General features: G+C 40.2%; 2 protein-coding genes across 3 annotated transcripts; one reads left to right on the top strand and one right to left on the bottom strand.

The window, feature by feature from the left end:
* The first annotated feature begins 26,308 nt into the window (after positions 1–26,308).
* LOC105641356 (Glutathione S-transferase family protein) lies at positions 26,309–29,607 on the top strand. Of its 2 annotated transcripts, none has more exons than XM_012225878.4 (6): positions 26,309–26,467; positions 27,122–27,346; positions 27,443–27,619; positions 27,701–27,925; positions 28,010–28,138; positions 29,094–29,607. In XM_012225878.4, exons 1-6 carry the CDS (start codon positions 26,354–26,356, stop codon positions 29,325–29,327), a joined length of 1,104 nt encoding a protein of 367 aa, XP_012081268.1. In that variant the 5' UTR covers positions 26,309–26,353; the 3' UTR covers positions 29,328–29,607. The 2 variants fall into 2 exon arrangements, with proteins under 2 accessions (XP_012081268.1, XP_089582993.1); XM_089726867.1 differs by having other exon boundaries at positions 26,335–26,467; positions 27,077–27,346.
* Positions 29,608–31,141: 1,534 nt separating this feature from the next.
* Positions 31,142–37,955, bottom strand: LOC149493213 (succinate dehydrogenase [ubiquinone] flavoprotein subunit, mitochondrial). Its single transcript, XM_089726866.1, has 16 exons — positions 37,693–37,955; positions 37,178–37,339; positions 36,883–36,970; positions 36,322–36,468; positions 36,064–36,204; positions 34,980–35,065; positions 34,791–34,883; positions 34,633–34,696; positions 34,357–34,500; positions 33,753–33,940; positions 33,444–33,618; positions 32,828–32,998; positions 32,541–32,610; positions 32,335–32,455; positions 32,215–32,252; positions 31,142–31,609 (listed from the first exon to the last, which is right to left on the bottom strand). The coding sequence occupies exons 1-16, from the start codon at positions 37,819–37,821 to the stop codon at positions 31,507–31,509; spliced, it is 1,920 nt and encodes a 639-aa protein (XP_089582992.1). The 5' UTR covers positions 37,822–37,955; the 3' UTR covers positions 31,142–31,506.
* Between the last annotated feature and the right edge of the window lie 34,134 nt (positions 37,956–72,089).

The following is a 72,089-nucleotide window of genomic DNA, read 5'->3' on the forward strand; positions in this document are numbered from 1 at the left end:
TAGAGTGAGTCACAATTTCTTCTTACACGCCCTGTGTGCCTCTGTGTGGCTTGACCATGGCAATGGCTTATTATCCCAGCCGAGTAGCTAGGCAATACAGTCGCCATCAGGCTGTCCCTAATTACACGCGGTTTGAACGTAGCTTTATTACCCAGCGATTTCTGTCTCGCTTTATTTCCAGTTGGCCTAGTCACACGACTGTACCTATTTTTGATGTGGTCGACACTTCTTCCTCAGACTTGCGTCGCTCTTGGCTGTAGGCTTATTCTAGAGTCGGTGCTAATTCAGAGTCAGCTAATTTATTGACAGCTAGATTTCTATTAGGACCGGCATGTAGATGCTTCTATCTTGCTTTTTAATGAAATGTACTAGACAATTACTGATAGTACAATTATATCAATGTATGCACTTAGTATGAATGAAATGTCTTTTTGCTTGAAAATGCTTAACATAGTTCCTGTTATTATATTACATCAAGGTAAATTCACAAAATTTGCATGTTAATATAAACTTAGCACAACACGCTTTAAAGTTAATAAGAACACAAAAGGTGAATTCATTAATTAGGCTTTGCCATATACGTTTCAAGCTATACATAAAATTTCTTCAGCCTATCCAAATTGACAGGTTCAGTAAATTCATTGCCTTCCATATCTGATAGCTTCACTGCACTCTTGAAAAAAATTCTCTTAATCAAAAATGGGGCCTTCCCAATTGGGCTTGAACTTCCCCCTTAGGTCATGAGTGTTTGGCCGCATCTGTTTCAGAACCAAATCCCCTACTTTTAGTAACTTCGGATGGACTCTTTTGTTGAAGTGCTTAGCTATTCTCCTTTTATAAAGTTGACCCATAAATTAGGCATATTAAGCCTTTTTCCATCTAGGAGTGCTAATTCTTGATGGTAATTTTCTACCCATTGACATTTTGGAATCTTGGATTCCATCATTTTGCGCAAAGACTATACTTCTATCTCTATTGGTAGACAGCTTCCATTCTGTAGACTAGAGAGTAAGCGGATGATTCTGTCATTTTCCTCAATATTTTCTTGATATTTTTGTTTGCGGCTTCCACTGCCCATTAGCTTGTGGTCGATACGATGAAGACTTATTGTGCTCAATTCCACACTTCTCTAATAGTGTCTTTACTTCTACTTGGAATTGAACTCCATTATCTATCACTATATGGTGGGGGATTCCATATCTGCAAATCAGGTTCTTTTCAATGAATTTGGCCATCTATTTGGCGCTGATGTTTTTGAAAGATTCTGGTTCGACCCATCTTGAGAAACAGTCCATTGCAACCACTACAAACTCGTGTTCGTTAGAAGCAGATAGCGAAATCTTGCCAATGATATATATTCCCTAAGCTACGAATGGCCAAGATGAAATAGAAGGATGTAATCCTGAAGGCGGAATATGACTCAAGTCTCCATGAATTTGACATTTGAAGTACCTTTTTACAAAAGAAATACAATCCATTTCCATTGTCGACCAAAAGAAACCCTATCTGAGAATTTTCTTAGCTAGCGCTTTTCCATTCATGTGGGTGCCACAAACCCCTGCATGGATCTGTTCCATGATCCCTTCAGCTTCTTGCCTTGACACGCATCTCAACAATACCCCGTCTGACATTCTTTTGTACAACTGGTCGACTAAAACAGCAAATTGTAATGTCAAACGTTGTATAGCTCTTCTGTCATCTCTAGTAGCTGAATCTAGGTATAGCTTTTTTGTCATCCACTACAGGACATTATAAAACCATGGTTGTTCTTCTTCCTTAATATCCATAATCCCTTTGCCTTCATAACTTGGGATGCTATACGAAGACATCATAAACAGCTTCTCAGGCATAATCGAAATCTCTTCCCAAGCTGATGCTAAATTAGCCAAGGCATCTGATACTCGGTTGTTTACTCTGCTTGTGTATATGAAAGTCACCCTTTTGAAGTTCTGAATAACAATGTGTAGGTAGTCAATGTAAGGTTTTAACATGTCTTCCTTAACTTTCCAATTATCGTTAGCGTTCTCAATGACCAGTTTAGAATCACTAATAACCTCAACTTCTTCAGCTTTAATTGCAATCAGAGCTTCTAACCCAAATAAGCAGGCTTCATATTCTGCCATGTTATTCATAACTGCAAACTCTAACCTCTTCAACATCGGGATAACTTCTCCTTATGGAGATTCTAGCAAAATGCCCACTCCAACTCCCTACTATGAGCTAAACCATCCAAGTAGAGCTTCCATCCTTTCTTCTCTATCAGATTTAGATGTTCATCGGGAAAGTCAATCTCCCATTCCTTACTGTCTTCCACTAGATGTGCTGCTAAAAAGTCTGCAACTGCTCGTCCTTTGATGATTTTCTTTGTAGCATATTCAATATCAAATTCTGATAGTAGGATTAGCCATCTTGCTACTTTCCCCACTAGTGTTGGTGTTCCATACAAATATCTGACTAGATTCATTCTTGATACTGCTATCACCTTATAAGACTAAAAGTAGTGTCGAAGTTTTTCGATAGCCTGTACCATTGCTAAGCAAGTTCTTTCAATCAAGTTATATTTTTGTTCATTTGGAAGAAGCTTTTTGCTCAAGTAATACACTACCTTCTCAACACCGGCTTCATCAGCTTATGTCAACATGGCTCCAATTCCAGCATCTTCCATTATCAAGTATAGAATTACGGGTTTCCCTGGCTTTGGTAGACACAAAATTGGGGGACTTTACAAATATTCCTTGATTTTGTCGAAAGCTGTTTGGCATTCCACTTTACTGGCTGATCTTTTCTTAAAAGCTTAAAGATTGGATCACATAATATAGATAAATTTGATATGAACTGCTGATATATTGAATCTTTCCTAGAAAGCTTCTCACTTTTTTTTTTGTCTTTCTTGGGAATTGGGACTATGTTCACCAACCATTTTGGATAGTGAACCACGTCTAAAACTCATACGTTGATCTGCTAGGTCACTTCCTCTTTAATCTTCTCGACCTATTCTGGTCTCAACCTTCTTCTTTTATGTTTCACTGGCTTGGCTCCAAGATACAGAGGATTTGTGTGCTCAGCTATAGATTTGTCTATCCCTGGCATGTCGTCATAACTCCATGTGAAGGCTTCCTTTTTGTACATGATTAGACTTTGAAATTTTGTGTTTAACTCTAGCATTAGGTTTGGCCCAATTAATAAAATTTGTGGATTATCTTTTGTGCCAATATTAAATTCAAGCATACTTGATGAGTTAATATCAAATATGCGCATGTGCTTATCTACTTGATGAATGGAACCATAAGGAAAGACATCAAACAAGTAAGCAAAATTAAATTTCATTTCATTAAATAGCATAGACAATTTGTTACAATCGGATTCATCTCTATCAGAAATAGTCACATCAGTAGAGGCTTCAGCTTCCTCAAACCTTTCCTCGATACAGGCACTTCTTGCTTTCAACACTTGCTCAGTCGGGTCCTCTTCTTCTTTACTAGTGCTTGCTTTCTCTTTATTGTCTTCTTCCTTTTCCTTCTCTTGGGCAGCTTGTCCCTCTTCTTATTCTTCTTTCTTCTCTTTCTCCTCGGCTACTCGTGGCCCTTCAACCCTCTCTTTCTCGGGTTCTTTCACTTCTTCTTTCTTGTTCTCTTCTTCTAACTCAGGTTCCTTAGGCTCAACAGCCAAGATATCAATCACATCTGCGAAAATCTCAAGACCTAGGTCTCCTTGTGCTCAAAAGGCTCTATTGGTAGACATGGAGAGGAATGCTCACTCAAATGGATGAATCATCCATCCATGTCCAACCAGTCGTATGCGTTCGATGGTGTGCTCCCAATTTTGTACCACAGGCCTATGTAGTTTCTCTGAGTGTAGATCTCATGTAGCTCTGTAATGCATTGCTAATTCTTTCCAAGCCCTTTTCCTTCTTCATAATTCATTCTCTTCATGATGTTGGAGATAGTGGGCCCCATGTCAGTGCTTAGAATGGCAATCTGAAAATCGGTCCATAGGAGGATTACTTGCTTGTCCACATTGGGCATAACTACACTCCTTTCACTTGCAGCTAGAATGGTGATGATTTCACCATTAAAAGGAAATTTGATTCTCTAGTGTAGAGTTAATGGTACTCCTCCCAAGGAATGGTACCATAGGGACCCCAATAGTAGGGCAATTGGGGGATGTCAATTACAATGAACTTAGTCTCCTTTTCTATCGGCCCCACCTTGACCACAGTCTTGAAAATACCCTCAACATGTCTCTTCAAGTCATCGTATGCTCTAATTACAACATCAAAAGGCTCTAAATCAGACAGTTCCATTTTGAACTTGGAAAGCAGCTTTAGAGGACATACGTTCAAGGCTGACCCATCATCTATCATCACATTTCTAGTAACTCTCCCTTTAACCTTGGCCTTTATGAATAGTGCTTTGTTGTGACTCCTTCCCTAAAGGAGAAAGTTCATCATCAGAAAAGGTGATAGTAAGGAGATAATGCTGAACTAACCCTACAAAATCAGTTGGATAGATGAATGATGAAACAGGAATCTCCACCATTGCTTTTAGCAAAGCTTCTCAGTATTTCTTTGACGATACTACTAAGTCCCATAAGCTTACATTTGCATGGGTTCTCTTCATTTGTTTAATCAGAGCATCGTCTTCTGTTTCTATTTTTGGCACACCCGATGAGCTTGCCTTTTCTTGTTCATCTTGAGGCTTGATCATATCACGTTGATAGATCCGACCACTTCGGGTCATATGGCTTACAGTTCTCGCTTCTTCTTCCTCCTCGCTACTCCATACGTCCAGAGTAACGAGATGTACAGCTACCTCATCATCGCTTTCAACCCAAACTTGCTCACTCTTATCCAACCATTCCTCATCATTGTCCCATACGTTTAGGATCATAACATAGATCTATTCCAATAGCATCTCGCTCTCTCTTTCTTCCTCCTCCTTAAATTCAGCCATGACCTCTTCAAGAGTCTTACCAGACTCAACCATATACAAATTTTAAGGAGGCGTTATGTTTCAAAAGTTAGGAAGTGGATTATTCCTTATGCTCAGCCTTGACTTTTTAGGATCAATAACCTTGCCATTGTCGATTAAATCTTGAATTTCCTCAACCGCAAGCAATTATCTGTTGTGTAACCCTTGCTTTGGTGGAAGTGACAAGTATGTATTCTAATCAAAATTCTTTGGCAAAATTGTTGGAGGGTCTTGGTGCGAGCGGTCTCAACAAATCCGCAGATTTTACTTTCTTGAATATTCTAGAGAGAGGAGTGCCGAAATTGGACAATTTCCTTTGTGGCACATTAGTTGCTCTCAAGTTTAGAGTGGCAGTTGTTGTGTTCTTATTGGTGCTTGGAGTCTTGGCTGACTAATTGGACCCTTAGAACCCGAACTTGCTGAAATTTTCAACACAGTTCCCATTCTTCCTGTCCTCTCTAATCTTATCCTCGATGAAAGTCCTTACCTCATACACTTGTTTAAACTCAGTCAGTGGCATATAATACAACTTCTCATGGAAAATCGGTGAAGTCCCCTTTATAAAGATCTTGATCTACTCCTTGGTATCCGGACGGTTCCTCATTTTGCGTGACCTTGGCTCTCCATCTACCCATATAATATGTGAAGGTCTCGTCTTGTTTTTGCACAGTTACTTCTAGATCTCTCAAATTAAAGCTCATTTGGAGATTGTAAGCGTATTCTTTAAGGAAAATCATGGTCAACTTATTCCAATCTCTCCTTATCCTCTTCTCGAGATTATAATACAAAGTTTGGGCAAACCTAGTTAAGAACATTGGGAACATTTTTAAAATTTCCCTTAACGGCAGACCCACCAACTCCATAATCGACTTTTATTGCATGAAGCGCACTTTAGGATCACCATTACCGTCGTACTTTGCCACTTCCAGCATTTGATAGGTCACTGGGGTAGCTTGCTTTAATTCCAACTCCTCATCATCATCATCATCTATGTCCATGTATTGGTCCATCCTCTTGGACTTCATTAACACATGTAGCTTCTCAAGCTTTTTATCAAGCTTGTCAAACTTTTCTGATATGACCGGCTCAAACTCAGCCTTCTTAGTAGACATCTTCTTAAAAAACTCAACGTCTTGCCAATTGTCATCAATGTGTTCCTTCTTTTAAGACTCATCCTTAGCCTCTTCATCATCTTCAATTACCACTTTCTCTTTTCCCTTATCGGATATCATAAGCTTCTCAAAACTAGTTGCCACTATTTTCTCAATCATCTTCTCGATTTCAGAAACAGGTATGCTTGGCTCGGCCATTTTATCAGTAAGAGTACAAGCTAAAATTGACAAATTTGTTTGAATTGGAGAGCACTCAATCTCGAAGAGGGAGCCCAACGAGTTAGGAGAAATTAAACTAGGTAAATCGGAGGGGGTTGAAGGTTCTTCAACTCTAATCAACCGACTATCTGCTCTCAACCAACTGATTACTTTCGGTGCTTTTTCTCTATACGGCGCTATCTTGACTGCATAAAATGAGTGTCAAAAAACACGACACGATACATGCATGCATAGATGCGTCAATATGTCATGTCTCGCAATAATGCGATCATACAATCATAACATCGTGAAATGCACCTAGTTCTATATTCCATCGTGGGCCTTATCACGACTGCACAAATCCAAAATCGGAGAAAGGCTATTGAAAATCGTTAGGAGCAAAACGTACCCTATTTGATAGCAAAATATTTATAATGTCTTATTGCTTTTTTCTTATTTTGTATCCCTTACTTTTTGCCTCAAACATAATATTAGTTAAGTAGGGTTCCTTATTTATATACATTTGAGATTTTTCCTCTTTTTTCTATTTATTTTCTTTTTGCATTAATAACATTTGGCTTAAAAATAGACTCTTTCAGTACTTTTCAAAAGTAAATTTTTTTACATTCGTTGTTCTTTTGAGACCCTTACTAAATATTCACAATATTTAAACCTTAAAGCCTAACAGATTTGATACAGCTTGACATCCTCTAGTGTGAAGTGTCCAATTTTCACAAGGCGGTTGGCAATATTGCACATAAGAGTAAACTGCGCCTCCACGCCTTGGAAGAGAATTGTGGCTTCAAGTTGCGCTTGCTTTATTTCAAGCAAGAGTTGATGAGCCTCTTCTAATTGGTCTTTCTTTGTTGGAGTTGAAAATGTCGGAGCTTCCCCCTTAGGCATATGGGCCTCGGCCTTATAGTCACTATTGAAAAGAGCTCTTTTAGCTCGTTTTGCCTCCAACACTTCTGTTAAGTCTTTCGCCCTTTGGCGCTTTGATCATCAAGATGAGCCATGATGGAATATACCTAAATGGCTACAAGAAAAAGGTTAAATGATGCATGAATGAAGCACAACACAACCATTGCATACAAACAAAGGGGGGGAACAGGAGTAAGGAAATGCATGATCTCCACTCTTATAACTCCCACATACGATTGTGAACCCCTCCCCCAAATATCATAGCATATGAATGCATGTGACTAAGGGTAGAAATGCACGTGAATGTATGAGTCGCCACCTTGTTTAATTATTTTCGGGTAAACTAGGAAAAACCCTAAGTTGACTCCAATTTTAATTAACCTAATTACTAGATTAATTATCCCAATGTCTAAGGCCTGGTTTGCGAACCCGAGGTGGATCCCGAGACCATGTCATGTTGATGAACTAACCAAAGAATGAATGCTTTGCAAGATATGATTTGGACCAATGAAAGTGTTTATGCGATTTTGACTTGCCGCTCGGGGTTAAATCCCGAACGTGCCTACGTACTTCCGTTTGAATGGAAGATCAAAGTCGACGTAGTTCGATAGGCCTCTTTTAGAGGGCTTTGAATGAGGATGCTTTATGCATGAGTGTGTGTATGCTTTGTGCATTTTGTTTAGGCATTTTGCCAAAGAATTGATTGATTTTTAGGCATTTGATGCCAAAAATGTTGATTTTAATGGCTTTTAGCCAAAAAGATTGATTTAGGCAATCGTTGCCAAAAATGATTAATTTTAGGCGATTGTCGCCAGAATGATTGATTTTAAAGCTTTTAGCCAAAAAGAGTGATTTAGGCAATTTGATTGCCAAAATGATGTTGATTGGGCGATTGTCGCCAAAATGATTGATTTAAGGCTTTTTGCCAAAATAAGTTGATTAATTTTAAGGCATTTTGCCAAAAGATCGATTTAATTATAGGCAATTTGTTGCCAAAACGTGATCGATTAAGGCTTTTAGCCACAATTATTAATTAATTGGACTTAAGCCGGATTTGTTTGAAATAAAGGCGATTACACCATAGCTATTAATTAACTAGGTGTTTTAAGCCAATATTGTCGGATTTAGGCTTTAATACCACGATTATTAATTAATCGGGCATTTAGCCTAAATTTATTTAATTGAAGCAATTTGTTTGCCTAATGATGACATGGATGCATTTATGCAGTTGTAGAATTATTAGGAGTAGAAAAGAAGCATGCATTAAGTGCTAAAATTAAATAGGCAGAGTTCAGTTCATGTACCTGATTTAATCGTCGACCGCTTCTTAACTCCAGGTTAAGCTCCTCGTTAAGGGAATTAATTTTAATTTAATTTTAAGTGACCAAGTATCACAACAATAAAATAAAACTAAAATTAAAAAATGCAAGAAAGCAGTAAAGAATCGCAAAGAGCATAGGGAGAAGGAGCGTCCGTCAACACAGACTGAGTGTCTCAAAACGGAGCCCCAGAGCCCTTTTTTATAGGAAAAAACGCGACCCCGGGCGCCCCTGCCCGCCTTCGAGGGCGGGCGTGCCCGCCTGGCTTGGGCGGGTGTGCCTGCCCATTCTGGGCGGGCGTGCCCGCCTGGCCTGGGCGGGCATGCCCACCCCCGCGGGCGGGCATGTGTGCCTTTTCCCCTCTCTTTTTTTCTTTTTTCGTTCCGGAGGCTTTTTCGGGAGTTCCGGACCTCCAAAAAATATTCCGAGAACAGTTCCGTGATCCTCGTAATTTTTCGGACATTTCAAGTACCGTATTGGCATACTTTCGGTAAACTTCCAAAATGGCCTTCGGTCCGGCCGGACTGCTTGCAATCCGGGAAAGCTGGCTCTTCGAGCCTCAAAATAAATGGGTATTCACAGGCGACTGCCGCCGCCGGCGATAGCGGCTACCGCCGCCTTTAAGGGCGGCCGCCACCACCGCCGCCGGGAAAACTAGCTTTTTGAGCCTCAAAATTTAGGTATTCACAGTTGCCCCCCACCGGCAACCATAAAAAATGTTTTATGGGCGTCGGTGGTTGTTTGAAAACCAAATTTTGTAGGCGAGAATCAGACGCGTCCAGAGGACCCGCCTTTTAGCCTCTTGATTAGGAATTTTTGGGCCTTAGGGCCTAGAATGTGAATTTTTGGGCCTAAGGGGCCCAGAATGTGAATTTTTGGGCCTTAGGGGCCAAAATGTGAATTTTTGGGCCTTAGGGGCCAAATTGGGAATTTTTGGGCCTTAGGGGCCAAAATGTGAATTTTGGGCCTTCGGGGCCAAAATGTGAATTTTTGGGCCTCAGGGGCCCAGATGTGAACTTTGGGCCTCAGGGGCCCAGATGTGAACTTTGGGCCACAGGAGCCCAGATGTGAACTTTTGGGCCTCAAGGGCCAAAATGTGAATTTTTGGGCCTCAGGGGCCCAGATGTGAACTTTTGGGCCTTAGGGGCCAAAATGTGAATTTTTGGGCCTTAGGGGCCAAATTGAGAATTTTTGGGCCTTAGAGGCCAAAATGTGAATTTTGGGCCTTAGGGGCCCAGACATGAACTTTTGGGCCTTAGGGGCCAAAATGTGAATTTTGGGGCCTTAGGGGCCAAATTGGGAATTTTTGGGCCTCAGGGGCCAAAATGTGAATTTTTGGGCCTTAGGGGCCCAGATGTGAACTTTTGGGCCTTAGGGGCCAAAATGTGAATTTTCGGGCCTTAGGGGCCAAATTGAGAATTTTTGGGCCTTAGGGGCCAAAATGTGAATTTTGGGCTTTAGGGGCCCAGACGTGAACTTTTGGGCCTTAGGGGCCAAAATGTGAATTTTGGGCCTTAGGGGCCAGAATGTGAATTTTTGGGCCTTAGGGGCCCAGATGTGAACTTTTGGGCCTTAGGGGCCAAAATGTGAATTTTTGGGCCTCAGGGGCCAAATTGGGAATTTTTGGGCCTCAGGGGCCAAAATGTGAATTTTGGGCCTCAGGGGCCAAAATGTGAATTTTTGGGCCTTAGGGGCCAAATTGGGAATTTTTGGGCCTCAGGGGCCAAAATGTGAATTTTTGGGCCTTAGGAGCCCAGATGTGAACTTTTGGGCCTTAGGGGCCAAAATGTGAATTTTCGGGCCTTAGGGGCCAAATTGAGAATTTTTGGGCCTTAGGGGCCAAAATGTGAATTTTGGGCTTTAGGGGCCCAGACGTGAACTTTTGGGCCTTAGGGGCCAAAATGTGAATTTTGGGCCTTAGGGGCCGAAATGTGAATTTTTGGGCCTTAGGGGCCCAGATGTGAACTTTTGGGCCTCAGGGGCCAAAATGTGAACTTTTGGGCCTCAGGGGCCAAAATGTGAATTTTTGGGCCTCAGGGGCCAAGATGTGAACTTTTGGGCCTTAGGGGCCAAAATGTGAATTTTGGGTCTCAGGGGCCAAAATGTGAATTTTTTTTTGCCTGTATTTCGGTACTGAACTTTGACTGTACCTGCACATGGTTAGTACTGAAAACATGTATGCATGATTATCAAATTTGAAAGAAAATAGGATTTTGTTTCAGCCCATTTTATGGAAAATATATATATATATTTTTTTTTTGTTCCTCATCTTTTCTCGAAAATCGAGCCAAAAGGCACTTTTCAGCTTTTTCTTCTCTCATTCTCCTTTTCTCTCTTTTTTTCTTTTAAAGATGAACCATAGCATGCACAGCTGGACTAGGAGTCTCTCCAAAGTCGAAAAGATCAATTTGGGGAGGTACGGTCTTTCTCCTGTCATTACTCTTCGGGGTGTAGTAGTTGACTGGACTTTCTTAAGGGCCTGTATTAGACTTTGGGATCCTGAGGCCCATGTTTTCCGGTTTGGGGCGATGATGGAGGAAATGTGCCCTCTCTTTGAGGAGTTTTGTGCCATTATAGGGTGTGACCCCAATGCCCCTTTGGTCAAGCATGAGGTAAAAATTGGGCATGTTAGGTCTTTTGAAAACCATGTTTCAGTTTAGCCGACCACAGGCTAGGGCTATGATTGTCGAAGACCAGAAGGCAGTTCTGTTGCCCCTGATTAACGAATTTTCGGAGGCTTGCCCAGACGACCCAGACCGGATGAGGCTAAGAATGCGGGCCCTGGTTTTTTGTTTATTAGCTAGCTTCTTGTTTAACCAGGACCCAGGCTTTGGGGATTTGCATCTTTGTCCCATGGTTCGACAAATGGAGGATAGGGGTTGTATTGGCGGCATTGTGCTGGCCGAGACTATTAGGAGCCTTGACAGGGCTGCTTTAGGGTTTGATGACTGGACAGTTTCTCCCATTATTCTCCAGGTATTTTCCTTCTTCCTTTTTTTTTATGTTTTGTTATTATTTTTCACTCCCTTGTAATAGAAAGGATCCATTATTCAGGTTTGGTTGAAGGACCATCTTCGAGTGGTCACTGCTCCTACCTCCCTTCCTTATAACCCTTCTCAATATCGCATGCGGAGGATCTTGACCACATATCCTTCTATTGACGCATGGACTTCATGGTTGATTGAGTTGGGCCCAAATGAGATACTGTGGTTCATCTCCTGGTACAACATCACCCGCTTTATCCAGGCTAGCTTCCACCATACCCGGGTTTACCTTTTAGGCCTTTCCCATTGTACTTGGTACTGCGCTTCGCGTGTTTTGAGACAGATGGGGATAGATCAGACTGCTCCACTTATGGATGACATTTCAGCTGATTCTGCCATTACCCCGGGTGTTACTCGGGCCGTCCTTAGGGCTTGGGTCAGAGATCATCATATGGTTAGGCCTTTACCTAATCCTGCCGGTGTTCAGACTTCTCCTGAATATCGGACCTGGTTCATTGCCACTGTCTGGCCAATTGAGAGACCGAGGAGGACTGCACTGCTGAGTGCACTCGAAGGTTGGGTTCAGATTGACACTGGTGATGAGGCTGGGACTGGGGAGGAGATTGTGCTGACTCCTAAGACATGCGAGGTGGAGCAGAGTTTAACAGCTAGGGATGACTCGGAGGATGTTGCTCCACGGAGGAGGCGGGACACTTAGACTCCTATAGGCTTTTGGACTTTATTGTTGTTTTTTTTTTTTTTACTTTCTGTGTTGGCTTTGGATTTTTGGATATTTTGCTTTTTTGGCTTTTTATTTGAGACTCTGATTTAAACTTTATTATTTATTGGACTTTTTCCCTTCTGCTTGACTTGAACTGCTTGCTTTAATTATAAATGTATTTGTCTTTTAAACTTTCCAAGCATCATCCAACTTTATTTATTCAAGCTCTAACTTTTGCCTAAGCCGCCCTTTCGGGTTTTCAACTTAGCGAGCTACCCTTTTTTGCCTAAGCCGCCCTTTTCGGGTTTTCAGCTTAGCAGGCCCCGACTTTTGCCTAAGCCGCCCTTTCGGGTTTTCGGCTTAGCGGGTTTTCTTTTCTTTTTTTTTTGTCTTCTTTTTTTTTATTATCGGCAAAGAAGAAAGAATTATGAAAATGCTTTTTTTTTTTTTAATGTTTAGACCGCGCCCAATGAGAGCTGCCTACATATCTCCGATATATAATTTCTTTTTTTCCAAAGAGAATCAGGTCTAATGTAGTTCATCTACATTATGCAATGACTACAATTACACAAAATATCTTTTTAACTGATCTAAATTACATGGATTAGTGAATTCCAAACCATCCAAATCAGTCAAAATAACGGCTCCGCCTGACAATATCTTCTTTAACACATAGGGTCCAGCCCAATGAGGACGAAACTTCCCACGCGGATCTATGATTGGCTGTCTAATCTCCTTCAGAACCAAACAACCTTCTTCCAGTTTTCGGTCTTTGACCTTCTTATTAAAATGCCGCGCCATTCTTCTTTGATAAACTTGAGTTTGGTGGATTGCTCGCAATCGCTTTTCATCCATACCCAAGAGCTGCAAATGATAATTCTCAACCCAATTTGCTTCACTGATCTGGCTTTCCCGGATAACCCTCGCCGACTGAACTTCCAGCTCAATAGGCAATACTGCTTCCATGCCATATACTAAGGAATACGGGGTTGCCCCAGTAGGTGTTCTGATTGACGTCCTGTATCCCCACAAGGCATTTGGCAATTGTTCGTGCCACACTCTATGCTTTTGAACTGTCTTCTGCAAAATGACTTTTATAGCCTTGTTTGCAGCCTCTACAGCCCCATTTGTTTGTGGACGATAGGGTGAAAACTTGTGATGCTAAATCTTCTTTTGCTTCAGTAGATCCGAGAATTCGCTTTGAAAGTGAGACCCGTTATCAGTAATGATCTCAAATGGCATTCCATACCGACAAAGGATGTTGGTACGAACGAACTGTGCTACCTTCTTGGCATTCAAGACCGAATAGGAGGCTGCCTCAATCCACTTAGTGAAATAATCAACAGCAACCAGGATGTATTGATGGCCATTGGAAGCCTTGGGATGGATCTTTCCGATCACGTCTATGCCCCAAGTTGCGAAAGGCCATGGTGAAGCGATGGGCTTCAAATTGATCGGAGGCTGCTTTTGCAGCTTGGCAAAAATTTGACACTCGTGGCACTTCTGCGCGTGCCTCACGCATTCTGCATTCATGGTTGACCAGTAATAACCCAGGTTCATGATTTTCTGAGCCAAGGCTATCCCGTGCATGTGTGGACCAGACTCCCCATTATGTAAGGAATCCATAATGGCTTGAGCTTCTCCTTCATCAACGCACCTTAGGTGCAGGCCATTCCAACTTTTCTTATACAGAATTCCACCGGTAAGGAAATATCCAGATGCTAACTGTCTCAATGTTCGTTGATCAGCCTTTTTGGACCCCTCCGGGTAGGCTCCATTCTGAAGATAGTTCTGTATATCCCAAAACCACGGCTTGTCATCGACTAGATGCATGACATGTGCTGGTTGCTTCTGTAGCCTGACTGTCAGAGGTCGAATGACCTGATCTCCCTCTACATTAACCATGGAAGCTAAAGTAGCCAGCGCATCGGCAAACTGATTTTTGGCTCGCGGCAAGTAGTGAAAGGATAATTCCTCAAACTGCTGAGCTAATTCGTCCAAACATTGTAGGTAGGGAACCAACCGCTCTTCCTTAATTTTCCATTTCCTTAGAGCTTGAGAGACTATTAGGTTGGAATCTCCGAAAACCCTAAGGATTTTTATTTCTTTTTCTAGGGCCGCTTCCAACCCCTTGATGCAAGCTTCATACTCGGCTTCATTGTTGGTGCAGTCGAAATCTAGTTTGACTGCGATTGGGACGTATTCTCCACAAGGAGTTTTGAATACGACTCCAACCCCGTTCCCATGGTAGTTTGAAGCTCCATCGAAGTACATCTCCCAGACCTCACTTTCCACGCTTAACAAATCTTCATCAGGAAATTCTACTTCCGGCATTTGGTCTTCGACCGGCAATTCTGCTAATTGATCAGCCAGAGCTCCGCCTTTTACTGCCTTCCGTTGTACAAACTTCAAATCATAAGCTGCGAGCACTGATACCCACTTAGCCATCTTGCAGTCAAGAACCGGCCTCTCCATAAGGAATTTCAAGGGGTTCGATTCAGAGATGACATAGGTCATGTAAGACGAGAGGTAGTGCTGCAGCTTTGTACAGGCCCACACTAGAGCCAGACACAACTTCTCTATCTTGTTGTATTTTAGCTCATATTCCAGCATCCTCTTGCTAAGGTAATACACGGCATTTTCTACCCTCGTATCTTCAGCTTGTTGAGCTAGCATCGCACCCATCGCTTCTTCTGTCACTGATAGGTACAATAACAAAGGCTTTCCTAGCCTTGGTGGCTGTAACACTGGCGGGGATAGCAGATATTGCTTGACTTGGTCGAAAGCTTTCTGACAATCCTCATTCCATTTGACTGCTACTCCCTTCCTGAGTAGTTTAAAAATCGGACCACAAGTATCGGCCAATTGATTGATGAACCGGCTGATGTACTGTAGCCTTCCCAGGAAACCCTGAACTTCTTTTTCCGTCCTTGGTGCTGGCATTTCCAGAATGGCCTTCGCTTTCGAAGGGTCGATCTCTATGCCCTTCCAACTGACCATATGCCCCAGAAATACTCCGGATGTAGCTCCAAACAGACATTTTGCCGGATTGAGCTTTAAATTGTACTTTCGAAGTCTAAGGAAGAACTTCTCAAGCGCTGTCGTATGTTCTTCAGCTGTTTTTGATTTGACAACCATATCGTCCACATATACTTCTACTTCTTTGTGAATCATGTCATGGAAGATGGTTGTCGCCATTCGTTGATAGGTTGCCCCGGCATTTTTGAGCCCAAAAGGCATGACCCTGTAGCAGTAAGTTCCCCACTCCGTGGTGAACGCCGTTTTCTCTTTGTCTGGCTCATGCATCATTATTTGATTATAACCGACAGCAAGATCAGTCAAGGAGACTAACAAGTCGATGTGCGGCAGAGGGAAATCGTCCTTCGGACATGCTTTATTCAAATCACGGTAATCCACACACATTCGCACTTTTCCATCCTTCTTCGGCACCGGCACGATGTTCGCTAACCACGTCGGGTAGGCAATAGGTTCTATGAACTTGTTCTCCAGCTGCTTGGCAACTTCCTCCTTGATTTTCAAGGACCATTCTGTTTTCAGCCTTCTTAGCTTCTGTTTCACTGGCTTAGCCTCTGGATACACTGGAATCTTGTGCACCACTATTGCTGGGTCAATTTCGATGATGTCACTTGCTTTCCACATGAAGCAATCAGCAAATTTCTTCAAACATTCACTGACCTGTTCCCTGTTCATGCAATCAGATGCAACGTATGTATGTTCATTTTCTTCCTTGCCAATTACTATTTTTTCCTTTTCATTTTTTATTTCATTTATTTGATTATTTTTGCTTGGAAATGCTTGGAAAGATAGACACACAGGGTAATCAAGAATTTGCAAGCCTTTATTGATTATGACGGAATTGTCTTCAAAGATTACATCAAATTTGAAATCTGGATCCTCTAGATCCGACAGGGACGACTCAGAACTAGACTCTGACTCGATTTCAGACTCGGGGTCAGACTCAGACTCAATACAGGATTTGTTTACAGAGGGAGGTACTAGGTTTGACTTGGGAGGGGGTTTGTCAGCAGTGTGCTCCTTCTCGGCGTACCAATTGTCAAGAGGTCCTTCGCTCGGCTTGATCAGGTTGCACAAGTCTTGATTCCCATCACTTCCGGTGATAACTGCAACCTCATCAAAGAGATTAGGCTGCATGAAGTCTTCTGCCTCCAGCTCGGTTACTATCTCGGGCTTGTTGCCCCAAACATCCGAGAATATTTTTATCCCAGGCAGCATCTTCTTAACGGTTGGGCAGCAAAAGGGCTCCCGGAAGCCACAGTAAGGAACTGCTTCTCCGGGTTTGCAGAAGTTACTGTTCAAAGTGAGAAGGTAAGGCCGCATCTGTATACTTTCCTTCCTTCCTCTTCGGGTTTTCTCAGCACGCTCTTCGTCAGTGGGCTCATAACCCAGTCCATAGGTCCCTTCATTCACTGGGCATTCCCAAGCTTGTAGTGCAGGATATGTTTTCCCAAACCTCGCCATAATCATTCCTGGCAAATAGGACATTTTCTGCATCAGAGGAACTATACAGTTTATCTGTACCGTCCCGAAATCAAAGAGAATTCGAGAGTTTGCAGTTTTCCCTTCCATGAACTGTACAGTATCATACTGAAATCCCGAAAGGGGTAGGTTGGCGGTCTCAGTGTTGACCTCAAAGAGAGGTTGGCCCTTTGGTTTTTTAAGCTGATTGTAGTCATCTCCTTGAATGGTGATAACTTTGTCTTCATAGGGGAATTTGACCTTTTGATGTAGGGATGAGGGCACCGCCTTAGTATGATGTATCCATGGCCGACCCAGGAGCAGGTTGAAGCTAGTTGGTACATCAATTACCTGGAATGGGACTTCCATCACTGCTGGCCCAACAGTTAACTTCAGCGTGGCAACTCCCAACACTTCCCTTCGGGTATTGTCATAGGCCTTTACTATCTGATCAGAGGGGGTGAAATCTGTTTCTTCTAACCCCAGGCAACTGGCTACCCTTAGTGGGCAGACATTCAGAGCTGACCCATTGTCAACGAGAACCATGGGCACAGTTTTGTCTCTGGTCTGGACCGTGACATACAGGGCATTATTATGACTGCCCCCTTCCTTAGGCAAATCCTCGTCAGAAAACCCGATGCTTTGTACTTTGGATGATTGGGTAAGGATGGATACTAGTACTTCAGGGCTAATCTCCACTGATGTCTGTAATTGGCTCAAAGCCTTGCAGAGAGCTTGGCGATGAGGAAAGGATGATGCCAAAAGTTCCCAGATTGACACCCTAGCTTGTGTCTTTTTCAATTGTGAGAGTACTGGGTCCTCCTTCGGCTCCTTTACCTTCTGATAGGGCTTATTCTGGATTTTATCCAAGACCAACGGTTCGTACTGCCTCCCGCTCCTGGTAATGGCATCGACTTCTTCGCTCAGGTCATTCAAATCCAAGACACAGATGTTGTTCATTTCAAGGAACAGTTTGAAAGGATCGATTGGTTCCTGGTCAGTCATAATAGCATTTATCCCATGATTTGGCAAAGGATTAGTTCTAATGTTAGGCTTACTCCTCGGAATGATCGAGCCATTGTCTACTAGGTCCTGGATGCAGTTTTTGAGTGTCCAGCAGGCTTCGGTCTTATGCCCGTATCCCTGATGATACTCGCAATATTCATCTGCCTTGTAGTTTCTTGGCAATGGATTGGGAGGTGGCCTTGCTTCTAGAGGCTTGATATAGTTGGCCTTGACAGCCTCTCTAAAAACCAAAAGGATTGGCATTCCAAGGTCAGTGTATGTTCTTCTCGACTGATTACCGTTCCTCATGTTCCCCACACGTAATGGGTTAGTGGGGGTGATGCTCGCCACTTCGTGGACTTTGCTAGCTTGGCTAGGCTTCTTGTATTTAGAGGTTCCTGAGTCATCTTTCAGTTGCCCTATTTGGATCAGATCTTCCACCTTTGTAGCAGTGGCGATGAGCGACTGGAACGTTGGTAGGTACTGGGTTTGCAACCGTTGTTGGTAAACAGGCTGCAGGTTTTTTATTATTATATCGACCTGCTCCTGCTCAGAAGGCCGATTAATCATCTGGGCAGCCTTGGCCCTCCACCTCGTAAGGAACGAGGAGAAAGGCTCATTATTCTTCTGCTTGGTGGTCTCTAACTCTCTTCGAGTAACATCCACCTCCATATTGTAGTGGTACTGTGAATTGAATGCATTATAGATATCCTCCCAGGTCTTCATCTTAGACCGATCAAGGCTAACAAACCATCTTAATGCAGCACCGGTAAGAGATTGTTGGAACAACTGAGCAAGGAGCTCACTGCTCAATCCGAATGGGTTTAGGGCACCCACATACATTTTCAAATGTGTTTTAGGACAAGTGGTTCCATCAAACTTGTCCATGTTGGGCATTTTGAATTTAGTTGGTAACCTGGCTTCGGGGAACAAAGACAAAGAGTCCATGTCCACCACTTCCTTGTGGGTCTTCAGGGCAGTGATAGACCTTTCCAGCAGTTCCAACTTTTCCCTCATCCGTTGAGCTTCTAGCTCAGAAGCAGTTTTGGAGGGCATGTCGTCCAGGTTCAGGGTAGGGTTTGTTGGCTCAGCAGCAGGACCCTGATTGGAGGCAGCAGGTCCACTTCCCCCGGCCGAAGCCCCATTTCCATTACCGTTGCCCAGCTCAGCTATCAGGGCAGTCCTTTGGGCAGCCAATGCCTCATTCATTCTGGCCTCCATTCTGGCCTCTAGTTGTTCGATGAGGGTTTGGATATCAGCAAGTGATGCCATTGATGCAGGTAAAGCTGTTGAAGTTGTAGGTGAAGCTGGTGTAGCTGGTGAAGCTGGTGATAGTACTGTAGGTGTGGCTGGCACTGATGTGGGCACTTGGATCGTGGGCACCTGAAAGTACAAGGGTAGTTGGATTAGGTATAGTGTTTGGTGTATGAGGTAGGTTGACTCCTTGTCCAACTGTGCATGACTAATGGTGAAAGAGTGTTTTTCGTCCTCTTTGCGTTTACCCCATGTTTATGGTATGTCGTGAATGCATGTAACAGCACGTCATAATCTGTTTTAATGGTATGGTTCTCATCATTGGGTGCATACAGTCCTAGAGGGTAGGTTCTATAGGCTATGACACGAATAGAGAATCGGCTTATAAAGGGACCCTTGAGCCTTGAGCATGGATATACCTAAATACATGTGAAACAAAGAGTTTCGCGTGGGTCCAACAGTACGCATGCCCATGGGCCATCCCCAAAAGGATTAGGGATGGTTTTCGGCAACAGGGAGGACGCTTTGGCTGTCCGTCGACATAATCAAAGAGACCTGCCGATCAGCGCTACTTGCTATCTAGACTCAGAAGTTTGAACAGAGAGAGAAGAAATTCATTTGAAATTTGTTTTTTATGCAATGGAGAAAAAGATTCTCAATTCGTGCAAATAAATCAACAAATTTAAATGATTTAAAGTAAATTTTCATTAGGTCCAAATTCTCCTTATTAAGCATTCTTAAAGAAAGAACACTTAATCTTCGCTAGGGTACCCTGCAAAACAAAGCATAGTAAAATAATACCCTGAGAAGGGCAGGTTAGTTTACACAACGGTCGTAGTCCACTTTATGCAAAATGATTACATAACATCCCCAGCGGAGTCGCCAAACTGTGAACCCCTCCCCCAAATATCATCGCATAGGAATATATGTGACTAAGGGTAGAAATGCACGTGAATGTATGAGTCGCCACCTTGTTTAATTATTTTCGGGTAAACTAGGAAAAACCCTAAGTTGACTCCAATTTTAATTAACCTAATTACTAGATTAATTATCCCAATGTCTAAGGCCTGGTTTGCGAACCCGAGGTGGATCCCGAGACCATGTCATGTTGATGAACTAACCAAAGAATGCATGCTTTGCAAGATATGATTTGGACCAATGAAAGTGTTTATGCGATTTTGACTTGCCGCTCGGGGTTAAATCCCGAACGTGCCTACGTACTTCCGTTTGAATGGAAGATCAAAGTCGACGTAGTTCGATAGGCCTCTTTTAGAGGGCTTTGAATGAGGATGCTTTATGCATGAGTGTGTGTATGCTTTATGCATTTTGTTTAGGCATTTTGCCAAAGAATTGATTGATTTTTAGGCATTTGAGGCCAAAAATGTTGATTTTAATGGCTTTTAGCCAAAAAGATTGATTTAGGCAATCGTTGCCAAAAATGATTAATTTTAGGCGATTGTCGCCAGAATGATTGATTTTAAAGCTTTTAGCCAAAAAGAGTGATTTAGGCAATTTGATTGCCAAAATGATGTTGATTGGGCGATTGTCGCCAAAATGATTGATTTAAGGCTTTTTGCCAAAATAAGTTGATTAATTTTAAGGCATTTTGCCAAAAGATCGATTTAATTGTAGGCAATTTGTTGCCAAAACGTGATCGATTAAGGCTTTTAGCCACAATTATTAATTAATTGGACTTAAGCCGGATTTGTTTGAAATAAAGGCGATTACACCATAGCTATTAATTAACTAGGTGTTTTAAGCCAATATTGTCGGATTTAGGCTTTAATACCACGATTATTAATTAATCGGGCATTTAGCCTAAATTTATTTAATTGAAGCAATTTGTTTGCCTAATGATGACATGGATGCATTTATGCAGTTGTAGAATTATTAGGAGTAGAAAAGAAGCATGCATGAAGTGCTAAAATTAAATAGGCAGAGTTCAGTTCATGTACCTGATTTAATCGTCAACCGCTTCTTAACTCCAGGTTAAGCTCCTCGTTAAGGGAATTAATTTTAATTTAATTTTAAGTGACCAAGTATCACAACAATAAAATAAAACTAAAATTAAAAAATGCAAGAAAGCAGTAAAGAATCGCAAAGAGCGTAGGGAGAAGGAGCGTCCGTCAACACAGACTGAGTGTCTCAAAACGGAGCCCCAGAGCCGTTTTTTATAGGAAAAAACACGACCCCGGGCGCCCCTGCCCGCCTCCGCCCAAGCCAGGCGGGCATGCCCGCTGGGCGGGCGTGCCCGCCTGGCCTGGGCGAGCATGCCCACCCCCGCGGGCGGGCATGTGTGCCTTTTCCCCTCTCTTTTTTTCTTTTTTCGTTCCGGAGGCTTTTTCGGGAGTTCCGGACCTCTAAAAAATATTCCGAGACCAGTTCCGTGATCCTCGTAATTTTTCGGACATTTCAAGTACCATATTGGCATACTTTCGGTAAACTTCCAAAATGGCCTTCGGTCCGGCCGGACTGCTTGCAATCCGGGAAAGCTGGCTCTTCGAGCCTCAAAATAAATGGGTATTCACAGGCGACTGCAGCCGCTGTCGCCGACGGTTGCCCCCGCCGGCGATAGCGGCTACCGCCGCCTTTAAGGGCGGCCGCCACCGCCGCGGCCGAGAAAACTGGCTTTTTGAGCCTCAAAATTTAGGTATTCACAACGATTCGAGGTCAAAGTCTTTTCTAAACCCTAAGACATATAGGTTGGGCCCATAAACCATCATGGGGTTTTGGACTGATGCCTATCGCATTTATTGTTTGAATGCAATAATCATTAAGTATTATGGTAATCTTAAAGGAAGGAACTAGGGTCAATTACATGGGCTTATGTCGGGTTTATTAAGTCTTGGATTCCATAAGCAAGAATTGGTTGTTTCCTCACTTTTGCTTTGGGTCTAAACAAAAGTTGATAACGAATTGTGCCAATTCTTTTGATATATCAAATGGTACTTGACTAGGGTGGTGTATATTAGTGGCGGATCCAAACAGTCGAGTAGAGTGAGAGGATCATGACTCCAAATATCACCTTTAGGGTTTAGGATAGAAAGGAGATAAAGAAGAGATAAATGCATGAATGACATTTATAAGTACAAAAGTAAACTCAATTTAGAGTTAATAACATTATTTAAAATTGTGAATAATTGGACAATTTTCAGAGTCAACTCACTTATTCAAACCCAAAACCGAAAATCAAAGATTCTGGGTTTGATCCCTAGCAAAATCGCCAGGCTAAGTGATTTGAAAAGAACCGAATCGAATGGACTTGATTGATTTTATTCATCAAAATGGTTTTCTTTTATTAAACTCGTTTAATCCTTGAAGAAGGTTCTCTTATTTTGGTAAGAGTTTTATTTTGGAGTCACCACCCTTATTAAGAAAAATTTTCGAATTAGTCGATTCTTTGGAATCAGCTAATCCAATTTTAAACCAGAGACGGGTTCAGGAGTTAGGCACCCATTTTGCCCGGTTAAACCAGCCTCCACATTGTCCAAAGATTCACAATTAGCAATAATGCGATTAACTAAAATTGAGATATAAAACGATTTTCATGCAATTTTTTAGAAAACATGTCATTCATACAAGTTACTGCAAACATAATCGACATGAAATATAAAACATTCGTGAAGAAAGGGGGAAGAGAAAAGAATACAAACCACTTCCTAAAATACACTCTACCCTTAAACCCTCCAAATTTCCCAATATCCATTGCATACAAGCCAGTATTAGGAATCCTTTCAAGGACCTTTTACACTTTGCAATAATGTAACATTAAAGCACAATAAGAATAAAACATCCATAATCAACACAAAAATAGAATAAACATTATTTTTAGAATCATAAAATCATACGACCCAACCAACAATCAATCATTCATTCACATAATAGAAATATGATGCATGTTCATAATACAAGAGTAACGAATAAAGGGATTGGCACAATAATAAGCATTAGGCATTGAATTTAAAAGCATAAAATTAGAGGGCAGAATAATAAATTGCTTGTAATTTAAAGTACAATAATTAAATGACAGGAATTTAAATAATTCTATGAGATTTAAGCTCATGATCTTGATGTTCATCTTTGAAAGATGAGCAAATAAATCAATAATTGTTCTTAATCTCATTTTTGTTTTTTATTCAATCCATATATGACTTAATACGCATCTCATTTAAGGTTAGAGCTCGATCACTAGATCTCCTAATCGGGACATTTATTGGGTTTTTATACATTTAAAGCCTCTGAATTGAAAGGCCTTGCACCACAAGGACTATGCCGTGCGCTTCATGCATATGGGGCATGCCACACACAGTGGCGGAAGGCCTTTCCCAGATCAGGAAGGCTTCTGAGCTTAACAGAGCAAAAACAGGGGAATCTGCATGCTTGTAGCGTGAGCCACATGTCTGTGGAGCACGCCACACACTGTGGCTTGCACCACTAGCTCGGGCTGCATGCCACAGAGGCACATAATCTTCTTAATGGTTGATCCTAGATTTCCCTCATGACCAGACCTAGAATAGGTGTTTAAAACACTGAAAAAGAAAAGAGAAATAGGTTTAAGGTTCTCAAAAACTACCTTTTGGAGATTCCTTTGAAGATTAGATGGAAATGGATGAAAAAACCCAACTCTTTGGTCCTTGATCCAATAATTCGAGATTGATGATTAAAAATGTGTTTTTTAGGATTCTTTGATTGATCTTTGGGGTTTTCATGATTAAATAAACAAAAATCTCAACTTAAGATCTAAGGGTAACACTTGTTGCCTTTGATATTTTGTTTGAGTTTTGAAAATGCAATAGCTTTCCCTCTAATCCAAAAAATTCCACCTTTAAAGCTCACCCCAATGTCTATTTATAGACTTTTAAGGGTGGGGTGGCCCTATTGAGGGCTAACGTGGCAAAAATGCCACTGTCGGGATCCACAACGGGACCGAAACCATTTTTATAAAATCAGAATGGTGACACGCGAAATGAGATGGTGCACCGGAAAGTGTACCGACTTGACGCGTTTCCCGGATCCAGTTTCGTCGCGAAACTCCCAGTGATCCTGAAAAAGTAAAAATGGTTAAGCACATAGATAATTTCAACCACGGACCATCAGTCCGAGAACCGGAGCGATCGAGCATCTCAATCCAAATTTATTCAAAAAACAATATATCATCACTTAACCTTTTAGGGGCAAATTTATGCGAAAATATATCATCATTGTATTCCTATGGCATGTCATACCTCTATATAACTACTAACTCAATCAAGTTAGAGTAAGGCTGATAAAATATTTATTATAATTGATTCATTTCATAATTCATACATATCAGTGTCATAGATAAAACGCCGGTGTCATAATTACACTGAAATATTTTCTCTTTCATAAATTATATTTATTCATAAAAATCATACTTTTTCATACTAAATATTCTATCATAAATTCATTTTCATAAATCACTAACAAATCACATAATCACACTTAATTAATCATAATTCTTATATAATTGCATAAATCTATAACTATATTCATAAAGGATATTTTATCTCATAAAATATTCTGACATGGCACATAAATTCATGTCATCAATTAAATTCATAATCATTGCATAGTTTCACATGATCATTCATAATTCACTAATGGGCATAATTTCTAATACCATGGCACAATTCCTAATGCACTAAGTTTTAACATAGTGTATCACCACCTAATTAATCTATATTTCACTTATTTCTAATATTCTCCTAATTGGGACTTAAGTGCATCAATTAATTAATTAGCTATGTAATTTATTTATTAGTCATAAAATCCTATTATTTTTATTATTCATATTATTTACCAATTAAGTACCTAATTAATTTGCCAATTAACTATCTATCTACTTAGTTAAATTACTACGAACCAATTAATTTATTACTGTCACTTAATTATCACTAATCTTAATTAATCATCATCTTAATTAAGGACAAATTACAATTTAGTTCTTAAGGTCCTTATTAATTATAAATGAATCCCACTTGGAATAAATAGACTAATGGTATATTAATTTATCCATCGTCCATAATTAATCATTTTTAAGGGTCCAATTTATAATTATAGACCTTAATTAGTGCAAATTACTCTTTAGTCCATAATTAGTGCAAATTCACATTTTAGTCATTGGTTTAGGTCTTTAAAGTCTTCCTTTTGTCTAAATACTCCATAAGCTTAAGAAATTTGCCTTTTTCCTTGAAATATATTCTAAATAGTCCTCATCACATGTCAAAGTTGCACATTAGTCCTTTCATGGTTTGACCCACTATAGTTAGTGCACTAGACATGCATTGAATCAAATTAACTTTTCATTGATTAAAATTAAATGTCATATAATCAAGATTAAGTATATAATTTGATAAATTAAATATAAAATCATAAAAACATAGCCATAGAGGTTCTTACAAGCATGAAAAATGGCTTAAATCATCACCAAATTGCATACATACCATCCTTAGCACTTATATTCAAGAAATATAATATCAAAATATAATTTTTAACCATTTATTTTAGAGGGATAGTAGATATATATTCTTTCCTAGTTTAAAATACATGAATAAATTATAAAATAAAGAATTTAAGGCATAAAGGTGAAAGTTTATACAAAGATCATGGCATTTAATGGAAGAAAAACACATTTCACCATTTCATCTGCGGGACAAAACCGTGTGGATCTTGTCAATCAAGTATAGGATGAAATTGGCTTGATTTGAAACAGACAATTTCTCTGGTGGTTAGAGTCGAGCGTAACAATAGGTATCAAAGTCGAATCCCTCTAGTAGATGTATGGTTCCAGGATGAACCATGCAAAAGCTAGTGGGCCTATAACATCCCCACCCGGCAAAGCAATCCTAAGAGGGCGGGTAGAGTAAAGCTCGTGGCTAGCTTCTACTATGACATGCTAGTTATGGATAGATGAATATGAGGCGCAAGAATGAATCGAATGATATATCGAAAAATAGAGAAACTAATCATCAGAGACACTTTTTGAGGAAGAACTTCATGAAATCATAGGATGAGTGACCTTCTAGTGAGTTTATCATTTTACCTACAGTACAAAACCGTACGAGTCTTATTAATCCTCATTTCACCTGCGGAATAAAATCGTGTGCGAGTCTTGTTAATCTAATATAGATGAAATTAGCTGCTATAATAGGTCGTATTTTCAAATAGACTCTAAATAAAGTGGAATGGGACAAAATTCAACAACAATAAAATGTATACGGTCTACGTCTAGTCACATTTTCGAAAGTGAGGAATAAAAGCCATGGAAGCTGCCAAGTTAGCGTTGCTGTAGTCAAATTAAAAATTGGAACCAGTGAACAAAGTCACGCAGCCACTTGCAATAAAATGGAAAATGATATTAATATACAGAAAGATGATTTCTTTCATAAGCAAAACCCACTTACCGTTTGGGTCCAAGAACAACAAAACCACCATCTCCTTTATCCTCTCTCCGTTCCTTTTCAAGGTAACTAAACCACTCCTTATCTTCTTAATCTTGATGGTGTTATTCTTTTTGTTAGATTACAACTGATGGGTTGATGGAATGTACGATGAGAAGGAGAGCCGGTTTATTTTCTTACTGATGAGTTTTGTTAATAATCGTGGAAAAAAAAAAACTCCAATCTTTTTTTTATCTTATTCGGTTTATGCCTTTTGTTTTTGTAGCTTTGATCTCCTTTTAGTTCATTAGTTTGGCATACACAATTTTGGTTTGGTTCATTTAATTAAGAAATTCAGATCTTTCCCTTTGCATTTCCCTTTGACGATTTCGCATAACATGACTGGATGAACTCTTTCTTTGCTTTTAGGAAAGATCAGTTTCTGTTATTGTTATTATTACTAATTTACAATCAGTCATTACAACTTCTAAAAAAACAATCTTTTACTCTGCCCCTTTAGGGCCTCATATAACTTGGAACAATTTGAGTTCCAACAATGTCACTAATATGCTTCTATATGAAAATCTTTTTACCTTTCCACCCTCTAGAAAGTTGCTTTTAGTATTAACTTGTTAACTTGCCCATTTCTATCTTTTAATGATATGTTCTTGAATTTTGCTTTTCCATGATTGTAGTTTTGTTTGATGGCCTAAACTATTTCGAATTAATGTATCCTTTAGTGCAATCTTCAAATGGCTCGGTCTGCGCTTGATGAAATGGCTGACTCCGGGGCTTTTCTAAGAACTGCTTCAACATTCCGGAACTTCATTTCCCGAGACCTAAATTCTCAATTTCCAGCAGAATCTGGAAGATATCTTCTGTATATATCATATGCTTGTCCTTGGGCTTCTAGATGCCTTGCATACTTGAAGATTAAAGGACTTGAGAAAGCCATCAGTTTCACGGTAAACTTAATGATCAAATTCTTACATATGTAGATTCGGATTGTTATATGACTAAAGCAATGTTGAATCTTCTTCTTTTGTACTTGAATTGCTTAGTCTGTCAAACCTATATGGGAACGAACAAAGGACAGTGATGAACATATGGGATGGATTTTTCCTGCTTCAGAGACAGAAGAACCAGGAGCTGAGCCTGACCTCTTGAATGGAGCAAAAAGTATAAGAGAACTTTACGAGCTTGCAAGTACCAATTACACTGGAAAATACACTGTTCCTGTATGTTTGCTACACAGTTGTCTTTTTGTCTCTATTATTCTGCAATATCTTGAATATATTGTGCATTTTGTTTTATGATAGGTGCTGTGGGATAAGAAGCTCAAAACAATTGTTAGTAATGAGAGTGCAGAGATTATTCGCATGTTTAATACTGAATTTAATGATATAGCTGAAAATGCAGCTTTGGACCTGTATCCTCCCCACTTGCAAGCTCAGATTGATGAAACCAATGAATGGATATATGATGGGATAAATAATGGTGTTTATAAATGTGGGTTTGCTAGGAAGCAAGGTCCTTATGAGGAGGTAAGGTTTTCAACATTGTATTAGTTTTGTGCATCAGTAGAACTGATCTTTCCATGGTTATAATTTCGTTGGAGCCTTCTGCAGGCCACAAAACAATTGTATGAAGCTCTTGATAAATGTGAGGGAATACTTGGAAAGCAACGTTATATATGTGGAAACACTTTGTCTGAAGCAGATATTCGGTTGTTTGTCACCCTCATAAGATTTGATGAGGTACAGGATTTTTCCCATGAAAATAACAGCTTATGTCTCTCTTTTCCTTTTCTTTTTTTTTTTTTATTTTTTTTATTTTTTATGTGATCATATTATAACACCTTCCTGCTCGTAGACAATTGATTTTAGGAGAAGTATTTCTAGGTTTCATTGTGTAGACTCCTTCAGCAAATGGTTCTAATACAAAAAACTTAATTACTGTTGAAAATTAGTACTTCTACTAAATATTTTCTCAAAATATGCATATAAGTATGTAACTAGCTTTGTTTCTTTCCTAGTGATTAATCGTAGAGGTCAGTAAATCATCTAGATGCATGCATATCAAGAATATCCACAGTTTGCTGCAACTTTTTGTTGTTGGTTTCATTCATGTACCATATAGTACTTTTATCTAGGTGCTATATGCGTGGTATGATTGTACATATCTTGATATTTACTTATCATAATTCCCTATTTGTTTTTAGATGGCCAATAACATGTTTAAGTCGGAGTTAAAGGTTCCATATTGTGAGGATGTTATATTAATATCACTACCAAACTAATGATTGAATTGTCTATACAGGTAGACATTTTCATCTTTTAATAAAAACTTGTCTTGCTGACAAATCATTTTTTGTTTTATTTTTTTAACTCCAGTCAGACATACATATGTTCATAGCAATATTCACCTGTGGAAATAGTAACTGTATTTTTGGGAAAAACAGTCCCGAAGAAATCCATAGCACTATTATGAAGCTTGACAAATGAGAGAGTCAGAAAACATCTTTTGCATTTTCTCGATTGTCCATTTGGATAGAGATGCAAATATGGAATGCTTTGAATTTGTGTTTCCTGTGACAAGCATCAATTTTACCTTTTACTGAACATTTACTAAATAGTAAGAACGTATTCTTACATTCTTTTCCAATTAGAACGTGCTTGTATCTTATGGATTTGATCTTCCTTCCCACTACAGATTTATGCCGTTCACTTCAAGTGCAACAAAAAGCTGTTAAGAGAGTACCCAAATCTGTTCAACTATACCAAAGATATTTTTCAAGTTCCTGGTGTGAGTAGTACTGTGAACATGGCGCATATTAAGCGCCATTATTACGGAAGCCATCCTTCTATAAATCCATTTGGAATCATTCCTGTTGGCCCAGATATAGACTTTTCTTCTCCTCATGACAGAGAGAAGTTTACTAGATGATGTGCATACTGAAAGATGAATATTGGTTTTTGGAAGATGGCATGACTTATGTATTGATATCAGGTCTCGTGTAGCAATGGAAATTCTGCTGTTTGTGTGAACTGAACTTTGAGAACAAGGAAACACGGGTTTTTTTTTTTTTTTTTTTCTCTCTTTTTTCTTTTTTCTTTTCTTTCAAAAGGTTTGTACTTTCTGTGAAACAAGTTTCTAGTACTACTGTTATTTATGTTGTATTTCTTGTTTATTGTTATTATTATTATTATTATTATTATTATTATTATATTTGTACTTAAACCTCATTGTGAGTTTATCTTTGTTAGGAGAGCACGGCTATGAATTTTTTGTTTCTAATATCTGTTCTAAGTAAATTAATAGGAATACAATGCAAAGTATAAGTAAAAAAAAATTAAATAGCTATTGTAGCGAGGCATAATAGTTTTTTTTTTGGGGGAAAGAAGTGGATGTATTAAAGATTAAACACAAAATCAGACAATATAAGAGGATGGATGGAAGGAGGAACCTCATCGATCCAAACCTGTTCTAAAAGGAAAAGCATAAGCTAATCTACTTAATGCATGAACTACCGCATTAAGTTCTCTCTTAACATGCAAGCATGAACTACAGCTTGGTACCATGCTCATTATCAGAAAAGGACTTGCGAGTGAGGTGCTGAATCATGAGCAAAGAGTCAGATTCAAGGATGATGTTAGCACCAACGCCTTCAATAGTCCATAATGTGCTGCTGCAACCTCAGCATAGTTCTGCAGATTCTGGAAAGGGAGTAACCCGACATCCAGCTCCGATAACTTCACCCTTGTCATTCCGAATCACAAAGCTCCCAACATGTAGTATTTGATAAAATTGAGATCAAATACTAAATTTTAAAATAAAGCTAGCATTTTTTTTCTTAAAATAAGAGTAAAAAATAAAAAAAAAATATATGTACTTTTTTTAAAAGAAATGATGAAATGGAAACGATATGAAATAAATAGAATTTTCAAAAATTATAGACAATTAGATATTTAATTAGTTTAGAGGATATTTGAATTGTAGGTTTACGATAGAATCATTGAAATTATACAATTGAAAATATATAAGGTAATTATTAGATTTAAAAATTTTAACTAATCAAGATAAATAGATGTTTTTAATATGATATAGCATTTCAAAAATTATACATATTTTTAGTAATATAAATATTTTGTTTTAATCTTCTAAAAGGTATTAAATTTATTGTATTAGATCTATTTTATTTTTATTTCATATTGTGCTCTCCAAATTTTATTTCTATTTTTAATAGTACATATTTGTTTTTATGACAGATAAAATTTACGTTTTTCTCACATTCAACCTGTTAAGTAATATAATTTTTAATTGTTTATAAATTACCTTTCACAAGTTTCTCATATTTTTTACTTTTAACGAAAACAAATTAAATAATCAAATTGAAGCCATAAAAGTAACATTGTCAATTGGCAGCAAAATGGTATCACAGTAATTAAAAAAAATATCAAAAGATTAAAGTGAGAAACCACTATTGTTTAACTAATATTTTCCCACTATATATATATATATATATATATATATATATATATATATATATATATATATACTGTAATATAGTATAATATAATATAATGTGAGCTCAAATATCTAAATTACAAAGCTATATAAAGACCGATTACTTATCATTTTAAGTAAATTATATTTGAATTGGGACTTCGACATAAAACAACATCCTTTAGAGGCGCACTGCACCAGGAAAAAAGAGAGCTCCGGTTTCCAACATCACAAGATTAAGAACAAAATTAGAATTCACCTTTCCTAAAGGCTAAAGCGACAGGTAGCAATTTATTATTCATATTAACAGTTCCAAAAATAAGTCTGATCTCATCAAATTACATGCCACTTTAAACCAGTGACTATGTTACAAGATGGTAACCAATAAGTTCTAATCAAACAATGCTTGACAAAATCCCAAGCATACAATTTCCATCAGAAAATACAAAACTGACTGTATATGATTTGCAATACTTTCAATCTTGACAGCTTCATATTTGTAGCAGTTATCGCAAAATGCAACACCTATAATAATTTATTGCACCCACATGTTTATTATGATAGGGTGTCTTGCAAACCATACGAATGACAATTTGCCGTTCTTCAATGAGCATATGCATCAATAAACACGAGCTTTAGGTGGGAAAGTCTCAACCTCATCATCTAATGTGTTCATGTGTACTGGTCTGTAATTGAGTCGGACCTTCTCGTTCTCCCAATATCTACAAATCAAATGGACATAGATACATTATTGCATAACAATGAAAATCAGTTGTGATTGCCTGATATTTTACTGGCCACTGCAAAAGTTCACTGCCCTCTCAAAAGTCAACAGCTGACCACTAACACTCTAAAGCGCAATCTCCCTTACAAGCAAATAGACTCGATCCACAAAGAGGGGTAGGAGCTCCCACTAAATGTATGAACATCGTTATAAATTTATAATGGAAATGGGATCAACTTTCTAAAAAGATACTACTATTATACATTATCAGAATGAAAATGACAAGGAAAAAAAAATCTACCATTCACAACTTATTCATGGATTGGTACCTAATTTTGCTTTCCATCTCAAGTCATGGTTTCTATTTGTATGATGTACAAGAAATTTTCAGGATAAAGCTCCCAACATCAAAATTAAAACCATATGCTGTAAAATACATTCATCCTAGACCAATATATTCATGTCACAAAGCATGAGAACCAAATCCAATCTCATGTTACATGACATTTCTCAGTTTTCACTTCAATATTTCTGATATGGCATGAGCAAACCTATGTCTTAGATTGCAATCTACATAACTTTCTAGTTTACGATATGGCTTACCCCAAAGTATGCTTCATCCACTTCTCATCATCTCTTTTCTGCAGAAGCAAATCAACTTAATTTATTAAAAGAGAAAGCATCAAATAGAAATAACAGATGAAAATAGAGCAACAAACTGACAGTAAAATCTTCACGGGCATGTGCTCCTCTGCTCTCTTTCCGGGCCTCAGCAGAATGCATCGTAATACAGGCATTTATCAAAAGGTTTTCCAATTCAATGGTCTCTATTAAGTCAGAGTTCCTGTCAAAAGATACCAGGATGTAAGCTCACTCGATAGACCAATAAAGAAAATTATCAGAACATTGATATTCCCTAACAAAATTACCATATTAAACTACGATCCGTCAGTTTAACATCATGGAAGCTATCCCATGCTTTGTCAATCAGCTGACAACCTGCAATTGCAACAGAGAACAACAGCAGCCAAGTAAGAGATACATGCTAATAATAACCATCTGATTTGAGATTGGATCAGTATATGCTATGCTGATTAAAAAATTGTAAAATAATGTTTAAGGTAAGATCTCCCTTCACTCAGGGTACCTGTAAAAGGACAAGGAGAATAAGGAAGTAAAAGACATGGAGAAGGGAAATACGAGGAAGTTGAATTACCTTCTTCCAATGTTTCTTGCGTACGGAACACAGCAGCATTATTTTGCATTACCCTCTGCATATTTAACCTGATTTCTGAAGTTGGAATCGATCCGTTTGCATTCCTTATTTTGTCAAGCCATGCAATTGTCCTCTCTCCAGCATCCTTTTCCAGAGGCTTCTGTTTCTCCCCTGTAATGTTACAAGTCAGCAAATTCTTTAGCATCTTTCTTCAGATTGGGCATTTGATTCTCTTAGGCCATGTTCAGAACACTGAATAAGAACGGGAATGGCATTTCTATCCCGAATTCCCTTGGTCAGTAGCAATTAAGGCTTGGAATTGAAAGTGGATTTTAGAATAAGTTAATTGAGATTCTTAGCCACCTCCTCCGAATCCCAAATCCATATGAAATATAATTTTTTAAGTATTACATATGCCTTTATCTTTTATCGTTTGGGCATTGCCATTTCTCTCTTTTCTTTAATAAAACAAAGGGTATTTTAGTCTTTTGCTAATTTCCCATTCCATTCCTTTCTATTCCATATAGCATACTAAACACATGAATAAGAATTTCCCATTCCATTCTATTCCATTCTTTGTTTTTTACTAAACATGGCCTTATTCATTAACTCAAACCTGGTCTATTGATCTCTGCCACTCTGTTTGCACAAGCTCGCCCAAAAACAACAATGTCAAGCAGAGAATTTGCACCAAGACGATTGGCACCATGAACTGATGCACAGGCTGCCTCTCCAGCAGCCATCAGTCCAGGAACAACAGCATCAGGATCATTGCCTTTAACAGTAACTACCTGAAGGTTCCATCAATATTTTTTCAGAAGCTTAATATTTTAACCTTAAAGCACCAACATTATACTATATTATGTCTTATTGGTCATAAATACTAGAGATAACAAGATTTTAGCACGTGTAATTCACAATTCACCTCTCCATGGTAATTTGTGGGAATTCCTCCCATATTATAATGCACAGTAGGTAAAACAGGAATGGGTTCCTTTGTAACATCCACACCAGCAAAAATAGCAGCAGTTTCAGAGATACCGGGAAGCCTCTCTTTTAGCACATCTGGGGGCAAGTGATTTAAGTGCAAATAGATATGATCCTTCAAAGGTCCTGTCACATGTAAACATCAGACTTACCTTAAGTACTAGAACCAGTTTTGATACAAGAAATTTGGCAATAGCTAACTCCAAATACAAGTTACAAATTATTTAATCAGCAAATTGCGTTCCAAGATATACATAATTATGAGTATAAATTCAAGTAAGAGCCTAAAGTTTCTTGCTATTAACTACATTATAATTAAAGAAAATCTACAGTTCCAATGGAAATAAAATGAGAACTTTTGCAGTACTGCAGACCATAGGCATACATAATTCCAGACTGACCCATAATCAACTCAAGATATAGTCAAGATTACAAAATAAATGTTACAGTTTATAAATTCAAATCTCATTGTTAAATGACAACCTAACAAAGAATTGCCTCACTGGAAAGAAAAAATATCTGACTATGAGAAACAATCATACCTACTCCACGACCCTCCCGAATTTCCATGGTCATAGATCTTGAAACAACATCTCTTGAAGCAAGATCCTTGGCTGTAGGAGCGTATCTTTCCATGAATCGTTCACCTTCACTATTCCTAAGAATACCACCTTCACCACGAGATCCTACGACACAGAGAAAGATGAGTAATGATATCGTTCAACACACATTTCACCAAAAGTCATAATCAACTAAAAATTACAGAATGCAGAAAAAAAAGAGTCTAGATGACAGTTATGAATTCATAAAATATCAACCTTCTGTAATTAGGCAGCCAGCCCCATAAATGCCTGTAGGATGAAATTGAACAAACTCAAGATCCTGCAGAAGGAATATGAATAAAGAGGAAAATAAATTTTTGGATAAAGGATAACTCTCTATAAACTCATTTTAAGAGTAACCAGCGGTACAAAACCTGTAGTGGAAGCCCAGCCCTTGCAACCATAGCATTGCCATCTCCAGTACATGTATGAGCTGAGGTTGCAGAAAAGTACGCTCTACCATAGCCCTTAAGGAAATAGACAATAAAAATACAGATAAATTGAATTGAGGTTATTGACTTCAAGTATCTGAAATCAAATGATATCAGCAACAAGAAAAGTACCCCAGTGGCCAGGATAGTTGAAGCAGCACGGAATCGATGTAATGTTCCATCCTCCATATTTAATGCGATCACTCCTTGGCAGCTACCTGAATATCCAAGACCAACTACCATGTAATTTTCCACACAAGCAACATTAAGGCAAACAAAATATATATATATATATATATATATATATATATATATATATATATATATATATATATAGAGCATTTTCACATGAAACACAATGAAAAGTACTGTTGCATATGATTATATGTATAGGAGTAAAAAGACTGTAATGAATACTAAAGGTTAATGCACCAAAGCATAACTCAAGAAGACAAAAATTAAAATATGTACATATAACATTTATGATTGACATACTTTGATTTGAAAATTAGAAAAACATAAAACGGTGTGAAAGTTATGAGACAACTACCAATATGCCTAATGACAGCCATCAGTTGAGCTAGTCAGCCACTGCCCCTCAAAAGTTACTAACAATATTAACATTCAAACCAATTTTGTGAATGCATTCATCAAGCATTTGTCTATGTACCTGTTTTACGTGCAAGCTCAGACATGCTTCCTATCCACAACTAATTCAGCCATAGATACCAACAACCATGAATAGGGACTTTACCTACTTCCTCCCATTTGAAATTATGCATGATGTTTTAAGAATTTGTCTATGGATTGTACATACTTGAGAAAATATGCACATATGCATCTTCATGTAGGGAAATCAAAACAAGATGGCACAAAAACAGAGGCAACCAAACTTTACCATAGAAAGAAGAAAAGACAGTTAAAAACCATTAAGCCCTTTGGTTCAGCAGATGAGGATGAAAGTTTTGCTTTTGCGATGAAATACACTTCAACTTCTAATTACTCATTTAACAACATAAAAACTCTTCTAACCACTAAATTACTGGAACAATTTACAACCAATTACAATCATTAACAGCTAGCCATTAGCCTCTAACAAACAACATAGCTGCTGAACCAAACAGATCCTATTGATTTTGGTTTACATCTGTCTACAATAACTAGATCATAGTACAAATAAGTTTAAGTTTATCATAAAGTATATTCATAAACATACCATCATTGTTCATTATTAGATCCAAAGCAAAATATTCCACAAAAAATTGTGTATTATGTTTCATAGCTTGCCCATAGAGAGTATGCAAAAGAGCATGCCCGGTTCGGTCAGCAGCACACGCACAACGATATGCCTGTCCACCTATCGCAATTAAAACATTAAGAACCACGTGTCAAGAAGTTATTCAAATTAAAACTTAGTAATCCACATTGCTACCCCAAAAAAAAACTGACATTGATAATATCAAGTTAGTTTCACCTTTTCCAAAATCTAGACTTTGACCACCAAATGCACGCTGATAAATTCGTCCATCTTCTGTTCGAGAAAATGGTAATCCATAGTTCTCGAGTTCAATAACTGCCTTTGGTGCCTCCCTACACATGTACTGAATGGCATCCTGATCACCTGTGGAAATTATCCTTGAACATCAATATATGTCCGGAAAAAGGGGGAGATTTCCTAATATAAGTTGCCGACATAAAGTATATGTATTCTGTGAAGTCCATGGCTCTAGCACAGGCCCTGCTGGACATTCCAAGTTGGATGCAATAAAGGTAGACATTCTATAATAGGTGGTTTACATTTCAATAAACACATGAGAAAACTGGACAAAGCCATGGTCTCAATATCCTACATACCTATTTATCTTCTAATTTATAACAAATCTAAGTTACGAAGTGTAGGTTTTCAGTAAACTGTCTAATTTGAGAGAGCAAAGTATTTGCCTTATGGTCAAATCAGAACTTGCCACTTTCAACCTTGTAAGTAATGAATGCTAAACCAACATAGCTGATTTACAGGTTTCAACAACTGACTTACCTAACCAGTCACTTCCCTTGACAGTGTCATACATATGCCACCTCCAATCATCTTCAGTCATATTTCCCAATGCAGCATTGATACCTCCCTACCAAATTTAGCACTGTATCTTTAGCACTATATCAAACCAAAACAACATAATATATACTATTGAGTCCCTAGGTAAGCAGTAAGGAGACACTGTACAACAAAAAACAAAATAAAAATTGTAAATACGATCAAAATAATGAATTCTAAACTACGAACTTGAAAAATTCCAAGAACACTTAATGAAACTTTACTGAGAAATCTTAACCTGAGCTGCCACAGTGTGTGAGCGGGTTGGAAAAAGTTTGGTAATGCAAGCAGTGTTGAATCCATGCTCTGAGAGTCCAATAGCAGCTCTTAACCCTGCACCGCCTGCTCCTACAACAACTGCATCGTATGTATGATCAACAATTGTATATTGCCCTGCAGTCTGCCACATGATCATCGAGAAATGTCAAAGTCAAATATAACTTATTAACCAAATACAATTTGTCCGTATAGAAAGTCATTCTGGGAAAAACACAAACATCTGGTTCGCATTACAATAGAACAAGATTATTTTATTTAAAGTTCCAATCTTGGTTAGGGTTTCACATTCTCGGTTTTACCAATTATGATGACAATCAATAAAACAATCTAACACCCAAAACTAATAGATTATCATTATTTCCTAGCATATCATAACCCAGAAAACAGAATCAAGCAAAAAGACTAATACTATTTGAAAGAGCATATTGGTAAAAAACCCTAATCGCAAAACTGAGAGGGAATGAGAAGACATACGGATTGAGTAGAGAAAAATCTGGGAATGTGAGATCTAAGAGAGTCATTAGAGATCGATTTATTTGAAGCTGAAAAAGAAGAAGAAGAACAAGAAGGAACTCGAACGGCGCGAGCCACACACCGCCACATCTCTCGTTGTGGTGTCTCTAAAAGGAATTTTACTGCTTTATTTCTTGATCGAAGGAGCTGTGCGGGCAATTTTCAAAGACAGGATAACTAAGAAGAAAAGGAATAAGGAGGGACAGGTGAAAAAAGAATACCGATGGGCTCGCTTGCCATTACTAAATGCTGATGCATGTGATTCGGTAAGCAGTTAAGAGTGGCCTTAAACTCGCCACGAAACTACGGAATTGCCACTCCACGTTAAGTTGATTCCCTCCTAGTATTTAGTTCAACCTACAATTATGTTTCAATAATTCAGTGGTAATTCGGTTTCACTAGAGAAAACCGATTTTTTTTCTGATCCGGTTCACATTTATGTTACTAAACCAATTTATTTTTACACCCAAAATAATTGAAATGGTTCGAAATAACTGAACCATTTCAGTTTGATCAAATTTGATTTTTGCATTATTTTTATTTTGTGTTAAATTACCATCTAAATTGTTCAGTCAAATAAAACCAAATTGATTCGATTCAATGAAACCGAAGTTTCACATTTACTACTATGAATGTAGGACCTAAAATTAAAGGGGTTAAATCACTTTTATGCGGAAATCATAATTTAAAATTTTAAGCTAACAGGATCATGTTTAAATGGTAAAGCAACAAATAATTAGTTCAGAATGATACATGTTTGAAATATTTTATAGGTAAAATTAAAAGCTTGTTGTTCACGGCTGGGTTATCGTAAACTGTAAACCATAACCACAAAAATCACGAATCGACAATAAATTTGAGAACAAAATTCACGAATTGACGATAAATTTGAGAAGAGCATTAACTTTAAAATATGCTTTATTGCTATCAAAAATATGTGTATGTCACACTTTACCGCAATGTAAGACGTGACATGTTGCCCGTAATATACTTTTATTAAGCACTTATTTTAGATAAGAACTTAATAAATATGCTGCAAGAGACTTAACTTTAATATTCAAAGTACATATATCGTACTATTTTTAAAGTTATTTTAAAATTCAATTCGATATCATAAAACCCATACTTGATAAAAATTGCGAACTAAACAAATTTCTTTATAAATAAGACATAAACATTCCATCATATGAAATGTCTTACATAAAATTCCAGTATAAACCACATTTACACATTTAAATATATTGGTGAAAGCATTACCCATAAGCTCATTAGAAAGAGATCACATAATGAATTATTCCTTTAGAGTCAATATTAAAAATAACAAATTAGTTTTAAAGGTAATTAAATCATTCAAATGCTTTATAATTTATATCAGTAATTGTAAACTTATATAACTTTCAATTGTATTAGTCTACTCGATATATATATTAGAGACCAGTCTCTATTTTATACATCATATAAAAATTCCAATAAGGTTGCTTATAATGTAATAGCTACTTCAGTAGCTCACTTTTCAGATGCTACAGAAGGGACTTAGCACTCTGTAGACTCAATCCCCTATTTACACATTTCCTTCTTTCTGTGATAGTATAGAAAACAATTATTACTAAGTACAAACTTAGTAGTGCACTATATAAATTACGTTATATAAATATTGCTTTACCATTGGATATTTAAGTTGGTTAAGTGTGAAAAATAATTTCATTATTACCTCTTACAAGTCAACTCTTGTGTTTGCTTATTGAAAACAAATCGGTTAGATAGGAATAGCAAGTAGTCATATCAACTAAACTATTCATTTGCTTACCCAAAATAATCAATTTATATGGAGATATTATGTCATATCAATACAATCATCAATCATTAGTTTTGTCTCCACAGTTTATACAGACTCAATCCGAAAGGCCATCAGTGTCTTATGAGCTCATCAAGATAAAGCTATCTCAATCTCAATATGTGATATGGTATCAACAGAAGAGGGACAATCTCAATCTCATCTAGGAGAGAAAAATAGCATTTGCAATATCTTTTGCGATATTCTCATATCCATATCAATCACAATATCGACTTCAACAAATAAAGTGATATCGGCAAGGTAATAACCATGTCATGCATTTAGATATGAAACTTTTAAAACATCTCTATTATAAATCAATCATAACCATAATAAGCAGCATTTCATTTTGCTCAAATATTTATATATTTATTCTTTCAAGACCACCCCTCATCATCCTAGAGTCAATGGTCAACATTCTCTATTTTCCATTCAAATAAGTACTTGAAGTTCATTTCCAAATATTATAAAATATTAAATATTAAATATTAATTATTTTGTATAAAACATGTTTAACTTTAACTCTAGCATTTACTTTCTTTAAAATCAATTTATAAGAAACAATCGCTTTGAATTCAATTCCATTAGATATAATATTTAATAAACAATCCACCCTTTTCTCTTATAAAAACTCCTAAAATAATAGTTTAGCTTATTGTTTATATCTTTGTAACTTTTCACAAAACATTTCTTTAAAATTATTTCATTGATCATTCAACAATATAAGTTATAAATATAATGCACTAACCTTAGCTAGAAAGCTCTCCTAGCTCCTCTCCTTTATCTATTAACATCTCTTCCAACCCTCTCCTCTTAGAAGCTGTAGCATGAAATTAATATTCTTTCAGCTCCATTTTACACAATTAACACACATATACTATTTATAGGGATGCAAATTTAGCATTAGAATGTAGTATTCATGCGTCTTCTTTAATTTCTCTATGCTTGACCAATAATCATAGGACCTTAGTCTAGGCATGAATTATTTCATTTCCAATACTTATTCACATCTAGGAATATAAAAATAACAACTAAAATAATGGAACTTAATAACATATCAAAAGCATACTCAACTCTTTACAAATTAATGAAATCTAAGATTTCCATCACATGAGCAGCTTGCGTTCCTTTGGCTATAACTTTAGTTTCTCAAATTTATTTGTCCTAAATTTTTAACAAGGTCTTCCTCCCATCTTAAGCTACTCCCATGTAAAATTTCATAATTTTTGGAGTTCATTTGTATAGTCAAATGGCCTAACCACAGTACCTAAATTTCAATCAGGCTTTCCACTAAGCAGCCTACATCTATTTAGCTATAACTCCATTTCCCTTTATCCATTGCACTTGTCCTTTTACCACAATCTTCCCAACATCCTAGCATAATTCTTTGTAAAATTTCATCATTTTTGAAGATCATTTACCTATTTATCTAAGTCAGTTTTTGTGATTGATTTCCATGCAACTCCAAAAGTAATAAACCTACAATGAATTGACCTTTGTTATCTTCTTCTATCAATCATGAAATTCAATCTCATATTTTTTTTATTAGTTCACCATATATTATCTTTAGACAACATAATCAGCCCTTACAAATCATCCTTTCAGAGTCACACAACTTGACTAAATCATCAACAAGACTAATTCATGAGTTTTCTTCCTCTTTTCTAATTCCAAATGTAAATTCTCCATTAAATCAATTCAATCAACTTATTATCCTCTTTAATTCTAATTAAAATCATTTAATTATGAAACCTCTAAATGACATACTCAATCTTAATCTTTTTTTACTAAAACCATGTGGCAGCCTAGACCTAGCAAGATATTGTTCGCTTTTGGCTAAACCCACTCAAGCATGCACAGTTTTGTTCTTGGGCTAGAACCAACTCAATAGCCCAAAAGGCCTCTTGCTAGTCTAAGGCTTATCCTTCCTTATGTATTTCACCTTGTGCTTAGCCGATGGGGGATTCACCTAGGGTGTCACAGTCCACCCCCCTTTGGAACTCAGGGTCCTCGCTGAGGTTTTTCCCACCACCAGCTAGAGGGACAAGGCTTGGCTTTGATGCCAAGTCTGTGGCATCTCATAGCCTAGAAGATATTGTCCGCTTTGGGCCGAACTCACTCAGGCCCAAACGGTTTTGTTCTTGGGCTAGAATCTCAATGGCCCAAAAGGCCTCTTGCTAGTCTAAGGCTTATCCTCCCTTATTTACTTCACTTTCACCTTGTGCTTAGCCGATGTGGGATTCGCCTAGGGTGTTACAAACCATATAATCATATACAAGAACAATCTGTTGCATCTCTTTTGAGTTCCCGCAAGTATACGGATCGCAACGTAGTAATAAAAAGATCGATCCCACGAGGAACGGGTTATGTCCACTTTACTACTTATTCTTAACACTTATGTTTACAGCAATAACATATGAAATGATTAAACTATAATCTTAATTAAACTATAACTAAATATATTACTAAATTCTATAAATAAAGATATAGTAGAATACTTAGAAGAATTGATCATGCATTAGATTTTCTTTTTCTATAGCAAAGCGTGTAACATGCAATAAACGATTCTCTAACCACATGTGGTCAAGTATAATTCAACCTCTCGGTACAGAATTACTCTTTTTATTATATATATCTCTACATACAATAAATGCCTTACTTTATCAAATATTAATTCTAGTTCTTATTCTTTGATTATTTCAATAAGTTAGACTTAACTTTGACAAAGCAAGTTAAAGATTCACATGCAAATCCAACTAAAGAATTCTATCTTTTGGTCCTTACTGAATAATTTCTTTCTGAGAATATAATTAAGTAAGCTTGATTAAACAAAGACCAAAAGATAACTTAAAGAAACTTTTATTGAATGAAACCAAATAATGTTGTTGCTTTGCATAGAAAATTATGAAGCACAACATGCAAAAAGTCTTTAATAAAACAAGAGAAAGATAGAAGTAATCAAACTCAAGCCTCCGGAGGGCGTCACACCTCGAGGAACTCCTGGATGTTCTTTGCACAAATAATAATAAGCGACTCTCGTTATCTTATTTCTAAGTACTACTTTATTATTTTCTACTGTATTATAATACTACATTTTGCCTATTACATGATGCATATTGCATTACGCATCTTCCATCCTTTCCTCTTGATTTGGATTACAATTTATAGAAGAGGAAAAGGATGTTGGTTATGATGGTGATTGGTTGGCCAAAAGGTGCTTGAGGTGACTTCTCTTGGGAAGAGTCCCGACCCTTGCATGGAAAGATATGATTTTTTGATGAAAAGGCAGCACTTACGTCTCCTGAAAATCTCGACTTGCGCTCGCGCTTGTAAAGGTCGCGCTCGCGACTTCTGCTCCAAATGCTTCTGCCTCTCAAAAGTTCTTTTCGCGCTCGCGCATATGGAAGTCGCGCTTGCGAATTTCGCTGGCAAACCTTCTGCCTCTCAAAAGTGCTTTCTCGCGCCCGTGTAGATGGAAGGCGCGCTCGCGACTTTCCTTTTCTAGGTGTAGGTTGCGCGCGCGAACTCCAGTTGAGCTCGCGACTTGGGCATTTTCTTTGTTGCGACTTGCTTCACGGCGTGAGGGCTGGATCAAGGATTTCTTCCATTTTTTTTTAACTTGTTTTGGCCCTATTTTTGTATAGAACAAATCTTTGCTCCAACTGTGTTCCTGAAATTACTTTGAAACAAAAATAACACGAACAAACGTAAAATATATAAAAACATCATGCATTCATGCAATTTATATGAAAATAACATAACAAAAATTTGCCCGCTTTGCGAGGCTATCAATTCCCCCACACTTAGCTCTTTGCTTGTCCCTGAGCAAAATATTCATCTTTCTTTTTGAACTTCATGTTGATCGTGTTTGTTTTTATTCGTTGATTTAGACTTCTTAAGTAATCTACCAAAGATAAGAGATTTATGTATTTTATGAACCAAGTAGTGTAAATGAATATGACATGTAAAAATTTCAATATAGCAAACAAAAATCTAAAGTATAAGAAATCTAGTCATTTTAAGATATGAGATAGGCAATTCTCCATCCTTAGAATGCAAAGAATAGAAAGTACTTTAGATAGCATACATGTATTGTTTCTTATCTCAAGGCATTTTTAGGTAGTCTTATTTCTATCTCACTAAGTGGTTGCATTTTATGCTCCATACCACTTTATTGCTTTATTTTTTTTTCTCTTTTTTCTTTTGTGGTTGCATTTTATGCTCCATACCACTTTTTTTTTTTGCTATCATTTTTCTTGTACTATCATTTTTATTCGAGTGTGAACCCCTCCCCCAAAAATAGGCATATAATGAATATGACTAAGGGCAGAAATGCACGTGAATATGTGAGTCGCCACCTTGTTTAATTATTTTAGGGTAAACTAGGAAAAAACCCTAAGTTGACTCCAATTTTAATTAACCTAATTACTAGATTAATTATCCCAATGTTTAAGGCATAGTCTACGAACCCGAGGTGGATCCCGAGACTATATCATGCTGATTAACTAACCTAAGTGTGAATGCTTTGCAAGGTAATGATGTAATTGGACCAATAAAGTGTTTTGATGATTTCGACTTGCCGCTCGGGGTTAAATCCCAAACGTGCCTACGTACTTCCGTTTGAATGGAAGATCAAAGTCGACGTAGTTCGATAGGCCTTTTTTAAAGGGCTTTGAATGGGTATGCTTAATGCATGAGTGTGTGTATGCTTCGTGCATTTTGTTTAGGCATTTTGCCAAAGATTGATTGATTTGATTAGGTGTTTGTTGCCAAAAGTGTTGATTTAAGGCTTTTAGCCAAAAAGATTGATTTATGCAATTTATTGCCAAAAGTTGATGTGATTTAGGCAATTTGTTTGCCAAAAGTGATTATTTGAAGGCTTTTAGCCAAAATGGGTTGATTTAGGCAATTTGTTTGCCAAAAGTGTTGATTGGGCGATTGTCGCCAAAATTAATTGATTGGGCAATTTATTGCCAAAAATTGATATTTGGGCTTTTTGTTGCCAAAATGGTTGATTAATTCAAGGCATTTTTTGCCAAAGCTTCGCTTTAAGTGATTTGTCGCTAAAGATGGTTAATCTTACTTATAGGCAATTTGTTTGCCAAAAGTGATCAATTGAATTGCAATATAGGCAATTTATTACCAAAAGAAACGTGGTTGATTAAGGCTATTTAGCCACAATTATTGATTAATTGGACTTAAGCCGGACTGTTCGAAATAAAGGCGATTATACCGTAGTCATTAATTGACCAGATACTTTAGCCAATATTGTCGGATTTAGGCTTTAACACCACGATTATTAATTAACCGGGCATTTAAGCTAAATCATATTTAATTGAGGCAGTTTATTTGTCTAATTGATGACTTGAATGCATTTATGCAGCAGTTTAATTCAGAATTGGAGTAGAAGAGAATATGCACAAAATGCTGAAATTAAATAGACAGGGTTTCGTTATTACCTGAGTTAATCGGCGGCCGCTTCTTAGCTTCAACTTGAAAATTCCAGATTAAGCTCCTCGTTTGGGGAATATTAATTAAAATTTATTCAATTAAGTGACCAAGTATCACAACAACAGAATAATAAAAGCCTACACTAAATGCAGAAAAGCAGTAAAAGAACCGCAAGGAGCGTAGGGGAGAAGAGAGCGTCCGTCAACACAGACTGAGTGAGTAAAACTGAGTGCTCGGGGCTGTATTTATAGGGAAAACCCGGGTTGGAGGGCGGCAGCTGTGAATACTCAAATTTTGAGGCTCAAAGAGCCAGTTTTCCCGGACTGCAAACAGTCCGGCCGGACCAAAGGCCATTCGGGAAGTTCACCGGAACTATGCCAATATGGTACTTGAAATGTTCGGAAAATTATGAGGATCGCGGAACTGATCCCGGAATATTTTTTGGAGGTCCAGAACTCCCGAAAAAGCCTCCGGAATGAAAAAAAAGAAAGCACACGGGTCAATGTGCCCTCCCTCAGGGGTGGGCACGCCCGCCCCCTGGGGGCAGGTATGCCCGCCCCCCCAGGGACGGGCCAGCCCGCCCTGGAGGACGGGCAGCCCACCCCACTGGGGCGGGCACGCCCGCCCTCGGGTCTCCTTTTTTCCTATAAAATTGGCCCCAGGGCCTCCGTTTTCACTCACTCAGTCTGTGTTGACGGACGCTCCTTCTCCCTTACGCTCCTTGCGATTCTTTACTGCTTTTCTGCACTTTTTATTTAGCTTTATTATTTTCTTGCTTTGTTATTTGATCATTAAAATTAAAATTAATTAATATTCCCTTAACGAGGAGCTTAACCTGGAGTTAAGAAGTGGCCGCCGATTAAATCAGGTACATGAACTAAAACTCTGCCTATTTAATTTTAGCATGTCATACATTCTTCTCTTCTACTCCTAATAATTCTATAACTGCATAAATGCATTCATGACATCTTTAGGCAAATAAACTACCTCAATTAAATAAATTTAGGCTAAATGCCCGGTTAATAAATAATCGTGGTATTAAAGCGTAAACCCGACAATATTGGCTTAAAAGCCTAGTTAGTCAATAACTATGGTGAAAATGCCTTTATTTCGAACAAATCCGGCTTAAGTCCAATTAATCAATAATTGTGGCTAAATAGCCTTCATTAAACACGTTTTTTCCCGGCAATAAATTGCCTACATTGCAATTCAATTAATCAATTTTTGGCAAACAAATTGCCTATAAATTAGATTAACTATTTTAGCGACAAATCGCTTAAATCAATTCTTTGGCAAAAATGCCTTAAATTAATCAACCTTTTTGGCTAAAAGCCTTAAAATCAATCATTTTGGCGACAATCGCCTAAAATCAATCGTTTTGGCAATCAAATTGCCTAAATCACACCTTTTTGGCTAAAAGCCTAAAAATCAATCATTTTGGCGACGATCGCCTAAAATCAATCGCTTTGGCAATCAAATTGCCTAAATCACTTTTTTTGGCTAAAAGCCTTAAAATCAACTTTTTTTGGCAATAATTGCCTAAATAAAATTTTTTGGCTACAAGCCATTAAAATCAACATTTTGGCATCAAATGCCTAAAACAATCAATTTTCAGGCAAAATGCCTAAACAAAATGCACAAAGCATACACACACTCATGCATAAAGCATCCCCATTCAAAGCCCTCTAAAAGAGGCCTATCGAACTACGTTGACTTTGATCTTCCATTCAAACGGAAGTACGTAGGCACGTTTGGGATTTAACCCCGGGCGGCAAGTCGAAATCAAAATCACCTTTCATTAGTCTAAATCACATTAATCACCCTGCAAAGCATTCATTCATGGTTAGTTCATCAGCATGACATAGTCTCGGGATCCACCTCGGGTTCGTAGACCATGCCTTAATCATTAGGTTAATTAATCTAGCAATTAGGTTAATTAAAATTGGAGTCACTCAGGGCTTTTTCCTAGTTTACCCTAAAATAATTAAACAAGGTGGCGACTCACACATCATGTGCATTTCTTCCTTAGTCACACGCATTCACATGCCATGATGTTTTGGGGAGGGGTTCACAGTTTGGCGACTTCACTGGGGATGTGCAATCTTTTTTGCATAAGTGGACTACAATTGCTGAGTAAACTAACTAGCCCTTCCTTAGGGTTTTATTTTACTATGCTTTGTTTTGCAGGGTACCTTGACATAAATCGAGTGTTCTTTCTTTAAGAATACTTGATGAGGGGAAATTTGAACTTAATTGACAAATTTGATTAAAACATTTAAATTTGTTGATTTATTTGCACGATTGAGAATCCTTTTCTCCATTGCATAAAAAAACGAATTTCAAATGAATTTCTTCTCTCCCTGTTCAAACTACTGAGTCTGGATAGCAAGTAGCGCTGATCGGCAGGTCTCATTGATTATGTCGACGGACAGCCAAAGCGTCCTCCCTGTTACCGCAAACCGCCCCTAATCCTTTTGGGGGTGGCCCATGGGTATGCGTACCGTTGGACCCACGCGAAACTCTTTGTTTCACATGTGGTTAGGTATATCCATACTCAAGGTTCAAGGGTCCCTTATAAGCCGATTCTCTATTTGAGTCATAGCCTATAGAACCTATCCTTTAGGACTGTATGCACCCAATGATGTGAACCATACCATTAAATAGATTATGATGTGTTGTTATGCGCATTCACGACATATCATAAACATGGGGTAAACACAAAGAGAGCATGAAACACTCTTCTCATTCATGCACAGTTGGACAAAAGAGTCGATCTACGTCAGTTACCTTGACACACCAACCACTGTACCTAATCCAGCTACCCTTATCCTTACAGGTGCCCACGATCCGAGTGCCCACATTAGTGCCAGCCACACCTACAGTACTATCACCAGCTTCGCCAGCTTCACCAGCTACACCAGCTTCACCAGCTTCACCTACAACCTTAACAACTTTACCTGCACCAATGGCATCGCTCGCTGATATCCAAACCCTCATTGAACAACTGGAGGCTAGGATGGAGGCCAGAATGAATGAGGCCCTGGCTGCCCAAAGGGCCGCCCTAATAGCTGAATTGGGTAATGGCAATGGTAACGGAAATGGGGCTTCGGCCGGGGGAAATGGACCCGCTGCTTCCAATCAGGGTCCTGCTGTTGAACCTACAAACCCTACCCTGAACTTGGATGATGTGCCCTCCAAAACTGCTTCTGAGCTGGAAGCTCAGAGAATGAGAGAGAAGCTAGAACTCTGGAAAGATCTATCACTGCTCTCAAAACCCACAAGGAAGTGGTGGACATGGACTCCTTGTCCTTGTTCCCCGAGGCAAGACTGCCAACCAAGTTCAAGATGCCAAACATGGACAAATTTGATGGAACCACTTGTCCTAAAACTCATTTGAAAATGTATGTGGGGGCCCTTAACCCGTTTGGATTGAGCAGCGAGCTCCTTGCTCAGTTGTTCCAGCAATCTCTCACTGGCGCTACTTTGAGATGGTTTGTCAGTTTGGACTGGTCCAAAATGAAAACCTGGGAAGACATCTGCAATGCATTCAATTCCCAATACCATTATAATATGGAGGTGGATGTTACTCGAAGGGAGCTAGAAACCACCAAGCAGAAAAATAATGAGCCCTTTTCCTCATTCCTTACAAGGTGGAGAGCCAAGGCCGCCCAAATGATTAACCGGCCCTTTGAACAAGAACAGGTGGACATAATAATAAAGAACCTGCAACCTGTCTACCAACACCAACTACAAACCCAGTACCTACCAACATTCCAGTCACTCATTGCCACTGCTACAAAGGTAGAAGATCTGATTCAAATGGGGCAACTGAAAGAAGACTCAGGAACCTCCAAGTACAAAGAACCTGGCCAAGCTAGTAAAGTCCACGAAGTGGCAAGCATCACCCCCACGAATCCTTTACGTGTGGGAAACATGAGAAATAACAGTCAATCATCTAGAAGAACCTATACTGATCTCGGAATGCCGATTCTTGTGGTATTCCGAGAGGCTATCAAAGCTAATTACATAAAGCCTTTGGAAGCAAGGCCACCACCAAACCCATTACCAAGGAATTACAAAGCTGATGAATACTGTGAGTATCATCAGGGGTATGGGCACAAGACTGAAGCGTGTTGGACGCTTAAGAACCGTATCTGTGAACCCCTCCCCAAAACATCAAATAGCATATGAATGCATGTGACTAAGGAAGAAATGCACGTGATGTGTGAGTCGCCACCTTGTTTAATTATTTTAGGGTAAACTAGGAAAAAACCCTAAGTGACTCCAATTTTAATTAACCTAAGTACTAGATTAATTATCCCAATGTTTAAGGCATGGTCTACTAACCCGAGGTGGATCCCGAGACTATGTCATGCTGATGAACTAACTAAAACAATGAATGCTTTACAGGGTAAAAGATGCAATTGGACCAATAAAAATGTTTATGTGATTTGACTTGCGCCCGGGGTTAAATCCCAAACGTGCCTACGTACTTCCGTTTGAATGGAAGATCAAAGTCAACGTAGTTCGATAGGCCTTCTTTGAAGGGCTTTGAATGGGTATGCTTAATGCATGAGTGTGTGTATGCTTTGTGCATTTTGTTTAGGCATTTTGCCTGAAAATTGATTGTTTTAGGCATTTGATGCCAAAAATGTTGATTTTAATGGCTTTTAGCCAAAAAGATTTACTTTAGGCAATTGTTGCCAAAAAAGGTTGATTTTAAGGCTTTTAGCCAAAAAAGAGTGATTTAGGCAATTTGATTGCCAAAATGATTGATTTTAGGCGATTGTCGCCAAAATGATTGATTTTAAGGCTTTTAGCCAAAAAGAGTGATTTAGGCAATTTGATTGCCAAAAATGATTGATTTTAGGCGATTGTCGCCAAAATGATTGATTTTAAGGCTTTTAGCCAAAAGATTGATTAATTTTAAGGCATTTTGCCAAAGCTTTTGATTTAAGCGATTTGTCGCTAAAAAGTGGTTAATCTAATTTATTGGCAATTGGTTTACCAAAAATTGATTAATTGAATTGTAATGTAGGCAATTGATTGCCAAAATGTGGTTGATTTAATTATAGGCAATTTGTTGCCAAAACGTGATTGATTAAGGCTTTTTAGCCACAATTATTGATTAATTGGACTTAAGCCGAACTGTTCGAAATAAAGGCAATTAAACCGTAGTTATTAATTAACTCGGCTTTTTAGCCAATATTGTCGGATTTAACATTAATACCACGATTATTAATTAACCGGATATTTAAGCTTAATCATATTTGATTGAGGCAGTTTATTTGCCTAATTATTGACGTGAATGCATTTATGCAGTTGTAGAATTATTAGGAGTAGAAGAGAAGCATGCATGAAGTGCTAAAATTAAATAGGCAGAGTTTAGTTCATGTACCTGATTTAATCGTCGACTGCTTCTTAACTCCAGGTTAAGCTCCTCGTTAAGGGAATATTAATTAATTTAATTTTAAATGACCAAAATAGCAAAGCAAGAAAATAATAAAGCTAAATAAAAATGCAGAAAAGCAGTAAAGAATCGCAAGGAGCGTAAGGGAGAAGGAGCGTCCATCAACACAGACCGAGTCAGGAAAACGAAGTGCCGGGGCCTCTTTTTATAGGCGAAATGGACTGTTTCGGCGGCCGGGTTCGGCGGCCGAGCTCGGCGGCTAGGCCGCCGGAGCTCGGTGGCTAGGCCGCCGGAGCTCGGTGGCTCGGGCTCGACGGCTGGGCCGCCGGAGCTTGGCAGCCTGTCTCGGCCGCCGGGCCGCCGGGTCTCGGCGGTCGGGTCGCCGGAGCTTGGCGGTTCTGCTGATTTTTTCGCTCCGGAGGCTTTTTTGGGAGTTCCGGACCTCCAAAAAAAATTCCGGGACCAGTTCCGCGATCCTCGCGACGTCTCGGACGTTTCAAGTACCATATTGGCATACTTTGGGTGAACTTCCAAAATGGCCTTTGGTCCGGTCGGACTGTTTGCAGTCCGGGAAAATTGGCTCTGTGAGCCTAAAAAAAAGGGTATTCACAGGCGACTGTAGCCGTTGTCGCCGGCGGTTGCCGCCGCCGGCGATAGTGGCTACCGCCGCCTTTAAGGGCGTCTGCCACCGCTGCGGCCGGGAAAACTGGTTTTTTGAGCCTCAAAATTTGAGTATTCACAGTATCTAAGACTTGGTGGACAACGGCTCTATTATTCCGAGAAGTAAGCCAAACATTAGCACTAATCCCTTACCAAATCATGGGGTAAATGCTGTTGTTGCTGACCAGGAACTGATCGATCCTTTCGAACTGTTCCTAGAAATGAATAACATCTGTGTTTTGGATCTGAATGACCTAACCGAAGAGCTTGATGCTATAACCCGGAGCGGGAGACAATATGAACCATTAGTTTTGGATAAAATCCAAAATAAACCCTACCAGAGGATAGAGGAGCTAAAGGAAGACCCGGTACTGGCACAGCTAAAAAAGACACAAGCTAAGGTATCGATCTGGGAACTTCTAGCATCATCCTTTCCTCATCGCCAAGCTCTTTGCAAGGCTTTGAGTCAACTTCAGACATCAGTGGAGGTTAGCCCCGAAGTGCTAGTATCCACCCTCACCCAGTCGTCTAAGATGCAAAGCATCGGGTTTTCTGATGACGACTTACCCAAAGAGGGAGGCAGTCATAATAATGCCCTGTATGTCACTGTCCAGACTAGAGACAAAACTGTGCCCATGGTTCTCATTGATAATGGGTCAGCACTAAATGTCTGCCCACTAAGGGTAGCCAGCTGTCTGGGGTTGGAGGAAACAGATTTCACTCCATCGGACCAAATAGTGAAAGCTTATGATAGTACCCGGAGGGAAGTATTGGGGGTTGCTACGCTGAAGTTAACAGTTGGGCCGGCTGTGATGGAGGTCCCATTCCAGGTAATTGATGTACCGACTAGCTTCAATCTACTTCTGGGCCGACCCTGGATACATCACACTAAGGCAGTACCGTCATCCCTGCACCAAAAGGTCAAGTTTCCCTATGAAGGCAAGGTTATCACCATTCAGGGGGATGACTACAGTCAGCTCAAAAAGCCAAAGGGCCAGCCTCTCTTTGAGGTCAACCCTGAGACTGCCAATTTACCCCTTTCTGGATTTCAATACGACACTGTGCAGTTTATAGAGGGAAAGACTGCAAGCTCTTGAATTCTCTTTGATTTCGGGACAGTGCAAATAAACTGCATAGTGCCTTTGATGCTGAAAATGTCCTATCTGCCAGGAATGATTATGGCAAGATCCGAAAAAACATACCCCGCACTGCAAGCCTGAGAGTGCCCGGTGAATGAGGGGACCTATGGACTAGGCTACGAGCCTACTGACGAAGACCGGGCTGAAAGAGGTAGAAGGAGAGGGAAGGACAGTATACAGATGCGGCCTTACCTTTTGACTCTAAATGGTTACTTCTGCAAACTGGGAGAACCGATTCCTTATCGTGGCTTCCAAGAACCATTCCGCTACCCGGCTGCTAAGAAAATGCTGCCTGGGTTAGAGATATTTTCGGATGTCTGGGGCAACAAGCCCGAAACCATAACTGAACTGGAGGCGGAAGACTTCATGCAGCCTAGTCTCTTTGACGAGGTTGCGGTTATCACCGGAAGTGACGAGAATCGAGACTTGCTCAACCTAATCAAGCCAAGCGGAGGACCTCTCACCAACTGGTACGCCGAGGAGGATCGCACTGCTGATAGACCCCCTCCTGAGTCAAACCAAGAGTCAAAATCTGTAGCAAAGTCCTGTACTGAGTTCAAGTCTGACCCCGAGTCTGAAACCGAGTCAGAGTCCAGTCCCAGTTCTAAGTCGTCTGTGTCGGATCTAGAAGATCCAGATTTCAAATTTGATGTATTTTTTGAAGACGATTCCGTCATAATCAATAAAGGCTTGCAAATTCTTGACTACCCTGCGTGTCTGTCTTTCCAAGCATTTCCAAGCAAAAATAATCAAATAAATGAAATAAAAAATGAAAAGTAAAAAATAATAATTGGCAAAGAAGAAAATGAACATACATACATTGCATCTGATTGTATGAACAGGGATCAGGTCAGTGAATGTTTGAAAAAGGTTGCCGATTGTTTCATGTGGAAGGCAAGTGACATCACGGGAATCGACCCAGCAATAGTGGTGCACAAGATTCCGGTATACGCTGAGGCTAAGCCAGTAAAACAGAAGCTTAGAAGACTGAAGACAGAATGGTCCTTGAAAATCAAGGAGGAAGTTGCCAAGCAACTGGAGAACAAGTTCATAAAACCCATTGCTTACCCGACATAGTTAGCAAACATTGTGCCGGTTCCTAAGAAGGATGGAAAAGTCAGAATGTGTGTGGATTATCGGGATTTGAATAAAGCATGTCCGAAGGACGACTTCGCCCTGTCGCACATTAACTTGTTGGTGGACCGTATGGCCGGACACGAGATGGTCTCCTTGACTGATCTCTCTGTCGGGTACAACCAAATAATGATGCATTTGCCAGGCAAAGAGAAAACGACATTCATCACAGAGTGGGGAACCTACTGCTACAGGGTCATGCCTTTTGGGCTCAAAAATGCCGGGGCAACCTATCAAAGAATGGCGACAACCATCTTCCATGACATGATTCACAAAGAAGTCGAAGTGTATGTGGATGACATGGTTGTCAAATCAAAAACAGCTGAAGAACATACAACAGCACTTGAGAAGTTCTTCCTTAGACTTCGAAAGTACAACTTAAAGCTCAACCCGGCGAAATGTCTATTTGGAGCTACATCCGGAGTATTTCTGGGACATATGGTCAGTCGGAAGGGCATAGAGATCGACCCTTCGAAAGCCAAAGCCATTCTGGAAATGCCAGCACCAAGGACGGAAAAAGAAGTTCGGGGTTTCCTGGGGAGGCTACAGTACATCAGCCGGTTCATCAATCAGTTGGCCGATACCTGTGGTCCGATTTTCAAATTACTCAGGAAAGGAGTAGCGGTTAAATGGAATGAGGATTGCCAGAAAGCTTTCGACTAAGTCAAGCAATATCTGCTATCCCCACCAGTTTTACAGCCACCCAGGCTAGGAAAGCCTTTGTTATTATACCTATCAGTGACAGAAGAAGCGATGGGTGAAATGCTAGCTCAACAAGCAGAAGATACAAGGATAGAAAATGCCGTGTATTACTTAAGCAAAAGGATGCTAGAATATGAGTTAAAATACAATAAGATAGAGAAGCTGTGCCTGGCTCTAGTTTGGGCTTGTACAAAGCTGCAGCACTACCTCTCGTCTTACACTACATACGTGATTTTTGAATCGAACCCCTTGAAATTCCTTATGGAGAGGCCGGTTCTTGACTGTAAGATGGCTAAGTGGGTGTCGGTGCTCGCAGCCTATGATTTAAAATTTGTACAACGGAAGGCAGTAAAAGGCGGAGCCTTGGCTGATCAATTAGCAGAATTGCCGGTCGAAGACCAAATGCCGGAGGTAGAATTTCCTGATGAAGACTTGTTGAGCTTGGAAAGTGAAGTCTGGGAGATGTACTTCGATGGAGCTTCAAACTACCATGGAAACGGGGTTGGAGTCGTATTCAAAACTCCTTGTGGAGAATACGTCCCAATCGCAGTCAAACTAGATTTCGACTATACCAACAACGAAGCCGAGTATGAAGCTTGCATCAAGGGGTTAGAAGCGGCCCTGGAAAAAGAAATAAAAATCCTTAGGGTTTTTGGAGATTCCAACCTGATAGTCTCTCAAGCTCTAAGGAAATGGAAAATTAAGGAAGAGCGGTTGGTTCCTTACCTACGACGCTTAGATGAATTAGCTCAGCAGTTTGAGGAACTATCTTTTCACTACCTGCCGCGCGCCAAAAATCAGTTTGCAGATGCGCTGGCTACTTTAGCCTCCATGGTTAATGTAGGAGGGGATCAAGTCATTCGACCTCTGACGGTTCGACTACAGAAACAGCCGGCACATGTCATGAATCTAGTCGATGACAAGCCATGGTTTTGGGATATACAGAATTATCTTCAGAATGAAGCCTACCCGGAGGGATCCAACAAGACTGATCAACGAACATTGAGACAGTTAGCATATGGATATTTCCTTACTGGGGGAGCTCTGTATAAAAGGAATTGGAATGGCCTGCACCTAAGGTGCGTTGACGAGGAAGAAGCTCAAAGCATCATGGGTTCCTTACACAATGGAGAGTCTGGTCCGCACATGCACGGGATAGCCTTGGCTCGGAAAATTATGAACCTGGGTTATTACTGGTCTACCATGAACGCAGATTGCGTGAGGCACACGCAGAAGTGCCATGAGTGTCAGATTTTTACTAAGCTACAAAGACAGCTCCCGGTCAGTCTAAATCCCATTACTTCACCATGGCCTTTCGCAACTTGGGGCATAGACGTGATCGGAAAGATCCATCCAAAGGCTTCCAATGGCCATCAGTTCATCCTGGTCGCTGTTGATTATTTCACCAAGTGGATTGAGGCAGCCTCCTATTCAGTCTTGAATGCCAAGAAGGCAGCACAGTTCGTTCGTACCAACATCCTTTGTCGGTATGGAACACCATTCGAGATCATTACTGATAATGGGTCTCACTTTCAAAGTGAATTTTCGGACCTTCTGAAGCAAAAGAAGATTCAGCATCACAAGGCTTCGCCCTATCGTCCGCAAACAAATGGGGCTGTAGAGGCTGCAAACAAGGCTATAAAAGTCATTTTGCAGAAGACAGTTCAAAACCATAGAGCTTGGCACGAACAATTGCCAAATGCCTACAGGACTTCAATCAGAACACCTACTGGGGCAACCCCGTATTCCTTAGTGTACGGCATGGAAGCAGTGTTGCCTATTGAGCTGGAAGTTCAGTCGGCAAGAATTATCCGAGAAAGCCAGATCAGCGAAGCAGATTGGGCTGAGAACTATTATTTGCAACTCTTGGGTATGGATGAAAAGTGATTGCGAGCAATCCACCAGACTCAAGTTTATCAAAGAAGAATGGCGCGACATTTTAATAAGAGGGTCAAAGACCGAAAGTTGGAAGAGGGTTGTTTGGTTCTGACAGAAATTAGACAGCCAATCATGGACCCACGTGGGAAGTTTCGCCCTCATTGGGCTGGACCCTATGTGTTGAAGAAGATACTATCTGGCGGAGCCATCATCTTGACTGATTTGGATGGTTTGGAATTCACAAATCCATGTAATTTAGATCAGTTAAAAAGATATTTTGTGTAATTGTAATCATTGCATATTTGAACTACATTAGACCTGATTCTCTTTGGAAAAAAGGAATTATATATCGGAGATATGTAGGCAGTCCTCTTTGGGCGCGGTCTAAACATTAATAAAAAATTATTATTTCCTAATTCTTTTCTTCTTTGCCAATAATAATAAAAAGAAAAAAAAAGGAGAGAAAGGAAAACCCGCTAAGTCGAAAACTCGAGAGGGCGGCTTAGGCAAAAGTCGGGACCCGCTAAGTTGAAAACCCAAAAAGGGCGACTTGGGCAAAAATGGGTAGCTCGCTAAGTCGAAAACCCGAAAGGGCGGCTTAGGCAAAAGTTAGAGTTTTGAATAAATAAAAGTTGGAAAATGCTTGGAAAGCCAAAAGACAAAATGTCATTCATAATTAAAGCAAGCAGTTCAAATCAAACAGAACAGAGAGAGTCCAATGAATAATAAAGTCTAAGTCAAAGTCTCAAATAAAAAGCCAAAAAGGCAAAACTACATTCGAAAATCCAAAGCCAAAACAAAAGTCAAAAGACAATAAAAATCCAAAAGCCTATAGGAGCCTAGGTGTCCCGTCTCCTCCGTGGAGCAACATCCTCTGAGTTACCCTTAGCTGTTGAACTCTGCCCAGTCTCGCCTATCCGAGGAGCCAGCAAAATCTCCTAACCAGTCCCAATCTCATCAGCCTGAACCCAACCTTCGAGTGCACTCAGCAGTGCGGTCCTCCTTGGTCTCTCAATTGGCCAGACAGTGGCAATGAACCAGACTCGATACTCAGGAGAAGTCTGAATACTGGCAGAATTAGGCAAGGGCCTAACCATATGGTGATCTCTAACCCAAGCCCTAAGGACGGCTCAGGTAACACCCGGGGTAATGGCTGAATCAGCAAGAAAGTCATCCATAATCGGAACAGTCTGATCTATCCCCATCTGTCTCAAGACGCGCGAAGCATAGTACCAAGTACAATGTGTAAGGCCCAGAAGGTAAACCCGGGTGTGATGAAAGCTAACCTGGATAAAACGGTTGATGTTTGTGAATACCCAAATTTTGAGGCTCAAAGAGCCAGTTTTCCCGAACTGCAAACAGTCCGGCCGGACCGGAAGCCATTCGGAAAGTTCACCGGAAATATGCCAATATGGTACTTGAAATGTCCGGAAAATTATGGGGATCACAGAACTGGTCCCGGAATATTTTTTGGAGGTCCAGAACTCCCGAAAAAGCTCCTGGAGTGTTAAAGTAGCAAAACCACCAGGCACGGCGGTCCAGCCGCTGGCTTCCGGTGGCCAGAGCCGCCGAGCACCGGTGGCCCAGCCGCCGACCACCGGCGGTCCGAACCGCCTAGCCCTGGCGGTCCAGCCGCCGGCCACCAGCAGCCCAGCCGCCGGACGCCAGCGGCCCGAGCTGCCGAGCCCCGGCGGCCCAACCGCCGGCTATCGGCGGCCAAGCCGCTGGGCCACCGGCGGCCCGGCCGCCTGAGTCCGGTGGCCCGAGCCGCCGATCACAGGCGGCCCAGCCGCTGAGTCCTGGCGGCCCAGCCGCCGAGCCCCGGCGGCCCAGCCGCCTGAGTCCGGCGGTCTGATCGGCGGCTCAGCCGCCGAGCCCCGGCGGCCCGACCGCCGAAATAGTTTTTTTTTATTATAAATAATGGCCCCAGGCCTTCTGTTTTCGACACTCAGTCTGTGTTGACGGACGCTCTTTCTCCCATACGCTCTTTGCGATTCTTTACTGCTTTCTTGCATTTTAATTTAGTTTTATCACTTTCTTACTTTGTTAAGTGGTCACTAAAATTAAATTAATTAAAATTCCCTTAACGAGGAGCTTAACCTGGAGTTAAGAAGCGGTCGACGATTAAATCAAGTACGTAAGTTAAACTCTGCCTATTTAATTTTAGCACTTCATGCATGCTTCTTTTCTACTCCTAATAATTCTACAATTGCATAAAAGCATTCACGTCAATCATTAGGCAAATAAACTGCCTCAAATAAATAAGTTTAGGCGAAACGCCCGGTTAATCAATAATCGTGATGTTAAGTTTAAATCCGACAATATTGGCTAAAAAGCCTAGTTAACCAATAACTATGGTGAAATTGCCTTTATTTCAAACAAATTCGGCTTAAGTCCAATTAATCAATAATTGTGGCCAAATAGCCTTCATTAAACACGTTTTTTCTTGGCAATCAAATTGCCTACATTGCAATTCAGTTGATCACTTTCGGCAAACAAATTTCCTATAAGTAAGGTTAACCACTTTTAGCGACAAATCGCTCAAATCAAAACTTTGGCAAAACGCCTTAAATTAATCAATCTTTTGGCTAAAAGCCTTAAAATCAACTCATTTTGGCTAAAAGCCTTAAATCAATCAATTCTGGCGACAAATCGCCCAATTAATCAATTTTTGGCAAATAAATTGTCTAAATCAATTCATTTTGGCTAAAAGCCTTCAAATAATCAATTTAGGCGACAATCGCCTAAATCACATCAATTTTTGGCAATAATTGCCTAAAACAAACTTTTTGGCTAAAAGCCTTAAATCAACTTTTGGCAACAAATGCCTAAAAATCAATCAATTTTTTTGGCAAAATGCCTAAACAAAATGCACAAAGCATACACACACTCATGCATTAAGCATACCCATTCAAAGCCCTTTTAAAAAGGCCCATCGAACACACTCATGCATTAAGCATACCCATTCAAAGCCCTTTTAAAAAGGCCCATCGAACTACGTGGACTTTGATCTTCCATTCAAATGGAAGTACGTAGGCACATTTGGGATTTAACCCCGAGCGGCAAGTCAAAATCACTTAAACATTTCATTGGTCCAATTACATTAATCACCCTGCAAAGCATTCATTCTTTGGTTAGTTCATCAACATGACATGGTCTCGGGATCCACCTCGGGTTCGCAAACCGGGCCTTAGACATTGGGATAATTAATCTAGTAATTAGGTTAATTAAAATTGGAGTCAACTTAGGGTTTTTCGTAGTTTACCCGAAAATAATTAAACAAGGTGGCGACTCATACATTCACGTGCATTTCTGCCCTTAGTCACATGCATTTCTGCCCTTAGTCACATGCATTCATATGCCTATGTTTTGGGGTAGGGGTTCACAGTTTGGCGACTTCACTGGGGATAGCAGATATGTAATCTTTTTGCATAAAAGTGGACTACAATTGTTGAATAAACTAACCTGCCCTTCTTTAGGGCATTACTTTACTATGCTTTGTTTTACAGGGTACCTTGACATAAATCGAGTGTTCTTTCTTTAAGAATACTCGATGAGAGTAAACGTGAACTTAAGTGACAAATTTGATTAAGACATTTAAATTTGTTGATCTATTTGCACGATTGAGAATCTTTTTCTCTATTGCATAAAAAAATGAATTTCAAATGAATTTCTTCTCTCTCTGTTCAAACTTCTGAGTCTGGATAGCAAGTAGCGCTGATCGGCAGGTCTCATTGATTATGTCGACGGACAGCCAAAGCGTCCTCCCTGTTACCGCAAACCGCCCCTAATCCTTTTAGGGGTGGCCCATGGGTATGCGTACCGTTGGACCCACGCGAAACTCTTTGTTTCGCATGTGGTTAGGTATATCCATACTCAAAGTTCAAGGGTCCCTTATAAGCCGATTCTCTATTTGAGTCATAGCCTATAGAACCTACCCTTTAGGGCCGTATGCACCCAATGATGTGAACCATACCACTAAACAGATTATGATGTGTTGTTATGCGCATTCACGACATATCATGAACATGGGGTAAAACACAGAAAGAGAGCAGAAAACACTCTTTTACTTCTCAGTCATGCATAGTTGGATAAAAGAGTCGGTCTACCTCACATCAGTTACTTGATACGCCAACCACTCCACCTAATCCAGCTACCCTCATCCTTACAGGTGCCTACAATCCAAGTGCCAGACACGCCTACAGTACTATCAGCAGCTTCACCAGCTTCACCAGCTACACCTGCTTCACCTACAACTCCAACGACTCTACCTGCACCAATGGCATCACTTGCTGATATCCAAACCCTCATTGAACAACTAGAGGCTAGAATGGAGGCCAGAATGGAGGCCAGAATGAATGAGGCACTAGTTGCCCAGAGGACCGCCCTGAGAGCTGAATTGGGCAATGGGAATGGAAATGGAAATGGAAATGGGGCTTCTGCCGGGGGAAGTGGACCTGCTGCCTCCAACCAGGGTCCTGCTGCCGAACCTACAAACCCTGCCCTAAACCTGGATGATATGCCCTCTAAAACTGCTTCTGAGCTGGAAGCTCAAAGAATGAGAGAGAAGTTAGAACTCCTGGAAAGATCCATCACTGCTCTCAAAACCCACAAGGAGGTGGTGGACATGGACTCTTTGTCCTTGTTCCCCGAGGCGAGACTGCCAACCAAGTTCAAGATGCCCAACATGGACAAATTCGATGGAACCACTTGTCCTAAAACTCACTTGAAGATGTATGTGGGTGCCCTTAACCCATTTGGACTGAGCAGCGAGCTCCTTGCTCAATTGTTCCAACAATCTCTCACCGGTGCTGCTTTGAGGTGGTTTGTCAGCTTAGACCGATCCAAAATGAAAACCTGGGAAGACATCTGCAATGCATTTAATTCCCAATACCGCTATAACATGGAGGTGGATGTCACTTGAAGAGAACTAGAAACCACCAAACAGAAAAATAATGAGCCCTTTTCCTCGTTCCTTACGAGGTGGAGAGCCAAGGCCGCCCAGATGATTAACCGGCCCTCTGAGCAAGAGCAGGTAGATATAATAATCAAGAACCTACAACTTGTCTACCAACAGCAGTTGCGGACCCAGTATCTACCAACGTTCCAGTCGCTCATTGCCACTGCTACGAAGGTAGAAGATCTGATTCAAATGGGGCAACTGAAAGAAGACTCAGGAACCTCAAAGTACAAGAAACCTAGCCAAGCAAGCAAGGTCCACGAAGTGGCTAGCATGACCCCCACGAATCCTTTACGTGTGGGAAACATGAGGAATAATAATCAATCATCCAGAAGAACCTATACTGAGCTCGGGATGCCAATCCTAGTGGTATTCCGAGAAGCCGTCAAGGCTAATTACATAAAGCCTTTGGAAGCAAGGCCACCACCAAATCCATTACCAAGGAATTACAGGGCTGATGAATACTGTGAGTATCATCAGGGGCATGGGCACAAGACTGAAGCGTGTTGGATGCTTAAGAACCGCATCCAGGACCTGGTGGATAACTGTTCATTTATCCCGAGGAGTAAGCCAAGCGTTAGTACCAACCCCTTACCAAATCACAGGATAAATGCTATCATGGCTGACCAGGAACTGATCGATCCTTTCGAACTGTTCCTAGAGATGAATAATATCTGTGTCCTGGATCTGAATGACTTAACCGAGGAACTTGATGCTATAACCAGGAGTGGGAGACAATATGAGCCACTAGTCTTGGATAAAATCCAAAATAAGCCTTACCAGAAGGCAGAGGAGCTAAAGGAAGACCCGGTACTGGCACAGTTAAAAAAGACACAACCAAGGGTGTCAATCTGGGAACTTTTGGCATCATCCTTTCCTCATCGCCAAGCTCTTTGCAAGGCCTTGAGTCAACTTCAGACATCGGTGGAAGTTAGCCCAAAAGTGCTAGTGTCCACCCTCACCCAATCATCTAAAATGCAAAGCATCGGGTTCTTTGACGATGACTTGCCTAAAGAGGGAGGCAGCCATAACAATGCTCTGTATGTCACTGTTCAGACTCGAAATAAAACGGTACCCATGGTTCTCATTGATAATGGGTCAGCGTTGAATGTCTGCCCACTGAGAGTAGCCAGCTGTCTAGGGTTGGAAGAAATGGACTTAGCCCCTTCGGACCAGATAGTGAAGGCCTACGACAGCACCCAAAGGGAAGTGTTGGGGGTTGCCACGCTGAAGCTAACATTTGGGCCAGCTGTGATGGAAGTCCCGTTCCAGGTGATTGATGTACCGACTAGCTTCAACCTGCTTCTGGGCCGACCGTGGATACATCACACTAAGGCAGTACCCTCATCTCTGCACCAAAAGGTCAAGTTTCCCTATGAAGACAAAGTTATCACCATACAGGGGGATGACTACAGTCAGCTCAAAAGGCCAAAGGGCCAGCCTCTCTTCGAGGTCAACCCTGAAATTGCCAATTTACCCCTTTCTGGATTTCAATACGACACTGTGCAGTTTATAGAGGGAAAGACTGCAAGCTCTCGAATTCTCTTTGATTTTGGGACAGTGCAAATAAATTGCATAGTGCCTCTAATGTTGAAAATGTCCTACCTACCAGGAATGATTATGGCAAGGTCCGGGAAGAAGTATCCTGCACTGCAAGCTTGGGAATGTCCAGTGAATGAAGGGACCTATGGGTTGGGTTATGAGCCCACTGATGAGGACCGTGCTGAGAGGACCCGAAGAGGAAGGAAAGAGAATGTACAGATGCGGCCTTACCTATTGACTCTGAACGGCTACTTCTACAAACCGGGAGAAGCAGTTCCTTACTGTGGCTTCCGAGAACCCTTTTGCTGCCCAACCGCTAGGAAGATGCTGCCTAGGTTAGAGATATTCTCAGATGTCTGGGGCAACAAGCCCGAGACCATTACTGAACTGGATGCGGAAGACTTCATGCAGCCTAGCCTCTTTGACGAAGTTGCGGTTATCACAGGAAATGACGGGAATCGAGACCTGCTGGATCTGATCAAGCCGAATGAAGGACCTCTCACCAACTGGTACACCGAGGAGGAGCGCGCTGTTGATAAACCCCCTCCCGAGTCAAACCTAGTACCTAAGTCGGTAGTCAAGTCCTGTATTGAGTCTGAGTCTGACCCCGAGTCTGAAACCGAGTCAGAGCCCAGTTCCAGTTCTGAGTCGTCTGCGTCAGATCTAGAAGATCCAGATTTCAAATTTGATGTATTCTTTGAAGACGATTCCGTCATAATTAATAAAGGCTTGCAAATTCTTGATTACCCTGCGTGTCTATCTTTCCAAGCATTTCCAAGCAAAAATAATCAAATAAATGAAATAAAAAATGAAAAGGAAAAAATAATAGTTGGCAAAGAAGAAAACGAACATACATACATTGCATCTGATTGCATGAATAGGGAACAGGTTAGTGAATGTTTGAAGAAATTTGCTGATTGCTTCATGTGGAAAGCAAGTGACATCACTGGAATTGACCCAGCAATAGTGGTGCACAAGATTCCAGTATATCCAGAGGCTAAGCCAGTGAAACAGAAGCTAAGAAGGCTGAAAACAGAATGGTCCTTGAAGATCAAGGAGGAAGTTGCCAAGCAGTTGGAAAACAAGTTCATAGAACCTATTGCCTACCCGACGTGGTTAGCAAACATCGTGCCGGTGCCAAAGAAGGATGGAAAAGTGCAAATGTGTGTGGATTACCGGGATTTGAATAAAGCATGTCCGAAGGACGACTTTCCCCTACCGCATATTGACTTGCTAGTGGACCGAATGGCTGGACACGAGATGGTCTCCTTGACTGATCTTACTGTCGGTTATAATCAAATAATGATGCATGGGCCAGACAAAGAGAAAACGGCGTTCATCACAGAATGGGGAACTTACTACTACAAGGTCATGCCTTTTGGGCTCAAAAATGCCGGGGCAACTTATCAAAGAATGGCAACGACCATCTTCCATGACATGATTCACCAAGAAGTAGAAGTATACGTTGACGATATGGTTGTTAAATTGAAAACAGCCGAAGAACATACAACAGCACTTGAGAAGTTCTTCCTTAGACTTTGAAAGTACAATTTAAAGCTCAATCCGGCAAAATGCCTGTTTGGAGCTACATCCGGAGTGTTTCTAGGGCATATGGTCAGTCGAAAGGGCATAGAGATTGACCCTTCAAAAGCCAAGGCCATTCTGGAAATGCCAGCACCGAGAACGGAAAAAGAAGTCCGGGGTTTCCTGGGAAGGCTACAGTACATCAGCCGGTTCATCAATCAATTGGCCGATACTTGTGGTCCGATCTTCAAATTACTCAGGAAAGGAGTAGCGGTTAAATGGAATGAGGATTGTCAGAAAGCTTTCGACCAAGTCAAGCAATATCTGCTATCCCCGCCGGTGTCACAGCCACCAAGGCTAAGAAAGCCTTTGTTATTATACCTATCAGTGACAGAAGAAGCGATGGGTGCGATGCTAGCTCAGCAAGCTGAAGATACGAAGGTAGAAAATGCCGTGATTACTTTAGCAAGAGGATGCTGGAATATGAGCTAAAATACAATAAGATAGAGAAGCTGTGCCTGGCTCTAGTTTGGGCCTGTACAAAGCTGCAGCACTACCTCTCGTCTTATACTATGTATGTGATTTCTGAATCAAACCCCTTGAAATTCCTTATGGAGAGGCCGGTTCTTGACTGTAAAATGGCCAAGGGGGTGTCTATGACTTAAAATTTGTACAACGGAAGGTAGTGAAAGGCGGAGCCTTGGCTGATCAATTAGCAGAATTGCTGGTCGAAGACCAAATGCCGGAAGTAGAATTTCCTGATGAAGATTTGTTGAGCGTGGAAAGTGAGGTCTGGGAGATGTACTTCGATGGAGCTTCAAACTACCATGGGAACGGGGTTGGAGTCGTATTCAAAACTCCTTGTGGAGAATACGTCCCAATCGCAGTCAAACTAGATTTTGACTGCACCAACAATGAAGCCGAGTATGAAGCTTGCATCAAGGGGTTGGAAGCGGCCCTAGAAAAAGAAATAAAAATCCTTAGGGTTTTCAGAGATTCCAACCTAATAGTCTCTCAAGCTCTAAGGAAATGGAAAATTAAGGAAGAGCGGTTGGTTCCTTACCTACAACGTTTGGACGAATTAGCTCAGCAGTTTGAGGAATTATCCTTTCACTACTTGCCGCGAGCCAAAAATCAGTTTGCCGATGCGCTGGCTACTTTAGCTTCCATGGTTAATGTAGAGGGAGACCAGGTCATTCGCCCTCTGACAGTCAGGCTACAGAAGCAACCAGCACATGTCATGCATCTAGTCGATGACAAGCCGTGGTTTTGGGATATACATAACTATCTTCAGAATGGAGCCTACCCGGACGGGTCCAAAAAGGCTGATCAACGAACATTGAGACAGTTAGCATCTGGATATTTCCTTACCGGTGGAATTCTGTATAAGAAAAGTTGGAATGGCCTGCACCTAAGGTGCGTTGATGAAGGAGAAGCTCAAGCCATTATGGATTCCTTACATAATGGGGAGTCTGGTCCACACATGCATGGGATAGCCTTGGCTCGAAAAATCATGAACCTGGGTTATTACTGGTCAACCATGAATGCAGATTGCGTGAGGCACGCGTAGAAGTGCCACGAATGTCAGATTTTTGCTAAGCTGCAATGGCAGCCTCCGGTCAACTTGAATCCCATTACTTCACCATGGCCCTTCGCAACTTGGGGTATAGACATAGTCGGAAAGATCCATCCAAAGGCCTCCAATGGCCATCAATTCATCCTGGTTGCTGTTGACTATTTCACTAAGTGGATTGAGGCAGCCTCCTATTCGGTCTTGAATGCCAAGAAGGCAGCACAGTTCGTCCGTACCAACATCCTTTGTCGGTATGGAACACCATTCGAGATCATTACTGATAATGGGTCCCACTTTCAAAGCGAATTTTAGGACCTACTGAAGCGAAAGAAGGTCCAGCATCATAAGTCTTCACCCTACCGTCCCCAAACAAATGGGGCAGTAGAAGCTGCAAATAAGGCTATAAAGGTCATTTTGCAGAAGACAGTTCAGAAGCATAGAGCTTGGCACAAACAATTACCAAATGCCTTATGGGGATACAGGACTTCAATCAGAACGCCTACTGGGGCAACCCCGTACTCCCTAGTGTATGGAATGGAAGCAGTGTTGCCTATTGAGCTGGAAGTTCAATCGGCAAGGGTTATCCGGGAAAGCCAGATCAGCGAAGCAGATTGGGCTGAGAATTATCATTTGCAGCTTTTGGGTATGAATGAAAAACGATTGCGAGCAATCCACCAAACTCAAGTCTATCAAAGAAGAATGGCAAGACATTTTAACAAGAAGGTCAAAGACCGGAAACTGGAAGAAGGTTGTTTGGTTCTGAAGGAAATTAGACAGCCAGTCATAGATCCACGGGGGAAGTTCCGTCCTCATTGGGCTGGACCCTATGTGTTGAAGAAGATCTTGTCAGGCAGAGCCGTTATTTTGACTGATTTGGATGGCTTGGAATTCACTAATCCATGTAATTTAGATCAGTTAAAAAGATATTTTGTGTAAATTGTAATCATTTGCATAATGTAAAACGAACTACATTAGACCTGATTCTCTTTGGAAAAAAGAAATTATATATCGGAGATATGTAGGCAGCCCTCTTTGGGCGCGGTCTAAACATTGATAAAAAAATAATTTCATAATTCATGTCTTCTTTGCCAAACCAAAAAGAGGTAACAAAAAAAAAAAACAAACAAAAAAAAGAAAACCCGTTAAGTCGAAAACCCGAAAAGGGCGGCTTAGGCAAAAATGGGTAGCTCGCTAAGCTGAAAACCCGAAAGGGCGGCTTAGGCAAAAGTTAGAGCTTAAGTGAATGAAGTTGGAAAATGCTTGGAAAGCTTAAAAGACAAAATGACACTCATAATTCAAGCAAGCAGTTCAAATCAAGCAGAAAGCAAAAAAAGTCCAATAAGTAATAAGGTCTAAGCCAAAATCTCAAATAAAAGCCAAAAAGGCAGAACTACATCCAAAATCCAAAGCCAAAAAAAAAAAAAAACGATAAAGTCCAAAAGCCTGGAGAAGTCTAGGTGTCCCGTCTCCTCCGTGGAGCAACATCTTCTGAGTCACCCTTAGCTGTTAAACTATGATCCACCTCACCTGTCTTAGGAGCCAGCACAATCTCCTCACCAGTCCCAATCTCATCAGCCTGAACCCAACCCTCGAGTGCACTCAGCAGTGCGGTCCTCCTTGGTCTCTCAATTGGCCAGACAGTGGCAATGAACCAGGCTCGATACTCAGGAGAAGTCTGAATACTGGCAGGATTAGGCAAGGGCCTAACCATATGGTGATCTCTAACCCAAGCCCTAAGGATAGCTCGGGTAACACCCGGGGTAATGGCTGAATCAGCAGGAAAGTCATCCGTAATCGGAACAGTCTAATCTACCCCCATCTGTCTCAAGACGCGCGAAGCACAGTACCAAGTACAATGTGTAAGACCCAGAAGGTAAACCCGGGTGTGATGAGAGCTAGCCTGGATAAAGCGGTTGATGTTGTACCAGGGGATGAACCATAATATCTCATTTGGGCCTAACTCAATCAACCATGAAGCCCATGCATCAATAGTGGGATGCGAGATTAAGATCCTCCGCATGCGATACTGAGATGGGTTATAAGGAAGGGAAGTAGGAGCAGCAACCACTTGAAGGTGATCCTTCAACCAAACCTGAGTAATGGATCCTTTCTATTACAAGGGAATGATTTAAAAGGAAAGAAAAAATGAGGACAGATAATAAGGAGAAATACCTGGAGAATAATGGGAGAAACTGTCCAGTCGTCGAACACTAAAGCAGCCCTATCAAGACTCCTAATGGTTTCTGCCAGCACAATGCCGCCAATACAACCCATATCCTCCATTTGTAGAACCATGGGGCGAAGGCGCAAATCCCCAAAGCCTGGGTCCTGGTTAAATAAGAAGCTAGCCAATAGACAGAAAACCAAGGCCCGCATCCTCAGCCTCATCCGGTTTGGGTCATCTGGGCAAGCCTCTAAGAATTCGTCAATCAGAGGCAGCAGAATTGCTTTCTGGTCATCAACGATCATAGCCTTAGCTTGGGGTCGGCTAAACTGAAACAGGGTTTCAAATGACCTTACATACCCAATTTTCACCTCATGCTTGACCAAAGGGGCATTGGGGTCACACCCTATAATGGCACAAAACTCCTCAAAGAGAGGGCACATTTCCTCCATCATCGCCCCAAACAGGAAAATATGGGCCTCAGGATCCCAAAGTCTAATACAGGCCCTTAAAAAATCACAGTCAATTACTACACCCCTAAGAGTAATAACGGGAGAAAGACCGTACCTCCCCAAATTGATCTTTTCAACTTTGGAGAGGCTCCTAGTCCAACTGTGCATGCTATGGTTGTAAAAGGTATTCATGTCCTTTTATTTATTTTATTTATTATTTATTGTTTTTTTTTAAAAAATAATAATAATAAAAAAATAATAAAAAAAAGGAGAGAAAAGAGAAGAAACTGACCAGGGTTTTGTTGGCTCGAAAAAAAGAAAGGAATAAAAAAAAGAGATTGAAACAGTTTTTATATAGAAGGACGCGCCCGAGGGCGGGCGCACCCGCCTCAAGGGCGGGCGCACCCGCCCGCCTCGAGGGCGGGAACGCCCGCCCTCAAGGGCAGGGGCGCCCGCCCGGCAGGGCAGGGGCGCCCACCCGGCAAGGCGGGCGTGCCCGCCCAGCTGAGGCGGGCACGCCCGCCCGGAAAGGCGGGCACGCCCTCCCAGCTGAGGCAGGCGCGCAAAAAAAAAAAAAAAAAAAAAAAGAAGAGGGAGGGCCAGCAATAGAATTAATCTTCTTGACTGAAGTAAATAAACATGCATACACATAAGTTGTTAAGTACTAATCAAGCGCAGGTACAGTCACAGTTCGGTACAAATTACAGCAAAGAAAACAAGTAAAATCTAAGTATCAGTGACGAGATCTCCTCTTCCTCTGGTCATCAAAGGCCCGCAGAGTCCAGGCTGAAGTCAATTCCTCCTGCATACCGAGAACTAGCTCCATCATCTGACTGACTCATCCGACGGGAACCTAAGGAAAAAAAAATTTTTTTTAAGTCAGTATCAAGTCTCTTATGAATCCTTTTTTGGGAAAGTTTCATTAATCTGTACCTCAGTGATATCATTAGGAGGAAGAGCTAGGCGATTCACATTTCCCAGAGAGACCTGCTGAAGAGACGAAGTACCATCAGGAGTGTAATAGGTAATGCTGTATGGAAGGTGCAAATTGGCCAAGCCCGGATGAACTGGCCCGGTAGCCTCTAAAATAGCCCGGGGAACCCTGAAAGCACCAACCGAATGGCTGGGGCCAGCTCGAGACGGACCCTCCATAGGAGTGGAAGAAGAGGGACGGGTCGTAGGCCTCCTCCTTGGAGTCCTGGCCGAAGGGCCTGAAGCCTGAGAAGAACGAGTGCCGAGCGGCTGGGAAGGAGTCGACCTCAGAAGACTGTCAAGTCGAGACCCAATAGGCTGCATCAGAAACATCTGGCAAAATTCATCATAATCCCCACTCTAGATAAATTCCATATGCGGAATACCCTCAGTATGGGCATCGGTATGAATCATCTATTTGCCCGCTCGCATGTCCTCAGGAGGAGGATGAGGAACGGAGCGGCAGCCCCTAATCTGGAAGTCCACTCTCTCACCTAGATAATAGCGTCTCAAGACAGGATGTGACAAGATAACCCGTCGCCGAGACAAGACCTCTGATCGCCGGAAATGGGGATCAGCCTCAATCAAGCTTTGGAGTCGGGCATTCATCGCCCCCACTTCCACCTATGTAAGAGAAGCAACTGTGTTAATAAATCTTTTTTATATCCACATACTCAAGGAAAATTAAAAGGCACTCACCTGCTCCATGGTACAAGTATCAAAGAAGGTCCGCAGGTCCCCTAAAGACTTCTTGCGTAGAACAGACCGGTGATTTGCTTGGTACCACCTCCAAGCCAAAGGTACCAACCCTAATCCAAGATCAGTATGAGTCAGCTCTAGGCGGATGTAGGGAAAATACTCAAAAGCCCAAGTCTGCAAAACGAAGGAAAGAATCAGTGAAAAAAAAAACAAACAAAACAAAAAGAGAGACAACACAGAAGGAGGATATGTTCTTTATATTACCTCCTAGAAATAGTAGGTCCCGCTGAGCTTACAGTGGCCTCGACTCAGATCGCACATATCATCATACATGCGGCTCAGATGGGCCAAGTCTTCCAAACTCTTCAGAATAGAAGGATTAAACTTCTCTTTCCTGTTAGACCAGAAGGTCGAAGCAAATAGCAGCAACAGAGTGAATCTAGCTACCTGAGTAGCTGTTAGCTCTCCCTGCCTGTGTCTAGCATAAATGTCGGGGGCCAGGAGGGATAGCCAGTGTCTCGAAATACTCAGAATAGGGGCAAAAGAGCTAAATCTGACAATTCGGGGCAGGTCAATCCCTATCAGCTCCATTGACAGCGTTTTTCGCAAGTGTACGAAATCGCAACAAGTAGTATAGAGTAAGAAAGTATCGTATCCACAGGGATTGTTTATCAATTACCAAAATTATGTTAACCTATTATTATTTAGACGACGATAAAGGAGATTCGCTGTAAGGTAAATAAAATTTAAAGTAAAAATAGAAGAGATCAAACACAAAATTCAAGTGAAAAGAAATCAGAGGATTAAGCTACTAGGGAATTTGATTTCACTTAATTCTATCCAGCTTATTCTATTAGTTCATTAATCAATTTTAATTGTTCAAGTAGGAGAACAACCCTAAAGTCACTAACAAGCTCTCCCGATTTATTGTTAGTTATTCTAATCCAGTTCAATTACCTATCTTTATTAGGTTTTATGGTTGTTTTGTGAGTTCACAACTTAAAAAGTTATTAACTTATGAAAACCTCCCTTGAGTCAAACCATATAGCTTCCGCATCAAGTTATTATTCTCAAGTAAATTATTATCTTTTTCATATCAATAACCCTTCTCCCGAATGTAATTATTGAAATAATTCAATCCAGGGAAAAATTTCTGCCTGGACGCCTTAAGCACAATAATAAGTTATAACAAGAACAAGGAAGAATAAATCTAATATTATAAACTGGAATCGAATTAAGTTACATCAATTCCCTAGTATAAGAGTTTAGCTAGACATAGTAATTAAATTAAACTCAATCATACTTGAATCATTCATCATAATTAAAGACAATAAAGAAAGAAACAAGATGAAGGGTTTAGAATAAAAACTGTATCACAACTATGTTGATGGCTTCCTTGAATCTTGGCACAATTCTTTGATGCTTGAAATCTTGAGAGAAAGAAAGAATTATGTAAGGAAATTGCATAAAAACGAGATCCCCTACTATGAGAAGTTCCTCCCTTTATATAGAGATCCTGAAGGCAAGTCTGACTCCTTTTAGGAAAATAGAATCCTTATTTAGCACAAAATCCTTTATAGGAGATCATAACTGTTTAGGCTCTTGATTTCTTCTTGATTAGGACTCCTTTTTCTTCAAGAATAGGTCCAGGTCTTGTTTAGTGTGTTTAGGAAACTCCCTGAAGTCGGCCCATGTGAGAAAGGCTTGATTTGCGTGTTAAATTCACGCTGGTTCCGCCTGGGCAGCACGGGCGTGCTTCATGGCACGGGCTGGGCGTGCTGTAGTCTGGAGGTCTGGCTAGTGAAGCACGGGGCGTGCTAGGTAGCACGGGTTAGTGAAGTACTGAGACACGGGCGTGCTACAGAGCACAGGCAGGGCGTGCTCTTCTCTGGAAGTCTGTCTAGAGTTGCCATGGGCGTGCTATGCTTGACACGCCCTGGTCCCATTGTAGCACGGCCGTGCCTTTTGACACACCCTGGCCGTGCTCTCTTCTGTCTCTCCTTTGGTTTACTTGGCTTCTAGCACGGGCGTGCCTTCCAGCACGGGCTGGGCGTGCTAGAAGCTGAGTGCCTTGCATTCTAAAGTTCTTTTCTGCGCCAAATTTCTGCAATTTTCTCTTAGATCAAGCGGATTAAAGACCAAGGAAGCTTTTAAACACAATTATACTAAAAGTGATTTAAAATTAAATTAAAGAAGTAAAAACTTACTAAAATTCTAATAAAAACTATATTAAAAACACTATAAAATTTACACTTATCATCCAT

This window comes from Jatropha curcas, chromosome 10 (assembly GCF_041381405.1).
Source record: "Jatropha curcas cultivar XTBG-Jc1 chromosome 10, XTBG_Jcur_1.0, whole genome shotgun sequence".
NCBI lineage: Eukaryota > Viridiplantae > Streptophyta > Magnoliopsida > Malpighiales > Euphorbiaceae > Jatropha > Jatropha curcas.

Excerpts from the sequence above, each read along its gene's own strand:
- LOC105641356 (XM_012225878.4), top strand. The coding sequence starts at position 26,354 with ATGATATTAATATACAGAAAGATGATTTCTTTCATAAGCAAAACCCAC. Across the intron at positions 27,926-28,009 it reads AGCAAGGTCCTTATGAGGAG|GCCACAAAACAATTGTATGA; the intron begins GTAAGGTTTTCA and ends AGCCTTCTGCAG. Across the intron at positions 28,139-29,093 it reads CCCTCATAAGATTTGATGAG|ATTTATGCCGTTCACTTCAA; the intron begins GTACAGGATTTT and ends TTCCCACTACAG.
- LOC149493213 (XM_089726866.1), bottom strand. The coding sequence starts at position 37,821 with ATGTGGCGGTGTGTGGCTCGCGCCGTTCGAGTTCCTTCTTGTTCTTCT. Across the intron at positions 36,971-37,177 it reads CACACACTGTGGCAGCTCAG|GGAGGTATCAATGCTGCATT; the intron begins GTTAAGATTTCT and ends TAAATTTGGTAG. Across the intron at positions 34,501-34,632 it reads TGGCTGCCTAATTACAGAAG|GATCTCGTGGTGAAGGTGGT; the intron begins GTTGATATTTTA and ends TCTGTGTCGTAG.